We start from the raw sequence: 72,089 nt of genomic DNA, 5'->3' as shown, positions 1-72,089 counted from the left end.
CAGAGTTCCCAGCTAGCACCAAAGCGGCACAGCAGTGGAAGAAAAGCACACTGAGCAAGTTTAAAACTCATTTTCAATGAGGCTACTCCTATTCATTGCTGTGGTCCAAGGTAAATAAAATTATGTTCTCCCTATATGTATTGGTGGTAGACCATGTCTTTGATATGAACCATGAAGTATCAAACGTGTATTCACCAAGGCTTGACTGTGAGCCTGAGCACGATAAGATTTATTTAGTTCTTCTGTTGTGGGAACGTGCTTGCAACACAGGAGAGAATAAGCAGATTTTATGGTATAGGTTATAAATCCAGAACACTGACTGAATTTAGGTAGCAGCTATCCGGTAAAGCATGTAAAGCTCTTTTAGTTGGAGAAATACACAGATACAAGTAATCTTCTGTAGGGTTTTGTAAGTGTGATCAGATTGGCATTTTGTAAGTGGAACCAATGGCAGAACATTTGACTAGAGAGAAAGACTGTTAATAACTCTCTGAAATGTAACTCTGTTACTTACCTAATGTTTGCAGAATCCTTTTGAAATAGGAAACACTACTGATGAGTCTCTTGGTCTAATTCAGGATGTGTGAGTGTCTGCATGAGTCCTTGATGGAGACAAGCTTAAAATTTAGCTTTGCTCTAGTAGCAACAGGCAGAGAGAAGACCTTTCCTCTTCTTGGTGGCATGGGTTGGGAGCTGGCAGCTCTTAGGTCACTGGTTTGGGCAGGGAAGAAGGCCCAGCTCTCTGACAGGGGAATTGATGTCCTCACAAGAGGGGTAGCTCTCATCAGCTTCTACCTGTTGCCATAGCACAAGGGGTTCTCAGTCTGCAGCGTCTGACTTTGTTTCCTGGGTCAAATGGTACAGACTCTCTGTCAGCTGAGGTCCTGCTCTGCTGGTAGTCCTTTCTCAGTGGGACAGGAGCTCCCTGTGAGCTCTCAGGGCAGCCAGGAGCAGGGCAGCAGCTCCTGCACTTGTGGATTGTCCTGGATTGTTGCCATGTGAGGTGAAATGGCACTGCTTCATTGAGATCTGTGGGGGTGGGCTGTGGGAAGACTGGGGAAAGGAATACAATATGCCATGGGAGGTCGATTCTCCTTTGCTAAGGGAGATTCACTTTAGCAAATCCCAGCTAAGCAAAAATTTCCCCATTTTTTGCTCAGCAGTCTTCTCTTTCCTCCTTTTGCCCCTGATCTTTGATACTGCAAAAGAGATGTGTGGACAGTGTTTGCTGAGGCTGTGTCGCCTCCCTTGTAGTTAATAGGTGTCCGTGCAGGCAAAGGGTCTGGAAAGCATCTGTTTTCGGGGTTGGGGCCACACTGCAGAAATGATGCTGTCAAAACTGCCTGGAAAGATCAGGTTACCAGCTCATTAGAGGGAATGTGTCCTGGTAACTGTAAAATGAGCTTCCATATTCCCTCATTTCTAGCATCTAATTTGCGAGGTGGTTTCATTTATTAGCATACATTCAAGTGTGTGTGCACTTGTATGGCTCTTTCTTTAAGAAACAAAAACATTAACTCTCTAGTACACCACCTGTTTGCACTTCATTGTCAACTGTGAGGGTTTGTTTTATTGGCTTCATTGTTTTACTTTTCATGGGGTTTTTTTATTAACATGCAGGCTGCAATCTGATTTCTTTTGCTAGAAATGGACTTTGTTTGTCATTAATACCATACTTCTGGCTGTATTTCTTTATTTAGAAGAAATAAAGCTTTCTTTTATATCTAGTCTTTATATCTACCCTTGGTCTGTGCCTCTGTCCTAGTGGCTTTGCAAATGTACTTGGTTTAGCTTTTCAATATGTAATTAATGCCAAACAAGTTAATTGCTTTACAAGTGTCCAAAATTCCCTCGTTTCATTTCTATTCATTTATCAACCTTCATTATACAGCCACTGTTCCACATAAACACAAATGATTGTTAATTAATGCCTAATGTCGTATTCATTAGAAAATCAGGTTAATGGCTAGTAATGAATATCTGAGATACTTGTTACTTTCTAGTATGTTTTTTTTTCCTTGTTGATTACAATACTTTTTTAATCTACAAAATCATACCCGTGTGATTGAAACATGATGAGGTCAAACTGAAACATGATGAGGTCAAAACTTTGCAGTAGCCCCCAACCATTCCCATATTACAGATGCTTTTTCTTTAGGTGGAGTGCTATAGATATTTGACAAAGACAGTCAACCTCTAACTACTAGTTTATCCTCAGTTTGTGATTAGGAGACTTACTCATGTTATTTCAATCATTTTATGCTAATCAAGGTGACAAAGATCATTCCTACATACCTTTCTATTGTCATGAGAAAGTGAATGGTTAGATTAACTTGATGATCCTAGAAGTCTTTTCCAACCTTAATGATTGTGATTATACAGGATTAGTATCTGTAGGTGGCACATACTGAGACATATAGTCATTCTAGTCAGAAAGCATATTTCTCATTGTGAGAGTACGGGTGCAAACTAATGTTTCCACATAGTTTTGCAAGCAATTAAGGTTGAAGATGGGTGAGCACTCAAATTGAAAGCAGTGATGTTTTATTCTACCTAAACTTTGACTAGATAATACTATTTCACAGGCATCTATATATTCATGTGCTGTTGAAGATCAGTGGGAATGAGCAGGTCTTAAACGGTTTAAACCACAGATCCTCAGCTGCTGCGTGTTGTCTCACCCCATGAGGATGATCTGCTCCCAGGGACTTCTAAAGCAGCATTGGAGGAATACATCTGTACAGCTGTACACCCTGCTCTGATAGCTGATGTTGAGTGGAATTTTTCTAGAAAGTGATCTGCTTTATTGTAGTTCTGGGCATGGAAATACAGTTCTGCTCTGAATATTGGTTGTCACTTGGGACCTTCAGAAAATATGCTTTGGGAAAGACCTTCTTTGAATCAAAGATAAAACTGGATCCTGACTTTTTCTGTGGTTCAAATTTTACTCAAATTTATCCCAGGACAGATATGAGATCCTACCCTGACCAAATTGCTTTCTGACAATAGTTGACAGCATTCTTTAGGCCCTCCCAGAGCAGTGCGTTTTCACTTGTGGTCTCTATAACTACGTCAATCATTAGCATGGTTGCCATCTCCCACCCCTGTTGTGGTTGTGTTTTGACAGATGAAGAAATTCCTAGAGGTTGGCTATAGTGAAATGTTTTAAAATATTATGTTTTGACCTAGAAGGGTTCAGTAATCCTGATTATGCTAGATTATCCAAATGTAAACATGTGTATGTACATGCATATGTAGTGTCTTTTCCTAGATATTTAGAGAAAAATAACGTTGAATAATATCTCTTGCCTTGCTTTATAAGGACTGCCTGCCAAAAAAAGATTTGGTTATTTTAAGTTATATATCCGTAATAGCTGGGCTGTATTTCACATTCTGTTTTATAAAGCGTTGGCTCATCTTTGTTTGCTGTTGCTTCTGCCATGGTAACATGAAGGTCTGGAGATCCTACAAGCATTAAAGCTGGAGCTATAGCTCTTCTGAGAACTCATTTTTGTATTGATGTCCATCAACAGCCTTCCTGTTTTGCCTTAGTAGACCTTTAAGGAACTTCACAAACAGATTGAGCACTAATGGTGATGAACATGGTCCTGCTGGACACCCCAACCACAACGTCTCTTTACATTTAAAAAGAAATTACTCCTTATTAGTAACTAAACCTTAAAAGAATACATTTGCCCTGATTATAAATAGCGTGAAAAAGAATCCCCAGAGTGACTGTGCAGACTGCTGTTTGTCAGACACTGCAGATAATTTAAAAGAGAAAAAGAAACACAGTACAGTTAAAATGTAGTTATCTTTATAATGTTCCTGTCAAACAAATTACAACATGAAGTAAGATGAGAGAATTTCTGCAATGAAAGACAGTAAATTGTATTTATTACTTAGTGAAAGTATGTAAGTGACAGTGCTCCATCAGAGGGCGTTATCTGCTTCCAGTTAATGTTGGTAGTTTGGTAGTAACCCCAGTCAGGATCAGAGTCCTACATCAACACCACAGCTGAGTGTGTTACATGTGTTGTTTGATCTCTAGCAGGAGTAATTAGCGGCGCTGATTGTCGGAGTGATTCACAAGGGTGTATATCATATGCTGAAAGTCAAACATGTGCTGTGGGATTTTTCAGAATTAATTTCTACTGGCATCTCAAATTTCATCAGCCCCCTCTCTGTCTGCTTAGCACTTTGCATGATAGAACTTTAATAAAAGTGCCAAAATGTAGGCACATGCTGGCATTGCTCATTAGGCAAAGACAGCTTGGAATGGCTTCAAGACGCAATATAGAAGAGCATGGTGGTACCTCAAGGCAAGTGTTTTGTGCGTGGCTTTAGAACACATGTATGATGGGTTCCTGGATTTGGCCTGGAAAAGGAAAGGTAAGCAATTAATACTGACACAGGGCTTCAATCCACTATGAGAATAACAGTGAGTTAAGTCACAAGTATCTGATTTTATTTATTTATTTATTATTGGTTATTTTGAGTGGGTCAAGAATATCAGCCAATATATAATGGAGCCATCTCATGCTTTGTCTCTCAGATCACCCTGCCATACTTCAAACTCACATGAGGTAAGACTAAAAATATCAGCTAAAATTTCTGGTGTGACACCTGAGAGCCTCCTTAGATCTGTTATATCTTTGAAAGCTGCTTTATAAATCTCTTCTAGAAGTGGTGTGCTGAGCCTGCAAAAGCAGAATAAAAGTAAACCACACTGCTTATTAAATATATTGCAGGCTGTCCCTTGTTACATAGCCCATGTGAATGGAGTGTCACGGGTTGGAGACATTTACTGCTGTGCTTGCCCTACTTATAGTCTCGCACACAGCCTCCCTTTTCCACCCACAAAGTTAGCTGCTTTTTATCTCATTATTTAATAAGCACTATTTCTACATCAGTAGCATACAGCGTATCCAAAATTCCCATCATATCTGTGGGAGATGGCTTTGCTTATTTTTTGTGTGTACTTCATTTCTTATGTGGTTTTTAGGAATTTATGTTCTGATCAGGTTTGGAACAAGTGTTCTTATGCTGTTGGATAGCTCTTGATCTTCTGACTGATTAAATAACCCCTTTTCCACACACAAGGATTATAAAGCAACACAAAACAACAACAAATAAAACCTCGTTTGGCGTAATCTCTAGTAGTATTTCTAGTACTATCACCTTCTGCATTTAATGTGCTATTCAGATGCTCTCTGAAGAATATTTTAGGAATACATAGATGTTGAAGCATTGATTTTATTATTCATCTGCTGTGTAAGAATCAAAATCAGCTTTATAGGTGCAATTTTCTCTTCACTAGAGGTACAAAGACCAAAAATTACAAGAATAATTTCATCTTTCTCTTTCAAATAAAAATAAATAGATGAGTTCATCAAGGAAATTGCTGACCTGTTATATTTTTTCTTTCATTTGCTAATGATCTCCTTTTTCAGTGAATGAAGCTTGAGCCTGGTGATTTTTCCTGCAATGTGTACATGTATATCTGGTAAATTAATGGCAGTGTGCTGGGGAAGATGGTAGCCATAGGCCAAGTCTTTCTGTTGCCATGGATCCATTGCAGGCCCCTCTGATTGTAGCTTGTTAGGGCTTTGTTTAAACAAGTAGGAACTGGGGGAAAAAAATGGTTTTCAGCTATTTCTCTCATTTACATTTTAACTGTTCTAATTGTCCTAATTTCCTTCCTATTTACAATGAATGGTGAAAGGAGTAAGCCTTCAGTGGTGACCACCACACTCTTCAAACTCAGGCCACACACTCTGTCCATGTTTTTTTCCCTGTGCTGCTCTGCATGGAAGGGATTTAGCCTGCCTGGGTCTGCCTGTGGGACACAACATGCTGTACCTTTGATATGTACATACTCATATTGTGTGAGAACTGGCAGTGCTTTGGTGTTATGAAACAGTGCTTAATTGCACCTCGGGGGAATGATCCGCCATGGTCAATTGTGGCACTTTCTTAAATTCACCAATGTTTTAAACAGAGAGATACACCCTTTAATATTGTGCATTGCTGTTTGTATTGAGGCCAGGTGTATGCTGAACACAGGCTGCCTTGTGCAGCCGCTGCTGCTGTGCCAGTTTGGGGCACTGCCACGGTAACAAAAAGTCAGTGGGCAGCTGGCCTTGCACGGGCAGGAATAAAATATCTGTGTTCCCCACACAAATGTGTTCCCCAGCATAGCCTTCCTATGGGGTCCACAGTAAAAAATGGGAAATAAGTAAAATTCAACCAGGATATGAAGAATCAGATTTTGGTACTTAGTCTGCTCTGATCTGAACTTCACCTCCACTTCAGGACCTGTTATCTCCACACTTTCCCTCTCAGGGGCCATGTCAGCTGTGCCTGTGCAGAAGTGCTGCCTCTCTCTTTCTACAGACCTTCTCCTGTATCAATAGAGAATTACTGTGAATCAGAAGAGCTGCTAGACCTTGTTTTCATTGCAGATAAAGTCTTTTTTAATCTAGTGAATTAGGGAAATGTAAAGTGACTTCAAGTGATGTAAATTCAGTTTACTGTTACATTAAAAACCATTTTTTCTCATCAAGTAGGAGCGTTTGCTTTAATGTAGATGAACCCAGCTTGTTTCTAGGTTTGAAAGTTGTATTTTACCCTGAGGATGAGTATTGCAACTTTGCTGTGGCTGGAGATGCTTAAGGCTGTTCCACTTAGAAGCAATATTTAGTAATGGTGCCAAAATAATATAAGTAATTATTGTCAATTTACTATGCATAATTATGTGATTAATAATGGCGCTAATAATAAAAGCCAACTTGTTGGGTGGCTTTCATTTATTCAAGTCTGTGTGAACTGGAAAGTGGGACCCAATGTGTTTCTTTTGTTCAGCTGTAAGATGCATCTCACTAAAGGACAGCATCTAAGCTTTTTAATATTGCATGTAACCCAAAAGACTCAGACTGGCCTCAGATAATGATCCAATGAAGTGTCCCAACACTGTAGAAGAAGGAGGCAGGATTAGGGCTACAGTTACTCCATTTTCTTCCTCTTTTCTCAATGATAGTCACAAGCTATAGAAATTTTCTGCATTCCTTCAGCCCTGAGGTTTTTAGGGCAGAGGCAGTTGGGAAGTAAAGCTGGTGGAACAGCCGATGAAACCTCCCATAAGATGCTATTCCTCTACCTTTGTGAACTCTGCTGTTAATATTTCTTGTGACAGTGCTGGAATAGTACTTGCTCCTGGCCTCTTGGCTTTGGTGTTCCTTCACCTCAGGCACAGGCCTTTCTCCCTGCCTCTGCCATCCAATTTCATGGTGAGGTTTTTGGGGCAGGAACTGACGCTTGTGTTCTGTGCAATGTTTTACATGGTAGATCTTGGTTGTGTTTGTCAAGCTGTGTAGTTACAAAAATCATGGCAGTCTGTCTGGGAGGGAGAGGAGTTGGTTTGGTAACATTTAGCTTAAGGAATTGCTTAATCAACATTTGCCTATACGAGTACAAATCACTATTCCAGTGGGCTCATGCTTTTATTTGCCCAACATTTGGAAGATTCTCTACTTGCCTTTCTGTCACCATATTTTTTTTCTTCTGCATTACAAATAATCCAAGCATTTGTGTCAGCTTCATGTTGTGTTTTCTTCTGTTATAAATGGCTCTTAAAGGAAGTCATGTAAGTTTTCTTCTCTCCCAGAGCAGACACAGAAGTAATTTCCATGGTCTTAACAGTCCTGAGGTGTGCAATGTGCTGCTGGGGTCAGCAGCCGGTGTGTGTAAAGGTCTGCAGCGTTGCCCTGATAGTTGAAGTCCTGACTCTCCAAAGCACCTAGAAATAAATAGTTTCTTGCTGGCCAAGGTGAGCAGGAGCTTGCAGGCTCTTGGTGCGTGTCTGTAATGCAGCAGCTGGGGAATGTCCCTCTGACCAGCTGCAGAGCTGTGGGGAGGCAGCTGGTCCACGACGGGCAAAACCGGCTAAGTTTGGTGCAAATTCTGAGCCTAGAAAGGGAAGTGTGGAGGCAGTGCTGGTGTGCCTATGGCAGTATAGACATACTGGTAATACCCTCTAGTGGAGACAAGAGGTCTGCCAGCGAGAGAAGGGGGGTTGCCAGCAGATTCAAACACCGACTTGAAGAGCTTCAGGACAGCTTTATCACATACTGTACAGCTGCTGTTGGATTGTGTATAGGAAACGATTTGCTTGTACATTTGTGATGGTTAGAGAATATGATTTATTTCCACGTCTCCTAGCCACTGTTACTAGGCAGGAAGAGCTCTGTAGCACGGACCAACGGTTTGCTACATCATTCTTAGCATTATACATGGGGACAAAGTAAGTAATGAACACTCAATTTGTAATGCATAGCAACACAGGATAGAGGCTATTATCACCTTCTTTTTTGGTCACTTTTTTCTAAAATTGTGCTTTCCTGATGACTGCAAGTAACAGAAGTAAGAATTTGTTGTGTGCTCTTTCCCACTGCTATTATTCTTCCACTTCTCTGAAAACTCCATGGGAACACTGGAATTTCTGCTGCTGAAATATAAATGGAAATATGGGGATTCAGCGGAATTAAATAAGTAAACGAGAACACCACCAAAACATATTTCCCCCCACCCCCCAGTTATTTGCAAATGTAAAGTTGCATGGTATTTTATCAAGATTTATAGCAATGTTATACTGGGACAATTGGATATTTGTCAGTAATTAATACTCTGGCATATCGACTACTTCTTTTATAACCCACATTAATTTCAGTAGGAACAGAACTAAGATATGTTGCTGTTCTGTGATGCCTCTCTTTTGTTATGAGATAATATCAGTGTCATGGAAAAAGCTCAAGAAAGGGCTAATATACATGAACCAGAAAATCTCCAGTCTTTACCTTGAATAATTTATCAGTTAAGTAAAGGATATTACTTTCAACTGGAATATGTTATGTTAGAGGAAGAAAATATATCAGAAGTCTATAATATTTGGCTTCTTTAGAAATTTTACAATTTAGCTTTCACTCACAGAAAGCTATATGAGAAATTGCTTATATAATAACACAGTAGACGTAATTTGATATTATTTTATAAGATTTTTATCAGTATTGCAAGTAGGGAAACATTTCCACATAAAATACACCAGCGATTATATTATTAAAAAAGAAATTAAAACCAAACTGCTATAGGTATTGCAGAACCAAAAATAAGAGGAAGAAGTCAATGTTGATCTTCTAGTATCCATATTTAACATATCAATGCTTATCCTGTATTTATCCTTTTCTTTTGATTATCCATTTAAACGCAAAAATTTTCCACGACTTCTGATTTTGTTTGTACACAAAACCCAACATTTATTCTGCTTCTATCATTTTGTTTTGCTAACAACAAAGGTTATAAAGTATGACCTTGTTGTTCAAACAGTTCAGTTTTGTCCATGGTGAAGGTACCCAGGCTTCAGGTGGGACCTGGTGTAATTTTGCTGACTTCTGAGGAGTAGCTCCACATTTACATCTCTGAAAGTAACAAACTTAATTAGGCAGGTTGGGTTGCCTGCTTAAAGTCCTGTGGACCCAGATTTTAAAACTGCTTCCTAGGTTTTCAGCAGGCTCAGATAGGGTGGCATTTAAAGCAAATGCTTAGTGGCTTTAGATAAAGTGGAAGTTTTGGAAATCCCATCAGTGCTGATTGCTATAACCAACAGGACTAACTACGTGTAAGTGCATTGGCACACCCTATCCAGCATCTTAAATTTGTGTGAATGCAGCATAAAACCAGCAGCCAAGTTTACTTTGTGAACAGTGTGAAACAGTTATATTGGTTTAAGGTGCATGGATTAAGGCATACTGCTGAATGAGATAATGACCCATTGCTGGAGCCACTCTGGAGTGATGAACTCCGTGATGGTTTATTTATTGTCCGTGGAAAACTTCACAGGAAAATCACACATCTAAAGATAAAATGAGATGAAATTGCAGTTTAGAATTGTATGAGGCTATTACATATTATAAGGTGTGAGGGGGATAGATGGTGGGGAAAAAAGAGATGCAGTGGTAATAAGTGTGATATTCCCTCCAGGTATAAGCAACTTAAATTCATCTGCCAGGTGAATTTAAGGCACTGAGACACTCCCATTCATGGCTGGGCTCTGAAGGGAATTATTTCAGCTATGATCTGAAAGGCAGCCAGCCTGCAAGGTTACAGTATGTTAGTTTGCATGTTTTCATCACAGCTGTCTGGAGTTTGTTTTTCATATTATTTTTATTAAGAACTGCAGAAAAAACCCCAAAACTTTGAAATCAGAGGATATTGGCAAATAGCAGTAAAATATTTGCCTATTTCTCATTTACCATTTTGAAAGGGACTGTTTTTTCCTCTAGAACTATAAAACTTGTCAAGCTCGGATAAAATATGAAGAAATTAATCTGCTGTGACTTTTTTTGTTTTTAAAGCTGTTAGAAAAGGAAACGATGAGTAGGAAATAAAAGTTATTTCAGTTTTTACTGGAGCAGCTAGGTTGTTTGTCCTGAATCCCTGGACTGAGCAGTCATGGCCATGAGATGAATCAATGAGTGGGAGGATGGCACCATCCCTCTCCTGTGGGTAGTGCATCACCCTTGTATCCCCAGCCCGGTAACCACAGTTACTGCAGCAAAAATTGTGAAACAAATTGCAATATATAATTCCAGCCAAAACATAAGAATAGCCCCAAATCCCTCTTTTTGTATTTAAAATCCTGGAGGAATAGTAACCCATGTTTTGTATGATGAGAGAAAAATGCAGTAAGCTCACAGTGTTTTTCTTTCTTTGTATAGAAAGGTATGTTTTCTCTAACAAGAACAGTCTAAATATTCCATTAATGCCTATGTGCATTATTAGCAAAACCCCTTTCAGGATAGATTACAGTATTTTGATTCGTTACTCATTAGTATGTATAATTATCGTTTAACAATGTTATGAAGGACTGATGAAGGGAAGCAGGTGTTTAAACATGTGGTACCAGGAGTTTGACACAGCATTTAATTCTCTTTATTTGTGCTTTTTAAAGACATTTATTCAACGAGGGAAAACAATGAGGCACCATATAGCCATGAGTGTTTGCAAGAGAAAGAAAAAAGATGTTTAATCAATTTTTGGAGCAACTATTTTTTAATTAATGACAGTGAGCTTTTTAACGGTACTGTAACATTATATGAAGAATAGTGAAAGTAACGAGATGTGTTACAATTTTAGATAGGAAGAAATTTATATCTTGTGATGGGCTTTAGAACCATAAAATGTTTCTGGGTATCATGGTAATGGCAACAAAAACTGAAAAGCCCAGTGTGGTTTTCGAAGTTCACACACTGGGGGGTGCTAATTCCAGGATGTTGTTACCAGGACCATGAGGAGGGCCAGTGCAGCCACATGGGTGATCCCCACCCTGCCTGTCCCACGCTGGGCTTAGCCTTGTCCATTACCTCTGAGGCATCAGCATCCTTGCTGGAGAACATGGGGTGAGGGCCACTTCTTCAGAGCTGTGTGAAGTTAGGATCTTCAGGGCCAAAGAGTACTGTGAACTGTCTGCCTGAATGAGAAGACTCCTGTTTACCTCCAGGAAATGCCTGAAATCCTCCATGCTTAAGAGCTAATCTTTACCAGTAGCAGTGGTCTCCCTGGTCACTGCAGTTTGCCTTCTCGTACTAATTATTATTTAGCTACCAAGTGTAAATTAATATAAGCTAATATAACCTTATAAAATAATCTTTATTCGGGTTAAAAAGACGTGCCCTGCCCTATGGCAAAAGTCATTGTAGGTCATCCTAATTATCCCTGTCAACCATAAAATGTACAAATAAAAAGTAAACGTAAGGTGGTGTTTCATGACTACACCTGTTTCTCATTGCTTGATACCTTTGTTTTCCCTGCACAGTACTCTAATATTAATGAAAACGGCATATTTTTTTATAAGGAAACTAGTTTTTCTTTTCCTCCATTTACTTTGTCTCCAAATTGCTCTTACATGTCATTAACAGGGAGGCCTGTGGGCCAAATAAGCTGCCTTTTTCCTGTCATTTCTGATTGACCACCTTGTTCAGATGAGTTCTCAGCATGTTTTGCAGGTATAGAAATCTTCGAGCTTGTTTGTGCTTTGCTTTAATTAGGAAAATTTATTTATTATTTCAAGGGTAATGATTACTGTGATCAGAATTGTAACTCTGAGCAGGTGTGACTGTATATACTGAATCAGGCCCTGGGCAGAGCCAGTTTCAGGACCCTTCTTGTTTTTCTTGCAGACTAGTCTTTCCTACCTTTTAGCAGGCAGATGGGGCAAGGTGTTGTTCTGCTCAGCAATCAGTTTGCCTAGTTTTTAATGAGTTTCCTGTGTTAATCTGGGTGTCAAATGCTTTCATCAGGGAATTTCTTTGCCCTGCACATGGTGTTGCTTCACTTCTCACCTCTAGTGTACACCAGGCCTGATCAGGTGTTTATGCTACCATAAAGCACTACACAGAATTTGCAGTTGTCATTGGCTGTGTAAATGCCAACTCCTTTAAAGGCTGTATTTGAGTTAAGGAAGGGGTTTGGGTATAAATACAGGTGGTCAGTAATGACTTAGTCCAGGAGATTTACCTCCTGGCTCTTCTGGTGGTTGGTGCTTGGAGTTTGGCAGTCTGTGCTTTTTACTGAATTTTCTTCTATTTTTCAGTGGCAATTTGAAGTCTCAAAGAGCATATTCCCACAGACCTCAACATTGGTAGCTGGCCTGTCATTTCCTGGTGGGCTAGGGGGGTCCTTGGTGCTGCTTCCTAACAAGGTCACCCTTGAGGACCCAGGGGCTCATGCCCAAGTGGTGCTCAGCAGAGGCTGGTTTTAAGGGAGCAGCTGCTGTAATTTCAAGTGTCTAAGTCAGGTCCCTGCTCTGGATTGTCTGCCAGAGACAATTTGACTTATATAGTAATTTAGGCAGCTGAGCCTCCTTATTTAGCCATCTAAATATGTACTCTGCTGCTTTATAACCTGAGGTTTCAGTCAAAGATAGACCCCTGCTGTGGGACTCCCAGCTCCCTCTCCAGGGTGCCTTGCTGCATGCAGTGCCTGTGCCCACCACACTGTGCCAGCTCTTCCTGGTCAGGGGGGCTTTTCCTTCCCCCCGGTCCCTTCCAACCTGTTGAGAGAGAGTGTCAGTTCATCTCCTTCCTTCAGATGAGATCTGCTGCCTGGTACAATGAGAAGTTATCAGGATGCAGAGCTTGTTTCACACATTGTGTCAGTGATGTGAAACCCAGGAAAGCACAAGCTTTTATTATATTAAATATTAGTTTAAATAAATATTAGTTCAATAATAATTATTGATTTATTAAATATTATTAAGTACTATTATATTTATATAAATATATAAAATATTAGCATTTTGTCAGAGGGCTCCAATCCTTAAAAGTAAGCCAGACTGACTTTAGTGTGAGCAGAGAGTTTTGGGCACCCTGCAGACAGCCCAAAGAACAGATCCTGCAGCAACGGGCCTGAGGTCATTTTAATATGGCTTTTGTGTCTTCATAAAAAAATGTAACTTCTGGTGTCACTTGCATGAGAGTTGATGTTTAACTTTTTGGCCTTTAAGAAATTATAGTTTGACATGAATTTTAACTTTCCTGGCTAATAAAATTATCATGATGGAACAGCCCAAGTAAATAATAGATACAATAACTCTTCTTTGCCTATTGTGTGCTTTTACTATTCATAATTTTTAGGACCACAGATATTAGATACACTTACGTAAGACTTAACGAACAGTAATTATCTTTTGGCTAAAGCAAAAGCCCAAACGAATGCTAAGCTGCATTATCGCTTGGCTTCTGACATGAGCTGATAATCAGATTTTCTTGCTTAAATCCATGGTGCTTGAACAATGCTACCCACTGTCTGTCCTTCCCGATATTACCCTTAATTAGAAAGAACAGAAACACAAATCTGAATTATTTCAAAATCTGGTTTCCATGGTCAGTGGTTGGAAGGGCTTAACTTTATTACAAATAAACCTGGCTTTATTTACTAATGAAATCTGAAATGCTGGGCCTGTAATAGTAGATAGTCTAATAGCGTGGAGTTTACATGCTGAAAAATCTTGTGTGGGCAAAGTATTTTGTAATAAATCATTAAGTAATTGAATTATGATTCTTTTATCCAATTAATAAAGCAGAAAAGGAGACCCATAGGAAGCCCTATACCATAGTTTAGGCCAAGTAATGACACATTGTTCTCTAGCCTTGTTCTTTGTATGTAGGACTTTCTTCTAAGATGCATTTGGCGAATGCCTGTTTCTATCTTTCCAAACACTAGAGACTTTAATATGTCTTTTTTTCCCCTAATCCTCTGTATTTACTGGCTCCTTGTTTCTGAACTTTTAATGAAAGCGTCGGTTTTTTTTTTCTTTTATATGTAACAGGGGAAATCATTGTATTTGGCTCTTCTTATTTGTTTAGAGGTTTGGAAGCTCCTTTTCCACCACTAAATACAGTCTTTTAATTTGCAGTGATAAGTTTTACTCTCTGTAAAAAGCCAGAAAGATTATCTTATGCTACCTGATCTCTCTAACTCCACTCTGATATAATTGCAAATATACTTTTATTGTAACTGTTGTAGTAAAATGCAACTTTAGCAAAATGTAATTTTAAGTCTACCAAAAAAACAGACAACTAAGACTACATAAATTATTTATTTAGTGAATGCTTTTTGTTTCACAGCATATATATGTGTAGCTCTTGTTAATGTACCAGAACACATATAAACTTATATGAATAGTTGGAGTTTTCTGCAGCATTTTCAAGCTACCTCCTTTTCCTAGTAAAATATTGTTCATCTTTAATAGATATTTTGTGCATAATAAAGAGTTATTTAAGAGAAAAGCCAGGAAGAAAACCACAGTGTTCTTGGCAAGCCAACAATTGAAAAGTACAGGTGCTAGGAGTGGGTACAAACCTAAAGTAAATAGTTAGTTGGTTTTTTTTTTAAATCAAAAGAAGGTACCTTTCATTCTGAGAAATTTATTTCTTTTAAATATTTGCAATCCACAGCTGATAGCACATAATGCCACTTTTCTTTCTTCTTTTACAAAGGGAATAGCTTTTGGTAACAAGCAGATGCTTGAGTGGCCTGTGTGGCATGAGGTGTACCATCAGCCAAGAAAATCAATATTTACTGTTCTAGTATCTTTGTGGTGTGGGAGTTTGCCTTGTTTAAAAAGTGGATTGTGTATAATATATAAGGCCTTGCTTTTAGTTGACCAGAAGAGGGGTGTTATTGAAAAGGGCATGTTCTCTGCAATGAGTCACACTTAACCCTCCATGTCCTATAGTTCTGGTCTGTTCATTTATTACACAAACCAAAATCAGCTGAATGGTTAGATCTGAGAGGTGCTTGCAGTCATTCTCATCCTTGAAAGTATTTGTTTGGACATCATTAGTATGATTAATAACAACAATAAAAGCAGTCATTTGTTCAGCAGTCGAATGAGTCCTCAGCCCCCAGCAGAGACCTCTGACCACTGCCTCCTCACAGTTTGCAAGAGCGGAGTTCTCCTGGCGATGATCGCAGCGAGGGCTGGTGGGGGAGGCATCAAATCTGCATTTCACTGTAAGGAGAAATACAGGTCTATGCACTACTTGTCTACTTGGGGAAATAAACTTTTCTCCTCAAGGAAGCATCCACATTGAATAAGACAATTAAGAAATCTCAGGAGCAGTTTCCCAGTAATAATGGTTTACTCTTTGAGGTTTCATTTGCTGGAAAGACTCGGATCTTTGTTTTACATTGATTTTTCCCTCCCCCATCTGCATTATAAGAAGAGAGTTTCATCCATTGCAATAAATTCGCATCCTCTCTTTTCTCATACTGAGCCTTTCATCCTTATTTTTTTAAGCAATAGAGGTGGAGTATAAATGAGGAAAACAGATGCTGAAAATGGCTGTAGGGAAGCTGTGAAGTTTGCAGGCCAATTTGGTGAAACGGGAAGGCACTCATGGAATGGAAATGATTGCTCATTTCACTGTTCAGCTTTGCTCTTCTCTCTCGTCTTTATTATTTATTAGGCAGGTACTGTTTGCAATACCACACTTCAAATGTTTATGAGTTGCAGTTATGCAGGAGCATAAACCTCTACTTTGTAAAACTCTTGATCCTGTGCAAGGCTCTTGACTGTGTCACAAAGGATGAGTGCTTCTTTAATGGAGAACTGGAGTGGCGAAGAGTTTAAGGGTTCCAAAGTCGGTCCCCTTGCTGCTTTTCAGTGCATTTGCTTTTGTCATCTTTGCCAGGATTTGGGAATCCAGAGGGGAAGAGGGAATCTGTATGCAAAGAAGTGATGGAAATGTTTTTGAACATGTTATGGACAGAGAATGACAACCTGCAGAGAAGGATACTAAAGGTGGGTGTTCAGTCTCCCAGGAGCTTGGAAGCTGCAGCAAGTGCAAGTCCTGAGCCTGGCTCAAAGACTAAGGCTTGACTTGGGAGGCTGGTGGAGGGATGTCTCCCACTGAGCTACTTCTTCCCACAAACTCTCCATGAGCCTTACCTCCTGTTGCTGCCAAAATCTCCTCCCTTGCATTTTCCCAGGCTTCTCTGGCTTGTCCAAGAGATTGGGGTTAAATTCCCAAGGTGTAAACTGTAGGGCTGGCATGCATAATGTAGGCAAAAAAATTATTTTAGTCATTGGCATCTTTTTTGACAGCCAGAAGATTGAGAAACGTGGAGGGATGTGGAGGGGAGGTGGAAAGTCTGACATACTCAGGGGACTGGTCAAGGTTACAGATGCTCACTCAGGTCCTAAAATGCTGGGGGAATGACTCAGTGAGAGCTGCTGCAAACACAAGAGGGCTGACATGCGAAGTTAAATGCACAGGTTACTGTGCATTTGATAAACATTACCTCTGCATAAACCAGAACAGATTCTCCAGCAGTCAACATGCTGTGATATTTAATTGGTCTCTGTCTAGCTCCTGGAAATCTGTGGGCCTTATCTTACCCAGCTTCTGATGCTTAGACTTAAAAAGCTCATGTTAAAATAAGAAATTGAAGTTATTTGTTTGAAAATGAATGTGAGATAGCAAGAAGTGCAGATGACTGGAAAAACCTGTCTGAGTTTCAAACTGTACCAAAACTACATATATCTTCTTTCTCTTTATAAACTCTTCTTATGCCTGGAATTTTAAAAAGGCAGAATTTTGTGGAAAATACTTCTTACACCTCCACTTCAGTGCTGTTTGTTCAGGGTAGAAGTACAGTGTCATATGCACAGAGATGTGTGTAATCTCACTGGTGTTTCACTTTATAGAGTACTCAGAGAGGGGAAGCCTTCCTGCCTGGCCCTGGATTTGTGGTGCTGCTGAGGGTGTTGCGTGGTCCTGGGCTCAGCACCAGGTTCCAGGGCAATCCAGCTAAACAGGGGAGTCAAACCTGGGGGAGCTTCCCCTTCTCAGAAAAATATATGAGGCCACATAAGCATGTGTTTTATGCAAAACCCTTCAGGGATTAATGTCCAATAAGACTCAAAGTAAGGAGAAATTATTTACTATAACTATACTTGTGTGATAAAATTATTCTTGCATTGTATATGGCAGCATCATCTTGTGACGTAGACATACAGTAGAATCACACCACATGCCATCTTTAGGGTAATTTTTAAATTTTCAACAATTATGAATGACTAAAAAGTCTATGGCAATGAATTTCTATTTCTTGCTTGTTATTAGCAGCATAAAGGCATCATGTATTGCTTATTGCATTGTTTTCTTGCAGGCCTTGTGTTTGTAAAAAATTATGGTTATAATTTTCCTGAAGATACCAGTACTTTTTTTCATGCTAACAAGAACTATTTCAACTATCTGGCTTAATCTTCCTCATAGTCCACTTGGTGGATGGCAGTAGCATTGAAATAGAGCAGTCCAATTTCCATTATAAGAGTTCTCAGGAGTGAGGAGGCTGCTGTATTTCTCCCAAACCAACCCTCCCAACAGCTACATCATCAGCAGTACCTTTTGCTTTTCTACATCCACCTTCTCACTTTTGGAAAACACCATGTATTTATTGATCTCTTAAAGATAGTCACCTTCTAGATAATTTTTGCAAGTAAAAATTTGGGCCTTTTTCTCCTGCCATGGTGCAGTCCAGAGGCAAAGAAAGCTTTCATTGTGGTTTATCTTTTCCATCTTTCTGTATGACTCGGACACAAAATTCCATTTTTTTCCGAGATGGGCTGGAAGCGCAGCACAAACATGTCATACTGATTTCCATGAATACCGTATTCCGTGTCTTGGAAAGAGCCATGACGACACCTCGGCATGCAGAACCTACTTAGGAATATTGCCTTGAGTTGTTAGGACTCAGCAGGAGGGGCTGTGTAACCTTTTCGCTTACCCTGAAAAGCAGAAGGTCCAGTTTGTTTCTTCCCAGTAGTCTAGGGTCAAATGTTTGCTCAATAGGGAGCAAGAGGTTTTCTGTATAGTCTCCAGCTTCAAAGGAGAATTGGTGTGAGGCCAAATGCCAAGTGCTTTGGAAATTTCTCCTGGTTGACTAAGGGCTACAGTTTATCTTGGATTATTGCCAAGAGAGGGCAGAGATTCATAAGGGAAGTCTTAATAAGAAACTCAATTTTAGGGACTGAGTCAAATCTTTAGCAGTAGGTGTTTGGAAACATGCTGAGAACAGGAGAGGACTTCCTTTATTTAGCAAGTCTGCTGTTTCCTTAAGATAAATTTTGATTTTTATGTCTTCTAGACTGGCAGCTGTGAGAATGGTCTGAAGTGCATTTTGAAAGTGACGGAGCAAGTGTGGCCTATGCATACAATTTCCAGTAATATATAGGGCAAAATGAAAATGTGCTTTTTGTGTTAGGTTACAAGATGCTTTAGCATTAATTCATAATGTATTAAAGTGTTCTCAGACTGCCTCTATGTATAGGTTGCAAGTTGAATGTCTGATATAAGGAGAAAACTGTCAGATACGAAAAATAGTTGATGTATGGTCATCAAGAAGAATATTGGGAAAACAGACAACCAGGAGCATTCTGAGTGGTTTTTAATTTTTTACATGAACTTCAACCTATGTGAAATGTGGAAACAAGCTGTAATACCTAGAGTAAGAGGAAAAAGGTTTTGTTGATATATGGATTATTGGATATTGCTGCTGAAAATTGTAATCTTTATTCATTATTATAAGGTATGGCCATCCTACTCTTTAAATTTTATGTTATCAGTGGTGGAAGGCAAAAAGGACACGTTCTAACTTCTCAGATTTAATTGTTTTGTATTTATTGTCTGTCTTAGTGTCTTGTCTTTTTAACAGTTTCAGCTGAAACAGTCATGCTGCTTCTGAGAAGTGTCAGGGAAAACTTTGCTGGGCTAGTGGGGAAAGATTGAGACTATTTCTTTGAGAAACACTGGAGCTCCCTGGGAGCAGGGACTAGATCTCAAGCAGGATTTATGCCTCTCTCAGGATTTGCCTTTTGCCAGAGACCTGAACTTAGCAAAGACCGTAATTATTTATATGTTATTATTTAGAGTTGCATTAACAGAATTGGTCTTCTTGGCGTGGTCTGGTCAAGTTAGCCTTTGTATCTGATAGCATGTGGAATTTTTTCCTTTGTTCTGAGCATAAGAAGGATGACAGTGGGCCAATTTTCCATGAAAAACTTCACCTTGATTAAACCCAGCAAGATTAGGGAGTCATAGGGAGAAGCCAGATCCAAGAGGTAGGAAAGAAGTAATTCACAAGCAAAAGATGAGTGTACAAAAAAGCCTGAAGGTAAAATTCAGAAATAGGTGTAGAGACTGCTGATGGCTTTGGAGCATGGCAATGGAGAATTCAGACACCACCATAGAAAGTGAGCTGCTACAATACTGGATAGAGTTTATAAACTCTTTCATGCTTTTGCCTAGGTGCTTAGCAAATAAGTGGTCCTCTAAATGTGACTGGGATGGCTCACTGGAAATCAGATGCTAATTTTTTTGTCAGGCTGAAGGGTTGTCCCTTACACCTGATTTAGTTACAAGCAAACTTGCTGTTGCAGGTCGCTCTCAGTTCAAACAAGTGGAAATTCAGGCTCTCTACAGCAAAGCTTTTGAGCACAAAAAAAGTTAAATGCGAAGCAGTTAAGTCTGGGTCTGGCTTTAGCCCTAAGCGTAGAGTTAAGCATTTTGTCAGGTCCCATGTATGATGCCTGAATCCTTTGCCTTGCCAAAAAGAAGTCAGCTGAGTTGTGTTTTTTTTCCTCCCCTCCAACATAAATTTTGAATGTAGCCAGTGTTTCTAATTATTGTCTGGTTACTTTACACAGGTATGTGCCTGATTTATAGAAAGCTCTCTCAGCAGCACGACTGTCATTCAGGATTTGCAGAAACAGCCTTCTATTATTTGGTAGTGGTTTGGTTTCTGAAGGGTAGGCTGTAGACACAAACAAGAGACATAGCCCTCAGAAACATTCATGCAGCATCCTTCAGGAAGGGAGGGGAGGTTATCCAAGTCTCCATGCTGCTGTACTCATATAAATGCTCCCTCTTTTGTTGCTGCTGGACTCCAAAGAATAAAACCAAAACACAAAGCGAAGGCAGCACCACTGAGCAAATGCCACAGTGTTCCCTTAATCCATGTGGATCAAAAAACATGAACGTTTTGATTCTGTAAAGAATCTTCCTCAGCATGCTGGATTAATCACATGGATTAATAAAACACTGTTGCACTCACTCAGTGGTGCCTCTTCTGCTTTGTGTTTTCTTTTATTATTCTTTGGAGCCCTGCAGGAACAAAAGACGGCGTGTTTATAAGAGTACCATAGGCACTGGGAATTCTATAAACCTCTCTGTCTATAAGATATGCTTCTTGAATTTTTCCCCATGGATCATATACTGCAGATTTGTCTGCATACTAAACCCTGCCCTAGTGTCCCTATCTGCCTAAAATACACTCAGTTTAAATCCAGTGTTTTTTCTTTCGTTGTGTTTCTGTTTAGTTCTGCAGAGCATGACAGGGATCACATGTGGAATGCTCTCTATCTGCTTTTGTGCAGCAAACACTTTTGTGTATCATTTCAGTCACTGACTGGAGAGTAGAGCTGGTGGGCAGGGGCAGCTTCAGAGAAACACATGATTCTAGCAGCTCTCATGCACAGAAGTGACTCAGGATGTACAGACTCACACTTTTCATTAATATATACTCACTTTTGAAAATACATGCTAATGTTAGCCTTTGGGAATCTGTGTGATAAGATGCCAGCATCCAGCACTTGACTATTAAACTCCCTCTCTGTATGCTGCTTCCAGTTCTCTGTATTTTTTTATGAACTTTGCTTTCCAAAAAGCATTCTTTTCTGCCTTGTAGATGAAGGCTGACCCCCTCCTCTGCTGTAGGCCCCCACTTCTTTTCATTAGTGCAGAACATAGGATGAGTAGTAATCAATCTTGTGTTATAGATAGGTTAAAGGTCTGAAATTTCAGGGTTTAGCAGAGCTAAAATTGTAGCTTTAACCCTTGAAAAGAGGACATACTATGGTCCCTAGGTGACCCTAATGGAGTCAATTTCAAAGATGCAAAATAACTTAATATTTGTGAGTAGAATATCCTTGGAGATTTTTTGTGTGTTTATCAGTCATAGGGTTCGGTATACAGTAATAAAAAAAAGGGTCTTAAGAAAAAATATTTTGAAGGCTTTCAAAAATATTCTGCTCATGACTTGCATATCCATATTTTATCTACATACATGCCTGTGTTTATTGTAATCCACCGTAATTAGAGATTCTGGCCTTTGTCTGTTAGCTCAGTCTCACAGCCATTCTGCCTTCCAGGACACCTGGGTTACATTGAACCTAACAAATTACAGTGTCATGGTCTCTTACAGAAATTTAGCGTGCATATGAACTGATATCCTCTATCCTAGGCCTTCTGGAAGATCTGTTCTAAAGGATGTAGGTGCCATAGCAAATCAGTCCAGCAGAATGCTTTTTTCAAACAGTGAGTTTCTGTATCCTCTTGCAGATGGGCTTTTTTTCACAGGACCAGGGAAACATCTTTCTCTCACTATTCCTCATTGTTTGTCAGGCTTCCTAAATTCCTTCTTTTTCCACCTTCCTACCCACGCCTTTGTCCCAACATGTGCTGCAGCCTCCCGTTTACACACCCATTGCTGCAGTGCTGGGTGACTCTCATATTGCACCCACCCCCTACAGAATGCTCCAGACTCCAGCCCCACTGGTTTCTGTCCTACAGCATCCCCTGAACTTCACAGGACACAGGTGTTCAGACTCTTTTTCTCTCTGTCCCACTGTTTCCTTCTGCTAAAACCAACCCTCCTTCCCTCTGCCAGAGATGGGAACTTGATTGACTGTAGCATTAAACCACCAGTGGTCTGACTTTTTCTTTTCAAATGCTGCTCTGAAAATGAATCTCTTTCAGGCTGATAAGGCCAATTTCAAGCAGCAGGACATCCTGCAGTGAGCTCCTCCTTTACTTTCATAGTATATCTGATTTGCCTAGGATTCCCTTTTTCATAGCCTGCTTTATTCTTTGAGTTTTAGAAATTCTCCCATGAATCGTGTTGTACAATTGATTCATGCTACATAATCATTTTTCTACCATGGATTGCAGAAATTGTGGCACTTTATTCTGCAAATTAAATTGCGCTGAGCACCTTCTTCTGCTGTCATATTTTGTAGCCAATAATGTTAAAATATTGTTTGAGACTATTATCTATCGGTAATGAGTGGTTCCAGGGTTGTGCAGTATCATTTCCTATAGAAATTCTAAAAGCAAAAAAGGTAGTGACATGGGTACAATTGCTCAATAAACAGAATTTTAAACACATAGGGAATAAGATCTTTCACTCTGTGGTAAGTGCCATTCATTAATGATGAATGTAGAAACACAGTCCCCTACAGACTGGTGTCACATAAGTATCCACTATAAAGCCTTTTACATCTTTCCTTTCATCTTTTAGGTGCTGACCAAAGTCCTGTGGTGAAAGGAGAAGCAATGTCCCTGATAAAATGGTAAGGCTACTGACATATGTGATGTGTTGCAAGGGAATCACATACGATATCTGAATACAGATTGCTACTACCAATGGATATAGATTGCTACTGCCAACATGAGCAACAACTGTAGAGTTGTATTGTTTAGAGTGGGAGCCATGACTGCTGGGTACTGCAGGAATGTTTCTTTGTTCAAAGGCATTTCTTATCCACCAAAGTGAAAAAAAACCAATTCCTTCCCTCAGGTGTTTGTGTCATAAATGAAACATGTATATTCCTTTCTGTTGCTAGATGAGAAGAGTTGAGCATTCGAGAGCAGCTGATGTGGCAACACTCTCCTAAGCAACCAGAGAATTATAGCCTGGGTTACTCTAGAAGGGACTTTGTGCAAAACTGACTACACAGATATCCAGCCTGATGAGCAGCTACAGTTTGCAGTGGTGGTGATGATGACTTGGTAAGTGTGGCATGTCCTGGGAAACGCTGTGCAGAGACTGTGCTCCTTAGCCCTGGTCGCTGGAGTGTTTTGTTCACTTGGGTTGCAGATCGCAGGAGAGATGTGGTGCCTATTTTGGAGCAGAAAAGATGATAAGGCTCTTGGCAAATCGGGGAATAGTCTTTAAGAACGTGAAAGGTTGTTGCAAAGAAGAAGGGAGTAGTGTTTTTCTTCCTGTCCATGACTGTTAGGGCAAGACATAGTACTTTTAAACTACAGCCTCAGAATTTAGTTTGGATTTTTCTTTTTTTAATGGCAAGGATATATGCTTTAAGTGCTCATAATTTCTCAGAATAGCTTTGGTAGAAATCAGGGCTAGGACACATAAAGCTGATCCTGCCTTGGAGCAGCGGATGGAATAGATGAATTCTGACCTCCTGTGGTCCTGTACAGATACATTTAGAAGTGTTTCTCTTGATACTGCCATCACATTGCCCACCAGGAATGGAGTAGGCATTCTGCCTCTCATCAGGCAAAGTCTCATAAACCCAAGGTTTAATGTTTTGTTGAAATAGGGGTTCTTTAAAGACATGGGGTCTAAATAAAGTTATTTTCTTAACTGACTGCCTTGTGTTAGGTTCTAAATCCATATTTCATCATCTGACTAAGACATCTTTCACAACTGTTGAGTGTTTACTAGTTTACAAAAGACATAAAGGTTTTATTCTAGTGTATCAATTTCTGGGTGAGCTGGCAGGGGAGTGGTGATATAATTTTTCTTCAATTTTATTTTAATACTAGTTTGATGTGTCACTGTAGCTGAAAGGGCCAATAGCAAAATCATTGCCCCAGTCCATTCTTGCAGTGTTTTTCTTTGTTGTTGTTGCCTGAAATTAAAAGTTAATGTGCTCAAGCACAGAAGAAACAATGTAAGTCAGCTTTAGGTCAGTTCTCATCTCCTAAAATTAAAAGGACAGTTTAAGCTGGCTTCACAGGCTCCCAAATTATTTCCAGAAGTACTACCTTCTGAATTTTAGATCTGGGGGGTTTTTGTGTGCTACAAGGCTTTTGTCTGCTGGTCCAGGATGGTAAGTATGTGGGTTATTTGTGCATTTTTAGTGCCTGTATGCTGAACAGTCTGCAGATTTTGTACAAAATTACTGCAATCAAAGTTTGCTCTGGCTATCCTGCTTACTTGTAAATGAAAGGATAACATAATATGTGCTTTTCATTCTGTCTCTGTAGGATTTGTGCAGTGTTTTGTGATAGAGAGAGCTGCTCCAGAGCATAGGGCACCTGGTGGGCCAGCAGGGGGAGAGCCCCCATGTACCCAGCAGCAGCCCTGGCCCAAGCTCTGCTCTGCAGAAAACAGGCCAGAAACACCAGTCCAGCAAGGGGAGGAAAAAAAAGTAGCTGCCTGTGTGTAGAGAGATATGGAACTGCTGCAGGACACCAGTGTGAGTTTGTGCCTGTTCCATGAGGAGGCCCATAAAAAAACAAGATAGTGGAAATCAGGAGTTGCTCCGTCTTGTTCCATTAATTTCTCTGTGTTATTTTCTCTCCCTGGATTTTAGCTACCTAGAAGTCAGGCAACTAATCTGAACTAATCTACTTGTCCAAACTCTTTTTATATACAGGAGAGAATGATAAACACCTTTTCAGGTGATCCCAGCTCTCTGCTTTAGATATCTACCTTAGAAGCAGGAGTACAGGGCTCTGCCTAGTGACCCTGCATGGCTGTCTTGTCCTTCGTCTTTGGATGGGTTCTGAAATTGCAGAAAAGTAGCAATGACTATTGCAAGGTCCAACAAGATTTGGGTATCTGGTTGGGGTGGATTAAAGCTATTGCAGATTGGGATATGGAAAAAAGTAAAGAAGATAAAGGGAGTGAAGAGCCTCAGTCTAAGCCACAGGCTAAGGGGAGTGTTCCTTTAATGAAGAAGCAGCCTCACAGCCTCTGTAAGACATGGCAAAAGTGTGCAATTGACCATACTGCAAATGGCCCCTTTTGCTGGAGCAGTGATTGTTTTCAGTGCAACAGCGAGCACTAGAAAAGCTAAATGCTACAGCCAGGAAAGGAAGGGAAGAGTGTGATTTTGCTGGGACTTTGTATGGAGACAATGTGTGTTACAAGAGTAAGGAACCAACCCAACCTCCTGCAGGGATGTAGGAAGTTCCAAATGAGAATAAAGAGAACTGGCTGATAATACCAAGTCTGGTTGCTGAGAATTCAGATTGTGTATTTAACTGCTTGTGATGTACTTTCATAGGTTTTTATATTTTTGAGGGTCAGCCAACAATTGTGTAGGATGAGAAGTATGATGAAAACTTAATGCAATGTGCCTTTCTTCCCTTGCAAGTCACAACAGTTGTACTTATTAAATTAAGATATTACACAAACACATCACTTAGACATCTCGTAGAAATCTTGATAATAACATGAAGGGGTTATTTTATATGAGGGGCATGAAATCCTGTCAGTATGATCAAACTAATAAAAACTGATGCAATTTTTCAAGAGTTGTTCAGAGCAGATGTGTAAGCATCCTGTATCCAGCTTCAGTGATTCATGTGGTCCTGAGCCATACAACCATGTGTTGATGGTGACAACAAGTAATGACTAGGAGGAGCTTTTTCAGGCCCTGATTAAAGAATTTTTGAGTGCTTTTAAGGACACGTTGAGTTGTATTCTTTTCCAGGAGAGTATTTGAATGGGATTTAATCCTATGCTCAAACACTTTTCTGAAAGTGGTTGTCTTCTGGAATCAACTTTCATTTCCATTTGTGGTCTAGTGACAGCCCCCACCTGGGTTTGAAATGAGGTCATTTGGCCTGAAAGGTGGGGGTAAAGGTATCTAAGTAGCTTTCACGGAGACTCATTCTGTTGCCTATAGCTACTTTCATCTTAAATAAGGAAGTGTGGCATGTTTGTATTCACAAATCCTGTTGTGCAATGTTCTGTCTCAATTGGGGCTGTCTGTGTCTCCATATTAATTCTCAGGGCAGCTGCAATTTCCTCCATTTCATGCAAATTAGCTTCAGCCTTAAAGCTCCTGGCAGGTTGCCAGCATAGCCCTCTTTGGCAAAATTTGGATTCATCGGCGGAAGGGTATTAGCCTTTTTGCTTTAAAGGCCTTTGTTTAGGCAAATATTTCTCTATTTTAAAGGCAAATACTTAAGAAAATCTCTATCTTTTAGCAAGATGCATTCTTTAACCACTAGAACAGTCCTAAAGATAGTTAAATAAACCACAACTAACAAAAATAATGGTATACATTCTTACTGCTTATCTTGAGCATTTCTATAAATGCCACTGCACCAGTGCCATTAAAATGCGTGTCAGGAATTTTCCTTGGCTGCCTCTATGCAGTCTTTTAAGATCATTTAACTACATAATGACTTTTAAAGATATTCTTTTTGAAATGGAAGGGCCTTTTTACAAAGCCTAGCTGAAAAAGGTATTCCACAGATTTTCAATGCAATATCTTAATTCCATCTCTCTGACTTTTTTTAAAAGTTAAACTCTTTAGTTTGCACAATGATTTTGTGGTCTTGTGCGTTCTACAATTATTCTGAGAATTTTTTTACCTTTTACATCATTATGAACACTCTCACAGTTTTTTGTTTTGTTCTGGGTGTATGCTATTCTTCTTAAAAGTCAGATTTAATCTTTTTCTGTAAAGATAATAAAGGTACTTAATTCTTCCTCCTTCTATTCTTTTCACAAGAATCACATTTCATAGATTTCCCAGGTACCCATTATTTAAATTCTAGTTCTACCTGAACATTGACAATAAAATAGCCTGAAAGTTTCTGGGTTCATGGTGTGACACACTGGTTTTGAATTTAATTAGGTAGCAAATAAGAGTTCTCTTTTTCAGATATCACTGCCGTAGAGTTTCTTGGCTGTTAAGATTCAAGATGTGTTTGTCCTGTATCACCTATCATCAATAGAAGTAGAAATCCTGCAGGAGAAAAACTGATCTGTGGTTCCACCTGTGCAAAACGTTATTTTTACCTGGTACTCAAACCCTCTAAGGCATAGTGGAGTACCACAGATATTACCAAAACCACCTTCTCAAGACTCTGGTTATCATTGCAATGACTGACTTTTCTCTCTCTTATTACTGTAGATGTGCAAGATGATACGATCCCAAGCTGTTTGTGACAACTGAAGTGTCCTCCATGGCTAGGATTTAGAAAAATATCACCATATTTGCACTCTCGTGACTGGAGGAACTTTGCAACTGACTGTCTCCTTGTTCCTGTAGGTGTTGAACAAACCCTCATAAAATCTCCTGATTTTTAGGCCATCTGTTGTTTATGCACTTTAATCATATCTGTTGTTACCTCCTCTCAAAGAGAAACTGTGACAATCATTTCAGTTTTTTTATTCTGTGGCCTTCTCTGAGTCTCTGTAGTTTCCTACAGTCCCTGGTCAGCCGTGGAGAGCCCTCTCTGCACACAGGAGTGAAGGCACCTAGTCTGCCTTGAGATTATCCTGGGTGATAGAAGAATTATATAGATATTCATTCTTTGGGGATGGATTGAAATTTTGCGAGTAATACAGAAAAGAATGGGTTTTGTTCAGCAAAATAGGGTTAGCTTTTTTAGCTGCTGTAGCTCATCTCCTGGTTGGATGCTTTAGGTGGTTGGATTTTTAGAAACATTTTGATGACAGTGGGCAGAGAGTAGTTTTACTTGTGCTGGAAACTTGGTTGTAAAATGAAGAGATAAACATACCAGCTCTTTAGGGACACCCACTGTGACCAGTCACAGCCAGCAAATGTTACATCCACAAAGTGATGGATGTCTCTCTTTGAAAAATTTAAGGGGCTGAAAACTTCTGTTGTGTTATTTGAAATCTTGTCACTCTAAGAAGCATTCTTTTGCCTGAACCAGGGAAGAATTTGATTGGAAATACTATCTCAACCAAAATCTAAGCTGGTGGGTCATAAACTCTTTGAAGGTTTACTGTCTTTAAATGATATGTGTTTTAAAATGGATACTTGCTTACCAGGCAAATGATTTTACAGGGAATTAGGTAATGTCGTGGGTACCAATGGTATCACTTTGATTACAAAGAATCAGAATTCCATTTTAATAAAATACAGAAGTTCTGAGATCTGAAACACAATTGTTTATCTGGTTTCTTAATTTATTTTGTGTATATAAAAATCCTACTAATGTAAATCCTATTAATGTAAAGAATTCAATAATTGCCTAGTGGTTTGGCCAAACATTGTTATTATGAATGTCTATTGGTCCATCTATTGGTACAACCAACTTTTATTTTGAATGCTGGGAATTTTCACAGTACGAATAGTCCCCCAGCTAATTACTGATTGGGGTGGAGTTCCAAGGCATTTTGGGCCGTTTTAAGTTACTTTTTTTAAGTTACTTTTTTTTGGACACAACTTTTCTATGTTGTGAGGCACAGGGGAAGTTGTGGTAGAAGCAGTTTGAAGGCAATAGCACAGATAAGCACAGAGGACAGGAATGTCTTAAACCAGCTTTGCTTGCAAGCTTGAGAGTCATGAAACTGTATCCTGGAGTTTGATCTAACTCAGTCTCAAGCTTGGCCTTGCTACTGGACCAGAGCTCCATACCAGAGTCCTGGCACTCCAGCTCTTGTTGTGTAGACATAATTCTACTCTGTGTTCTTTGTATGTCATTGCTACTCATTAATCAGAATTAAATTACTGTCCCCAGCATGTCCAAATGACTCAGATCCACTGAAAGAAGGTGGTCATGTCTAAAAAAGTGAGTGTTTGCCATAGGGAAGTGCTACCAAGGATCTTGTGGCATCATTTAGATTAACTTTATAAATCTGTGGTCCTTTTCTCCTGTAAATTTTAGACTCCTGCAGGTAGTAAATTTTACTTTTCAATAGGCAATATCACTATTTGAACTAAACAGGGTGAACTCTTGCCTGTACTTACAGTTATCAGCAAGATTTAGTGGAACGTTTGGCTGTCAGATGATAATTTCTTGTTTTGATATTCTCACACAAGTTAAAGGGGACACTTAGTGCTTGAGACTGCACCAAATGGAGTTAAATCTGTGACCAAGTTCTGTTAATAAAAATGTAAGAAAACCAAAAGCCATCAGTACTGTGCAGAGTGTCAGCTGTGTCCAAAATTAGTCTTGGGAAAAAACTGCCTGACTAATGGACAGGCTTAACACACGATAAAATAACAGATTTCAAAACCTGCCCACTAGTCAGATCTGGGAAGTGAGGTCACACATGTGTACAGCTGCCCTTTGTGGTCCCACTGACTTCTGCTTTCTTCTGAGTTATTCATATGGCCAAAAAGATGCTTTGGGGAGAGAGCTGGGTGCCATTGATGCAATGGTGCTGCTGGGCTGTGTGGTGCAGAAAGCATGAATGACTTGCCCAAAGTTTGCCAGTGACAGCAACAGGATCTGATCAGGGATTGCACTCTACACCTGGCTCTGTGCCTTTCACCATTGAATCTACATGAAGGAAACTGAGGTGTCTTGGAACCTGTACTGTTCCCTGTGTTCTGAAGAATGGCTTTCATCTAAGGTGTTTTAATTGTGATGCATGTTAAAATGTCTCTACATACACAATCTATATGCCAGAGTTGCAGTTTTTCCCAAGACAAGTGGTTGTATCCTAACAAGTCTGTTTGTAAATAGTTGTTTTTATTTAAAAATGTCTCTGGGCTGCATTTGGAACTCTCCTAACGATAAGCAAGGGTCAGAACCACCAGCTTTCCTGAATGTGATCATTAGTTTATGATGCCTGCACAATATGGGGATATATCCTACACAAGAATGTACGGAAGATCTCTTTTTAATTAGAGCGCTAGGAAAAAAATCACTTCATGGAGCAAAGTGTACTTAGAGGTCTTAGCTGAGCTTTTAAGTCCATTTGATGGAACCATCAGGTGTATTTACCAGTCTTGGTCCTTGGAGGTGAGTGATTGCTCAGAGGTCTGGGAGTGACTCCTCAAGGAGCTTGCACACTGCAGGTACTCAGTATAAATTCATATGCATCAAGCCCTCAGACAAAAAAGAAGTGTGGAGGAACCTGCGTCCCGGGTATTTACACAATGCACCTCAATTGCCCGAGAACAGAGGACCTCTGTTTGAGAGCTTTGCGTTGCCAATCCTTTACGTGGCTGGAATTGATCATTTTAAGAAAGGGAGCGGTAAGATGAGAGGAGTGGGATGGTTTATTGCAAAGTTCTTTTAGTGTTTGAGAAATGGAGAAATTTGGATGAATTGCACCTTTTAGCCAGGACTTGCTGCCATCCATCTCTCGGTTCCTTAAGAGTAACTGGGATTTTTGCAGTGAGTGCAGCTTTCTGCCAGAAAATCTCAACTTTTGTTAATATATAGGCATTCATCATGTGCTGTTCATTAGCACACATATTGCTAATGCCTGGCAATGGAGCGAACATTTTTCTAGAGTGGGGTCGAAAAACTAATTATTCACCATATGGTGGCCGGCTCAGCAACAATTGCTGAAGCCATGGAAGCAAAAGGAAGTTGGCTGGTTGATTTCTTTGGACAGTTTGCACAGTGATGACTCTCTTGACACATGCCATTCATGTGGCCGCTGCATAACAGATGGGCTAAGGCTGGGAACTATGGAAAAATCATGGCAGAGATCTGGTGGCAGCCTCTGTCTTTTTATCCTTCAGAATGACTTTGGGTCACATGGGCTGTGAAAATAACAAGTAGGGGATTGTGCTCTAAGGATTTCCCTGTTTCTTTCATAAAGCCAGAGCGTAATTTTGACTGCCTTTTCGTATTTTGTTTATTAAAGGGATCAGAGTTTTAGATGAAAGAGATTACTTGGTTTGTGGTAGGGGGCTGTGCTGTGCCCATGACACTCAGCTCATTGTTAGCAGGAAAAATGCTGGCAGTTTGATAAGGGATAAGAAAATGGAGGGGTTTTAAATTAAAATTTAAATTACTCCTTATTTGTTCTCTTCTCATTTGTAAATCTCACATAGGCAAGTTTAGATAAGAGCTGTTTTAGATTCAGAATACTCAAACCTGAAATGAGTTAGTGTTTTTTTCCAGAGGAGCCTAGTATGGGAGGGTAAGATTAATTTGAGCATGCTGCCTTTGCAACTTGTGTGCTTTCTGGATTTCATATCATCCAGACAGTGCCTGAATGGGGAAGGCACTGCAAGTTTCCACGCAGAGATTTGTTGAGCTTTATTGTCATTCAAAATTAAATCAGGTGGGTTTGAACTATCTGCAAATTAAATTTTAATTGATTACAGCAAATTGTGTCAGTTGAGAATTTTCTCATGTCTTCTTTCACAGCAGTTTGGAAGAAGAGTTGACAAGGAGTGAAGGTGTTGCCACATCCCTTCTGAAGCTGCACTGCCTTCCCTGAGGGATGCTGGTAATACTGGTTGCAGAACACAGAGAATGGGAAAGCAAAAGTGAAGTGAAAGACTGCATGAGGAGAGCTTGCAGGTGAGCCATTCACAGTCATTTGGGATTTGGGTCCATCTTGTCAGGAGCAGCACACAAAGTTTCTCAAGTGAAATGTGGTATGTGAGCTCTTGATTCAGGATTATTGTTATGTAAGCATTCATTATGATCATATTTTACATACACAGGACCTCCTCACCCCCAACTCTCCACCCTCTTCCTCCTCTCTCCAAAAATAAAAGCAGAAAGGAATTAAGATATCTTGCAAAGCAAACTTCAAGCACTATTTTATAATTCACAGGGTTTGAATTTTCTCTTTCTAAGCAGAAAGGCCCATTGCCTTGTTGTTGTGGCATTACCCTCTTGTCTGTTCACAAGCAACACAGTCTTTTTTTTTTTTTTTGTCTTTTGACATGGTGACACAGAATCACAGAATATTCTGAGTTGGAAGAGACTCACAAGGATCATCAAGTCCAACCCTGAAGTGAACAGCCCATATGGCAAACTTGTGACCTTGGCATTGCTGGACAGGCTGTCAAGTGAACACCAGCCATGTGGCTTCCAGGGTCCTCCCATCAACCCCCATTTTTCATTCTTACTTACCAAAACCAGGCCTGTCGATTCCAGAGGTGGGATCTGCATCTCTTGCAGTGCTGCTCACAGAGAGCCTCTGATGTTTGATGCAGTTGTGCAAGTACACACAGGAGAGACTGACCAAAAAGAAAAGAATGTGTTTTTATCTTGAATTATCCTGTTGCTAATTTCTGCAGGTGAGGCGGTAAATAGAACTAGTTTTCATTAGGCCATGATACTCTCCCACAGGTGAGCAGGGGAACACATTTTATTGGCTCTAGCTCCTTTGTGAGGAGGAAGTTCACTAGTCCATCATGCTTCCACCAGTGACTATTTCTTCTGGAGAAAGGAGTAAGCCAGTGTGTTTTATGTGATGAACCTCCTAATCAGCTTTTTCCCCCTGCAGTGGTGTGAGCAAGCACAATATGAGGATATGCTGCATTCCCCTTGGTCCTGTCATGCATTACCTGCATTTCTGAGCTCTTGTGATCTCCTTGGTTCATGATGGCTGCTCTTTGCTTGGCCAGTGCATATCCCACTTCTCCTTGGTGATATCCCTATCTGTGTTACAGACAAGGAATACTTCTGGTTTTAGCAAGAAGTTAGTCCAGCAGAAGATTAGGACCATTATCCAGCAGATGCTGCAGAAAATCTACGTCTCAGTGCACTTCCAGTGTAAGGCTGCTAGACAGAGGGCTGGATTTTCAGATCACTGCTTTTCTTTAGCCTTTGGAGTAATGTTTGTAATGCCCAAACCCCCAGTGTCTCTTCAGGTGTTCCTCCATGTGTGCTCCACCTGCTGCCCATCTGAGGCTGCAGAGTTCTCTGCTCACCTGGCTGGAAAATGTCCCTCAGATTTTGGGTAGAGATTTGAAAAGAATTCTAATAATTGGAATTTATAACCTTGAATACCTGCCAGGCACAATGGCCAACAGTCTCTTTTTTCCATGAGAAAAATCCATAAGTGGATAGATGATTATTAGAAAAATTCAGCAGAATTCCTAAGGCCTCAGGTGAAGTGTTAAAGGCATTTTGCAGAATTGGAGAGAGGAGAAGGTGGCATAAAAATGTGTCTGTATACACAATTACACTTAAACATGCAATAGACGTGCATATACACTGCCGTGCCATTTTCCAGACATAAAGATATACAAGAATAACAAAATAATTTTTTTAAAAGGTATATATTAACAACATTGTATCACAAAGAGCAAAGGCAAGGAACCTTAGTGTAAGAGAAGTCCTTTCTTAGAACACCAGATGTTGTCCTAAGACAATGATGGAGAAACATTACAAACCAATTTCTTCATAAAGTGCTTCTTATCCAAAAGATGATTTTGAAGTGATTTCCCCATGCACAGCTACTCATCTCTTTGTCTGTTCTTAGGCTCTTTTCTGGGTATTTTATTAAAAGTAAGTTATATTCTTTTTTACGGTGCGTTTAGTAAATTGTAATCTGTTCCTCATCTGCTTTTGAAATATATTAAGCATGCAAGGCAATCTTTAGATTTTAAAATCTCAAAAATGGTTTGGAATAAATGAGGTAAACAGCCTGTGTCCTAGATTAAGTTCCAGTTGCAAAAGACATTAATTAGTTCATCTCTGTGTTAATAGCTAATGAGTTTTCAAATGATACATTTTTTCTTTGTAGTCAGCTGGAATACCACACGTTGCAGGAAAGGTAGGATTTAATATTTTGACTGTTTTGCTTGAAGTGCTCAGAAGATTGGAATTTGGCAGAAATATTCCTCAAATCAAAATCTGCTGTTGATTGTTCAGGTTCTTAGATGAACTAGAGAATGGGGGTGGGTTGTACAACATTTCCTTGTGTGAAAATCAGTTTGTTTCTGTGTTTTGATACTTCTGCTGTTCACAGTACAGTTTTGGGTTTAAACTTTCTTTCACAAGAACATTATCAAAGTGTTCAGATGATGACACATGAGCATGATATTTTGGTTTATGAATGAGGTCGAGTTCTAGGCAAAAGTTTTGAATTTTTCTTAATTGAACTAAATTCCAAACATCCAGATATCGAAATACAGGGTTTAGTTTTTGGTTAGCAAGAAAAAAAGTCTCTATAAAATGTCAAATATTATGGTTACAGAGCAATGCAGCCATTTCTGGCTAAGTCCTGGAGCCCAGACTTGTCTTCTTCATCCAGTTCTCCTAAATCATGGCACAGTCCTTTGCTGAGCTGAAGGACTCACACATTTGGATAGGATGTACTGTTTATTCTGTTGCTAGGGTAAAATGCATCTCACTTTAAGAACAGCTGAACTGTGGTGTTCTCATCCTTGTTTAATATGCATCTTATGTAGATTATGTGAACCAAATTGGCTTAAATGGGAGATTAATGAGGGATGTGTGGTGATTATATGTGCCAATAAGTGTTAGGTTATGTACTTAAAATCTTGCTGCATATATTTTTTCTAAGTCCATTCACATGGAGAGTGATAAAAAATCCTTACTCAGAACATAGGAATTTTTTTCTGACAAAATAGATTAAATAATTTTTGAATTAGCCTTGTTTCAGCTTTGTCAGCCTTGTTTGCTAAATCACCACAAATGTTTATTGGATGTTTTGGCTTTGCTACCATCTCCAACATGTGGAAGTGGGCCACGAACTCAATATAGTTTGGGAAATACTCTGCTGCCATTCTCCTGTCACACATTAGCAGTTTCAGGGTCATAAACAATGAAAAGAGAAAAAAAGAAAATTATTATTTCTGTATTTCCCTCTATTCTATTTACACTGTAAATTTTTTTTCTCTAGCAGTTATGTTCAAGAAGATGGTTTAAATGGGAGATTAAGCAAGGACTTTCCAGCCCCTTTCTTTGGGAATCTTGGGCAAAACTTGTATCCATCTCTCAGAAAGCAATTCAATCTGAATTTTGTTTTCATTGGATTGGTGTTGGAGAGCAAACCTTCCTGCTGTTAGTTATCAGTTTTCTCAGAAGAGAATTTGTCACGAAACTAACACTAACCACTGCATTTCAGATGGTCAGAAGAGACCTCAGGGTGTCTGGGAGCTCCCAGTGAAGCCATAGTTTTGTATATGATATATGGACATATCATATACATATAATATGCAATTATATATTTAATATCTAACATTATATATCATTTATATGCTTGTATATTAGTTCCGACTAATCTGTCTCAGGGGCTGGTGGAGGCCTGCAGACGTGGGGTCTCTGCAATCCCCTCAGGCAGTGTACCCCATTGCATGTATCCTCCCTGCATGAGACTGTTTCATGGGTTTGCTGCTGCACTTGAAGGTAGTTTAACTTGGAGCCCTGCAAGACTTTTGAATTGCAGGTAGCAGAGTCTGGCAGTCAGAGCTCAGAGCAGGCTGCTTCAGATTAGCTGAAGCACAGTAGAGATGTTTCTTCTAGTCGAATATGGTTAATCCCATTACTGTGCTGTCAATACTTCTGTGGTCTCCTAAACCTATGCTCCCCCTAATGCCACCAAATCACTGGCTTGTTATTTGAACTGGTCACCTTTACACATATTTCATTTGATGTCTGTGTCAGCCTCAGCTTTTTGTATCACCTGTCAAGTGTACCTAAAGAAGATCAATGATAAACAGGTCTTGTGGTTTTCTTCTGTTTGCCAGGGAGTGTGCAATACCATTGCATTTACAGTAACATATGGAGCATTTTGCAAAGACTGTGTGATGAGTTAGCCATGGATATGAGACCAGCTTATGCTGTATGACTCTTTGTGATCATGTGCTTCAGTGTTGTTGAAAGTTGATAAAAACACGAGCAGAAAGACTGGGGAGCAGATTTCTGTATGATATGAGGAAGGGATGTCAGAAAAAATTTCAGATGCTTTTATAAGTAGCAGGAGTGTAGATCTATATATATCCACCAATTAAATAGTGCTTACAGTAAGTTGATTTTATTTATTGTGTAGATAAACTTGCTAAACATGTTGGACGCTGGGATTGAAAAAATTACTTAAGTTGATAGCAGTGGCAAAGGCAGGGGTGTATTAAATTTCCTAATGGCCTAAATGATAGTGGTACCCATATTGCCCAGCAAAATGAGAATCTAAGTATTTGTGGTCTGCATAATTTTGCATATAAAAAAAACTCAGTTTTGGTCCATTATGGTTCATCCAATAAACATCTTTTTTTTTTCTTTCCTCCACGTAGATTAGTTCTCATGCACACTTACAACACTCAGACTTTAGATGTATGGACAGCCACAAGCATGTAGATTTCATAAGTATTAATAAATTCTGAGCTTATTGGTATAACTGTGTGATATGGCTGTAGATGCAAGACAGGAACTGAGTTTTCTCTGATCACTTAGTGCAGATGAAAATTTTCCATAATCCAAGAGTTGTTTCTGGCACTTACCATCTCCTAGGGAAATCTTTGTGGACTATACTGTAGGGAAAAAAAACCCAAAACAAACCAGAAGCCTAAAGAAAATCATGATTTTGAAGAAGCAAACACTTCTTCCCTATCCTACTAATGAAAACTTTATATGCTTTTGTTTTTCTCAAAATATTCGACTTTTTTTGGAGGGAGAAATTGATTTTTCTCAAAAAATTAGGAGATATATGTTGACAGCTGGGATGTGTGGATGTAGTGGCTCTTCTGTGTAGTTATCCAATTTTTGTTCTGAGAACGTTACACAAAGTCAGGCACTCACTAAAGGACCCACTGCCAAAGGCAATTACAGCTTCTAACCTGCAATCAGTTCTGTGGCTCAAACAGCGAAGTAACTTATGCCTAGATTTGTTTTCCATGCACACTCATCTATTTGGCTGCTCCTTCAGTCTTTGAACAAGTGCTGTTTTGCAGTCAATGGAGAAGCTGACCCAATCATTCTAATAATATTGGAAATACTTGTTGCATGGGATGCTTGGGTTTGCATCTGGGTTTTTATTAATGTGACCTGAGTGAAAGCCTCTCTATGGTTGTGTTATTTGACTGGCAGGTGGGTGTCCACCTGAAATGTAGGTGGGAGCCTTGTTTGGGGTGGCAGGGACTACTGACCTCTGCTTGCAGCCATGGAGTGTGGGATGAGCTGTCACCAGGGGTGGATTGAGAAGGTATTGACCAAACCCGTCCTTTGTTCCTGGCAGGAACCCAAGGAGGTAAGAACAGTAATGCCCACGAGCAACCTATCTGCTACTGGCTTTTAGGAGAAAGATTTTGGGAACAGGGAGCCATAAGAAAAGTCTCTGAGAAGCATTTCTGGACTCAGGGAGCTGAGCCATGCATCCAGGGTCTTTGTCACAGAATGGTAGGCACTTACCTGCTGCCACACCAGCACTACTGGGGAAGCCTCCAGCAGCCTGACTGCTGCAGCCTCCTTGCTGGAGGGGCTCAGTGCATCAGTCAGGTTCAGCCTTGCTCACACAAAATGCTTGTGAGTATTCCAGTGTTAGTCCTCTTCATTGTTCCACTGTTAAATAAATAATCTTCCCAAATAAAAAACCAACCAAACAAACAAAAAAACCAAACAAAAAAAGAAAACCACAAGAGAAATTTTACAGAAATTTGATATTCAGATTTTCCTTTTGAATATGTGTTGGTACAATTCTTTTCTACATTGAGCAGCTATTAAAACCAAAGTGACCAATAAATAGTATTTCTGGCTTCTAACTGTTTAGTGGGGCAGAAAATGATTGGGAAGTCAGTATTTGTTCAGTGAACAAAGGAGCCAACTATATAATTTAACTAAATGAATGAACACCGATGATGGATTTTTCCTGTCATCTATTAATTTTGCTAAAGAGACCTCTAAAAATGATTGCAACAGCTTTGTCCCTTCCATCTAAGGGTCAGACTGTGAACGTCATATACTGAGAAGCAGTTGCTGCTGTAAGTAATATGACTGACATTTAATTGGTGTAACCTCACTGGCATTATTTTCATGACTACTGAAGGATCAGTCAAAGATTTTAGCCTGCTGCATTATATCCTTTTAATTTCAATTTTTCAGATGCTTTCACAGGTGAGCAGTGTAACAGTGAGCCTCAAAACCAGAGAGTTGCTGCTACCCATTAGTAGTTAATACGAGAGCTATTGTGGAGCTCTAACTTATAGGAAGAACTGCTGTTCAGCCTAATTATTACAGATTATTAGATTAATTTTGTTAATTGAGTAGCCTAATTAAAGTAGCCCCCCTACTAGCAGTTAGGAAGACTATATCTGTTATCTTGTGTTCTTTCTCCACTGCCCCTATGTAGAATTGCTGAGGAGGAGAAGGACTGTTCAAAGTGGTCACTGCACTTGTATCGGTTGCCAGCTTTGAGGCATATTCTGAAAATACCATGTTTGGACAGATTTTTTTAAAGCATTTTGGCCCCTGATTTGGGAGATGATGGATGTGCCACACAGATGACCTTAACACACGGCTGCACGCTAATATTCAGAACCGTGCTTTTGTTTGTCTGCAACAATGGCTGTCATTAAGAAAGCTGAGTTTGCCAATATGCCCCCCTGTTCCAGCGCCGGACCCTTCCTGATTGGGCACCGGGAAGCATCATGTGCCTTTGACTGAAATGACATGGAAGATGTATGGTCTGAGTGCTGTCCTCAGCACCACTGCTGTGATGCGAAGAAAACCACGCTGACCCAAACAGACCTGTGCTCAAACAATGTCACACCAAACGAAGACAACATATTGGGAAGAAAAATGCTTGTAAACTGTGTGTGCTGGAAGATGTATTGGCCAGGCGGCCATAGGGCAATCTTTGAACTATTGAAATCTTTAGAAATATTGTTTAGTTCTTGAAGAATACTTACAAACCTAATTAATCAAGCATAGATGGTTATTTTCACTCTTTACATACTGCTTCATTTTGGGACAAGAATAGGGCTGTCACATTTGTTTTGCTGACCACTTCCCAGGTGCTTGCTGGCACAACTGGGGTTTGAACATACATTTCCACAGCAATCCTCAAATAACAGACTTAAGAGAGCTCCTGGCCTTCTCCTAACCCTTAATATGCTTCAAAACGTCCTGAGTGTTACCATTTTGCTGTTTGTGCATGTCTTGGGCTATGGCATTTCATTTTCTTTTTGGTTTGACATCACCAGAACAGTATTTTAAACCTGACTGAAATCAATGAGTGATGGAGCAGCTAATGGCGTAATTTTAATGTCAAATCAATTGTATATGTTCCTCTCAAGAGATGTGTGGATAAGAAGTTCCGTTTAAGATCTGTTATTACTGGTTTTTTCCTTAAAGCTTCTACTATGATCTTGTGGAAGCTCTTGGGAAATGCTCTTAACCATGAATTCCTCTTGAATTGCACATAAGCTGAGGGCTTCAATCTCTGACCAAAAGTCTGATTCTTTGGATCCACCATCCTACTGATTTCTAAATTCTGGTATCTCTACATTTAGATTATTGTTTTTATAATAAATGTTTACTGGTTTCAATTTTCTTTACATATACCATGAGGCCAAAGCCACCTAGAGTATCTAAAATAAATAACATCTCTTTTAAAATTATTTTTTAAAGTTATCATTATCTTCAGTAAGGCTAGAAACTAATTTGTACAAGCAATAAACAATTTATGAAAATGTTAAAAACTTTAAAATTTTCCTTAAGCTAAAAAAACATAGTATATTGCCTCTTGTTATAATTAAAATCACCAAAACAGCATTTTAATAGTTTAATTCCAATTATTTAAACAAATTTAATACAAATTATTATTTTATACATATTTTAATGTAATATATAGTGGTATATTTTATTGTATTTTAATATAATGTAATAGCATATTTATCACATCCAGCATGGAGTGATTTCTGGGGTTGTCCTGTGCCAGGAGGTGGGCTTCAATGATCCTTGTGAGTTCCTTCCAACTCTGGATATTTTATGATTCTATAATTACAATATTGTAATTCAATACAAATTACTATTCTTACATGCATTGTAACATAATAATCACACTAATATGTTCAGGTGGTCTGCTCAAATAAGCTATCATTCAAAAAAAAAGATATTTTAAATCTAATCTTGGCCTTGACTTTAAATGAAGTCAGGCTTAAAAGCATGTGTTCGAACTGCCTTCAGAGGCGATACTTTCCTAATTAAGAGATGACTTACTACAGGAATGGGAATCCTTAAGCACATTCTTCATTGTATTTGAAGGCAATGCGGTGAGATATGCCCAGAAAATATGGAACTGTTGAATGCACTCAGGAACTTTTCTGCAGTTCTAAGTGCACACAGTGATTAATATAAATTGCATGTTTGCTATGCCCTTTTGTTAAAGCCCTGTTCGTAGCCTACCCCCCTAGTAATATAATGTATGTATGTTTAACATAATAAACTGTCCTCCCAGTCCCTCCCAGTCAGGCTTGAGGTGGTGTGGGAAAATATTCAGCCATTGCTTGTCAAGGTCTAGTGCACAGGAGACAGGAGTGTTCACTGCTAGAAATCTTCACATTTTCAGAAATGAGTTGAAGTAAGCCACACAAACCCCCTGTTTTGATCAGGCTTGAAACACTGAACTCATCCAAAATTAAAAGCAAATAGAAAAAGTGACAGACTGGGTGGGGAGTTAAACTGTTGGCAGCAAATGGTCTAAATGAGGAGAAGACAAATTAAATGAAGAACATATGTAATCTATGATTCTGTCTGGGTCTTCAGGGTTTCTGCGTACAACCTGATTATTAAGTAAGGATAGCTGTGTGGATATATGGGCTAATCTTAAACATTCTGAGCTGCTGGATTGAAGCAGGCAGCATTTCTGCCTCCTGTCACCCCTTGGCATTTAGAAGTTCAGGATCTTTGTAAATCCAGGAAAGGCAGTGTTTTCATGTAAAAGGAAAGATAAGTGGTGGGTTACTAACTTTAGCTTGGTGGTTGTTGCTCTGCTGTATAATGTTTGGGTTTTTTTTCTCCATCTATTTCAGTCTGTTTTAGAGGAGATGGCAAATGGCTTGTGGTATCGTGGCATTTCCAAGACACCCCAATCCGGGGGATGGGGTTCCCTACCATGTGGAGGACAAAGAAGGACCCAAATTTCCTTATACCCTGTGGGCCAACACAGCCACTGGATGAAAATGCTGCTGCATTTGGTGCAACAGCAAAGATTCAGGAGGCTGTGGCTTGGTGAGAGCAGAGGTGAGCTGCTCCTGGGGCTGTGGCAGGGCATTGTCCAGGTTAATCAGCTGTGAGAGAGCATCTGCTGGGCCAAGGACATACTGGTTCTGTGTTAGCTCCCTCCTCCTTCCTTGAATGGACTCATTTGCTTTTTCAATCTCATCTTCAGCAGCACCAAACCAAGCCTGTTTGAGATTTCTTTATATCAGCTAATATTCTGTAGCATATTTCAGAAACCAGTAACCAGATTCATCACATTTTAAATGCAAATGAAAGACCTATCTTTAGAGTGCATTTTCCAAAGCATGGAGCTCCTCTCCCTTTCCTCCAACATCAATTTAAATACTGATTACACTGGAAAATGAAAATTTCTATCATAAGGAAGCTTATATTGAGGTTAATGCAAAAGAAGAGGAACTGAGCTGTAACCCTCAAGTTTAATTGTGAGACATTATTCTGGCTTTTCAGTGGCATAAGATGTTCAGGTACTGGTGATCTTACAAATCAAATGAGGTTTTGGTCACTGTCTCAGTGTATCCACCTTCAGGTGAGGATGGAGGTGACTTTCTGGCTCAACTATGGTAGGAAGATGGTCTTCCTTGTGTCAGGTGGTCTACAGGCACCATTTCATCAGCCTCCACCACTCACAAACCTTCTGCGCGCAGCAGTTGCACAGCTTTTATGTATTTCTGTATCCCTGCAGTGAGAATAATAAGTCTTTGTTTCTTTGTGTGTGTCTGTATGTCATAGTTGCTGAGCTAAATCCTCAGTTATGTTTATTTTCCCATAAATTTGCTTAGCCTTTTCCACGACTGCCAGTGTCCTCGCAGCCACAGGTGAGGAAGGGGGCAGGAGCAACATCCGAACCCGCCAACCTGAGCGTCATACAGTCTGTGTGTCTGGGTGGCCAAGGGTGGTGGCACTGCTGGCAGCCCCAGAAGACCCAGTTTCCATGGCACTGAAGACATTCTCCAGCCTTTTTCATATTCCACAAAAAAAAAATGCTCAGGGCAAACACCTTCTTTAGCAGAAATTTGGCATGACCGTCTCCTTCGCTGCTTGCCTGTTCTTCCACCCATCTCCCCACAAAGAGGTTAATAAATGTTTACTTTTTTTCTTGTTTCCATATGGTTTGTTCACAGGCTTTTGCTTGGGTGTGTATGAATGCTCACTTGCATTGACTGCTGTGAGGGAATTGTTCTACTAATGCTGGCCATCTTCAAATCAATGCCTGCACATAACAACAGAAAGTGCCTCAGATGTAGTGGTTTCCACAGGACTATTGTTAGGCCTTTGTTAAGCATTTTTGAACCTAATAAATAATGTCAAAAGTCTCTATCCTAGCCAAAAATGTTCCCTTTGAAACAGTTCTAATAGTATTTTTGTTCTGCAATGTCTCCCAGTGTTGTGAAGAATTTGTGCCTCACAATAGGAATCTGGTATATCGCGTGCCGCTTTGCCTTTTTTTTAAAATTTATTTTAACATGTGAACCCTTCTTTCCTGAGCAGGCATTCCTAATTCCTTACATAAATGTTGCTTTTTCTTGAATAACTGTACCACTTGGAACTTCAGTGCTGTAAATGCTACTAAATTTCATGAACTACAGGAAGAACAAATCTTAATAATGATGGAATGAAGGGGAGGCAAGCAATTCATTGAACTTAATTATAGACTATTTCAGTGAAGCTCCTTTGTGTTTTGTTGCATAACTCATAATTAAATTATGTCTAAAGTAAGGTTTTAACAATTGATTTATGCACTGAAAAGCAATGATAACAATGGTCAAAGATGATCACAGTAGTCCCCTCTGGCTGTAATATCTATTAATCTAGACCATAATGACTATTTATTCTGGAAAAAACTCTAATTGGAGACTGTCTGTGATTCATTATGCCTTACATAGCACATATTAACAATACGTTTCATCTGTCCTTAATATGAAGTATAATTTGTTGCTAATATTCCCATTTCAGTGGTGCAGTAGTGTGTAGCAAATCAAGCTAGGAGAAACATATTTGCTAGACATATTTTATTTCTGTGCATTTTACTTTGCTTATTTTAATTGGGCTCTGGGGAAAAATGTCAAACCCCACATTTCTCTGCATTCATTTTCTCTGTGGCACCAAAGCTGTTGGGTACTATCTGTATTAAAAAAACTCTTTCTACTGTGGGGTTTTATTTAGTTATCTCATTTCAGCTTAGAGATAAAAGAGACATTTTAGGTTGTTTTTTCACTATGTTAGGAATAAATGTTAGATCTACTGTCGGAATTGCTTCTTTGTGGTGCTGCATGGAGGGTCTAAACCAAAGTTTACTACTACAATCATAGTAGAGAATGAAACTCCCTTGGGGCTTGATAAATCAAGCTTCTAATACTCCCAGTGGCATTTCAGTGTACTTAGATCTGAGTTCATTTCTTTACAGCTGACATTAACAGCATAGGTATCTTGGACTTCCACAGGGCAGACTGTGGCCTGTTTAGGAGCATCTTTGGCAGAGTCCATTGGGAGGCAATCCTGAAGGGCAAAGGAGTCCAGGAAGAATGGACATTCTCCAAGAAGGAGAACTTAAAGCTATAGGAGCAGTCTGTCCCCACATGCTGGAAGACAAGTAGGTGAGGAAGAAGATACAGTGAAGGATGGGGAAACTGGAGGTACTTAGTGCTTTCTTTGCCTCAGTCTTCAGTAGTAAGATGAGCTGTTCTCTAGATACCAAGCCCCCTGAACTAAAAGACAGAGACAGGGAGCAGAATGAAACCCTCATAATCCATCACCAATCGGTCAAAGGAGGTGATCGTCCTGCTCTGCTCGCACTGGTGTTGTCCTGCCTTGAGCGTTGTGTGCGGTTTTGGGCACCACAATTTAAAAAAGACATTAAGCATTAGAGAGTGTCCAAAGGAGGGCCGTGAGGACAGTGAAGGGTCTGGAGGGGACGCTGTACGAGGAGTGGCTGAAGACACTTGGTTTGTTCAGCCTGGAGAAGAGGAGACTGAGGGGAGGCCTCATTGAGGCCTACAGCTTCCTTGTGAGGGGAAGAGGAGGGGCAGGTACCAATTTCTTCACTCTTGTGATCAGTGACAGGACTCAAGGAAACAGCCTGAAGTTTCATCAGGGGAGGTTTAGTTTGGATATCAGGAAGTTTCTTTACCCAGAGGGTGTTTGGGCACTGGAACAGGCTCCCCTGGGCAGTGGTCACAGCACCAGCCTGACAGAGTTCAAGGAGTGTTTGGACAACACTCTGAGACATGATGTTGTTCTTGGGGTGCCCTGTGTAGGGCCAGGAGTTGGACTCAATGATTGTGGCTCCCTTCCAATTCAGCATAGTCTATGATTCTAGGAAGGAGAAATGGTCAGCGACCTGCTAAACCACTTAGACAGACACAGTCCTATAGGGCCAGATGGACGCCACCCTAGAGTATTACTCAGAGAAGAGATCGCCAAGCTACTTTCCATCATTTGCCAGCAGTCCTGACTAACTGGGGAGGTCGCAGATGATTGGAGATTAGCTGATGTGATGCCAATCTACAAGAAAAGCTGGAAGGAAACCTGGGGAACTACACGCCTGTCAGCCTGAGCTCAGTGCCAGGGAATGTCCTGGAGCGCATAATTTTGAGTGCCATTAAACAGCATGTACAGGACAACCAGAGGGTCGGGCCAGCCAGCATGGGTTTGTGAAAGGCAGGTCTTGCTTCACCAACCTCATCTCCTTCTATGGCAGGTGACCTGCTTAGTGGATAGGGAAAAGCTGTGCATGTTATTGGCCTGGACTTTAGTCCACCTTGACACTATTTCCCATTGCATGATCCTGAAGAAACTGGGTGCTCGTGGCTCGGATGGGTGCAGTGTTTAATGTGTAGAAAACTGTTGGTATGGCCAGGCCCGGAGAGAGGTGGTGGCTGGAGTTACATCCAGCTGGTGGCTGGTGAGTAGTGGTGTTCCCACTAGGAACTAGGGTCAGCTCTGTTTAATGTCTTTATCAGCAATCTGGTTGAGGGGATCAAATGTACCCTTAGTTCACAGGTGACACTGTATTGGGTGGGAGTGTTGATCTGCTGTGTCTCTGCTTTTCCCATGCAGAAGCAGGAGCTGTGACTTGCTGAGGTCTCTGCTCTCAAGAGGAAGAAATTTAACTACAATTCACCTGCAGGCACAGAGGATGGGTGAGTATGAGCTTGCTTTAATGTAGTCAGCTTCAGAAATGTGCTGTAAAATGGGTCCCAGTAAGTGTTTGGGCAGGTAGCCCATGCTGAAGCTGTTTCATTGGTACTTGAGGTGGCTATCCTGGCTCAAACATGTGGGTCTCTGTGCACAGTCATTAATCCCCAAGGTACCTTAAGCTTCTGCTGCCTCCTTGCTCAGTTACATGGCTAACAGGTATTCTTTTCTAAGTTCACATTTATTTACTCTCAGTGTGAATGCATCGCTCGCCAGCAGAGCCCCGAGGAGGTGCTGCTGAAGCTGCTGGGGCTCCAGTGGTGTGGGGCTGGCTTGTCCTGAGCTGGCCAGGCAGGTGGCCAGAGCTCTCTGGCAGCAGAACAGGAGCTACGTGAAACTCAGCCAGGAGCTTGGCTGGTGTTCTGCATCTGCTCTTGGCTGTGTGCTTTTCATGCCCCTGCTGCCGGGGCTTGGCTGGCAGGACTTTGATGTGTGCACCTGGCCCTGCTGCCTTTTGGACCTAGACTTGGGGGGGAATTATTTGGAAAGACAAGGAGGATCCTGTGTGTGATTCTTTGTTTTCTTTGGTAGACAGAAACAAAAAAATCCTAAAAAATCCTGAAATATTAATTTATCTAATCAAATTTATGGTGACACATGAAAGGAGAACAAAGTTGTATTTGTTCTTCTAGTGACAGAATCGAATTGCATTGTGCCAGTCAGGTACACTCCTGAGATCAGATGAAGCAGGCTTTTTTAGTGAGGAAAACCCCTGATATCTTATGAAAACACTGAAAAAACTATCCAAAGGGGAATTTTTTTTTATTTGTCACCTTCAGAAGTGTATCTGAAATGCTCTAGTTGGCTAAATGATTCATTGCAATTGCATTATCAGATAGACATAGCACTTTAGGTCTTTAGTCATTAATTAGAAGACTTTGGATTTTTGAATATATTTACTACCTGCAAAAACTTTGTTTCAGAAAACTTACACCTGTGTTTTTTGTGAACTGTTCCTTCTGATCCACAGCTAGTCATTATTCATGAATTATAATTGCTTTTCAAGTCACACATGGTTTTCTCCTTCCCCTGATGTAAGGATTGGTCTTTCTATAAAGAGGGGTAATGATCTGTGATTAAATCTTGCTCTTGGTCACATGTTCATACATGAATACAGGAGAATGGTCACTATTGGAGGATATGTCTGCCTTAACACTGTACAGACACACATGATAAACACATGATTGTAGCCAAGAAAAAAAGACAAATTTGCTGCTTGTCAGCTGCCTTTCACAGAGGCACACCAGCAGAAAAATTGACCCAGCATTTTTGTGTTATCTACAGGGAAATATAAATCCTAATTATATTCTAATTAGAAAAAAGCATACCAAACTCAAACCCACATCTGTCATGAAAAGTCTTTGTACTTGATACCGAATTTTGAGTTTATTCAATTTATGGTGCTATTAGTGACATCTATCCACATTCATCATCACAATTTTTTTTCATTTGCACCACTTAGCCAAGCTAATATTAAAGCTGATTTTTCTTTTGCCAGGTGTCAACGTTAGGATAAAGCATTTTGGAAAATTTCGGCAGGTATTATTTGCCAATCTCCTCCAATAGAAATAGATACAGGCAGGATGTTTTTCTTTCTCTACAGTGAGAAAAATGTGCATGATCATGATAATAAGTAGAAAAAGGGAAAAAAATTTTGTCTGTATTTATAGTTGGAATCTTATACGGAATATGAGTTTAGTTTCAGTCTTAGATCATGCAGGCAGGATTTTCCCACGTGTACTGTAGCTCTCTGTTAAGAGTTTAGCATTTCATTCTCCTGAGCTGTCACTGACCCTGAGCACACAGAGGTTTCACATATCCCGAGAGGACAACTGCATGTGGGGCATCCCCATTTCGTGATCTCAAACATTGTTTTCTTTCTCTTTTGCTTCTGGTGCAGCAGCCTGTTCTCATCCCCAGCATAAAAACCCACCAAGGGGACAACGATTCTCTTATTCTCTGGGACATGGTCTTCTGTGACTCATGAGCTGTAGAGGGGGAGAAGTCACCTGAAGCAATTGCAGTGAGTGGGGAACACTGTGTTGTGGAGGTTAGTGGAAGAATATGAGAGAAAATGCAGGAAGGAGGAGGAAAACCACAATAACGCTCTAACCTCAGTTGTCCCACACTGCTGGTAGGGGGAGTTTTGTACTCTGACCCCTGTCAGGCACTTCTTGTGAAGCTGATTTAGCCATATAAATCTAAATTGCACAGCAGGTGCAACTGATTGTGTAATGATCATTTTCATCACTGTTTTGAGTGGTTTAGTTTGAGACAGGTTTGCAGCAAGTGTAAAAATCTTGAAAATAGTTAATTTTGAAAGAGGCCCTGATAGCACTACTGTGACTCCCATTAATTTTAGTACTGAGTAATCACTTCCATAAGGCTATAAAAGGCTTCTGAAAAAACAAGTTTGGAATTCAGAGACAAAGGGTGTGAAGTACCAAGGATAAGTCTACAAGGCTTTCAAGTCACTTTACATTCATAGACATGTGTGGTGCTGCTTGAACTCTAAGACATCAATATTTTTGAATATTTAATTTTTTTCTGTTGGAAGCCAGTATATGGATGTGAAGTAAAGAAAACAAGCAGATAAAAAAGGGATTTCACCATATCTCTAAAAACTGATCAGGTCTTGTTATAAGACAATTTCCAGCATTACTTGAGATGAAATTCTTTGTCAAAAAGACAGCTGAAATATATTTTATACCAAAAAATGACTTTGCAAACTCTTGAAAACATTGACCTTTGATTAGCATTTTAGGAATATCTGGCTCTACAAGGGAAAAAACATTATAGAAGTTATAGGTGATTGAAGTTGCTTTTTTAATGGGAGGGATAATAATGGTAAATAGTGTTATGTCCATTATTTCTCAGTCTTGAAGAAATGGTCCTGGGGTGCATCAGGCACAGCATCCCCAGCTGATTGAGGGAGGGGATTGTCCCACTCTGCTCTGCACTGGGGTGGCCTCACCTTGTGTCCTGGGGGCAGTTTTGAGTGCCACCATATAATGGAGATCTAAAGCTCTTAGAGGGTGTCCAAAGTGGGGCCATGGAGATGGTGAAGTGTCTAGAGGGGAAACCAGATGAAGAGCAGCTGAGGTCCTTTGGTCTGTTCAGTCTGGTGAAGAGGAGGCTGAGGGGAGACCTCATTGCAATCTTCTGCTTCCTCATGAGGGGAAGAGGAGAGGCAGGCTCTGATCTCTTGTCTCTGGTGACCAGTGGCAGGACCTGAGGGGACTCCGTGAAGCTGTGCCAGGGGAGGTTTGGATATTAGGAAAAGGTTCTTCACCCAGAGGGTGGCTGGACAGTGGAACGGGTTCTCCAGAGATGTGGGCACAGCAACAAGCCTGACAGAGTTCAAGGAGCACTTGGACAACACTTCCAGGCACATGGTGTGAATTCTTGGGCATGCTTCTGTACAGGGCCAGGAGCCAGACTCCATGATCCTTGTGGGTCCCTTGGGACTCATGCTATTCTCTGATTCTGTGATCACTGACCTACTTCAGAGGTACAAGCTTGTGAAAACAGAACTGACTCCTTGCCTGCTGTGGAATTGTTGGAAGTTTTGCTGCTACCTTCAACAGAACTGAACTTTTAGACATTTTTCCTGTGTGAAGCTGCTTATAATGGAATGTCCCTTTGCTACAAATGCAGATGCAAATGAATACACTTCATGGCTAGTGCTGCTGAACTGGTGCTTTTTCAGACTTGGTGCCTATATTCCTATACAATGCTGCATTTAAGAGTCAAAAACAAGCCAGAATTTGACTAGAAGAGAAACTAGACTTTTAATAATAAAAATAAGGATTGGATTTGGATAAATAAATGGCTTTAGATGGATCCTCTATTTCATGGAAGATTTACCTTAGGAATTAGATTTGTGTAAATTAAGTCTAGAAGCTTTTATAAAATGGCAACTTCTGTGATTCGTGTAAGCATGAAGAGAACATGCACACTCAAAGAGGTTTCAGTAGGCTGTACAAGTATTGATTTAGATAATCTGCACGAAAGCAAAAGTATTTTCCACTTTTTTTCCTTTAAAACAGCTGTTATATACGAATGAGTAACTCCATTTCAGTACCTAAGATGTACCCATTTGCATCTAGCCGTACAACTCACAGTGATTCCCAAGGGCATTTTGTGAAAATTGGAAGCAAACAAATGAAGTTATGGAAAAATGACATCTAATTCTGTCAGAGTTGCTGTTGTTTTTCCCTTTGTTAGTAAATTTGTATGTCTCTCGCTTTTACTGTGCTTTGGATGCATGTTGCTAAGAACTGACCTATCTACTGAAATTCAGTTTTACCATTTGTACTGGTAGGAGTTTTTTATCTCCATTTCACTATGACATTACATCAGCATTTTGTGTGTGCCCCCCATACTTGCCCAGCCTAAAGATGTGCTCTTTTAGATTTTTTTTGTGTGGGTGACTTTAACAATGTTCTGTTCACATTTCCTTGGATAGACCAAACAATTGCTTGTTGACCCATTTTAACCCCTTTTGAGCATCATCTTCAAAGTGTAACTGTCCTTGACAATGAAAGAGACCTTCCTATTGTCTGGTCCTTCCAGGCAATCTTTAGCATTGAGTTAAATGGCTTTCAGATGGAGGAGTTGGCTGGAAGGAAGGAGACAAAGTGGTCTGTTGTTTCTGAGTGACTTTGCTAGAGTTTCCCTTTTTTCTTTTAGAATGGTGCATTTCTATAGAAGATGACAGACGTTTTGACAGGTGCAATATGCTTTGAACTGTTGTGTCAGATAATTCTTTTGTCTTGGTTTTTCCCAGCAGAGTGGTACATCTCCTTAGGATGCTGATATTGTTTGCTTTTCATTTAGTGTGGTGAAGCCTTCCATCCTCCTTTTCCCTCTCCTCCCTCTCTTTTTTAATGGCTCTTTGCATATATGTAGCTGACCCAGATGGGAAGGCGGAGTGGCCATGACTTAAACCTCTCTCTCCAAACTTTTGATCATGATAATTGACACTTAAAACTCAGGAAATTATAATGGTAATAGAGAAAGAGCTGGAAAAGACACAGAAAAGTACAACCTCAAATAAAATAATGTTAAAATCTCATCTCTGACTGCAATGAATATGCTTGGGTGAAAAATATGGTTTCAGGGCTCTTACTTCAGAGAAGGAAATATTTAGCTTTGCTCATCTGAGCACCAACCTAGGTGAAAACAAACTGTAGTCCCATCACATAATCAAAACTGGTTTAAGAGGAAAAGAAGAACTCCAAGTTTTAATACTTATGTTTTGTCTTGCTTCTAGTAAGGATGTTTTATTTCTTTCTTTATACTCTTACAGTTACTGCAGAAAATAGTTCTCAAGCAGGTAGATTAATTTATTTGGAGTATGTAGAGCATGTTCTATGTTTGTGGTGAATATTTATAGCTGTGGGGGTTTTTAGTCTTGCTATGAATTATTGTGTTGTAAATAGCAGCACTGATAAACTGGTCACGCAGAGAACATATTGGGATTTGTGCCTGATGCTATCTTTCTGCATAAGTCTCTGCTTCTGCCTGCCTGCCTTCCTGCCTGTTTTTGACTTAAACAGAGTTTTTTACTATTACCTTTGATGTTTTCTTTTTATTTTCAGAGTTAAAATCCCTTCTTTTGGTGGCCTGGGTATGACTCTCATTCATTGTGTCATGAATGACATCCGTGTTACTGAAAGACAATCTGACCCTGAAAAATTGAAAACAAGATCTTCTTTGCAGTTGCTTCACATGGCCCAACTCAATGGGGAAGAAAGATTTAAAGGCTGCCAATCAAACAGAGGAATGGACAACATAATTTATTGTAACAAGGAGAGGTAACTTGGAAAGCGCTGCTTTATGAATCCTTGCAGAACATCTGAGAACTCAGTGTAATAGCTCATGGAATATGTGTTTAAAATATTTATATCAAGTTTTTTAAAATTAGGGACTAGCAGCTAAATCTCTGTAAACCATAGTTGGCTGACCTGGTGGCCTGATTTCTGAAAATGGCAGGAGTGCATCAAGCTGTGTTTTTCACAGTCAGGGTGAGAGTATCTCACTCTAGCATTTTAGCCTACAAGGCAATTTTAAAATAGTATGTGTTATTATGTTATATAGTGGGTAATCTTGAATCAAAAAAAAAATACAATTACTTCATCTAAATGGTAACATTTATGGGAAGCTTTTGAATGGTGCTTGTGATAGGCCAAACAGTGAATAACTATATTTGTCTCTTCACTAGTAGATGCCTTTACTAGTGCTGCAAAGTGTTCTACAGCAGTATTTAAGCATTTGAGATCATAGACCTGAAATAGATGGCTAAAACATTGTTTGAAATTCAGTCTGCTGCCACAGAAGGCTGTTAGTAATTGCTACACTTGACTGTAAAAGTGCTTCTTTGAGATCACGGAAATTTTCAATCTCTACAGTTACCTTTTCTTCAAGTAATTCCTGTTTACCTTGCAACTCTTACTTTTGTAAATCAGTCATGCAAACAAGATACAAAATCTGTTTTTTTAGCTATTCTTCTTAGCTGAAAACACAGTATTTTTGCCATGTCTGTTCTCTGCTGACCTGTTACCATAGTTCTTGGTTATAATTTATTTAGTTATCACACTGATAACTGGTTGAAACTCCTTATCTCTAAACAGTAGAAAATAAATTTGCAACACCAGAAATTTCTAAACTGAGTTTTGTAGTTATCTATTGTAGTTTTCTGTCGGCAGCTAAGAACAGGTTCTCAGGAAGACTGTTGGATGGTCTTTACAAGAGGCCTATTTACTGACACCGACTCTAATTGGAGTGTGTCATGGGAAGTTCTCATCTCAAGAGATCTGACATTGTTCCAGGAAGAACCAAGCAGATCCAATGTTAAATTGCTTCAGGCTCTTTTGCAAAGTAGAGCATTTCTGAAGCTGGGAGAATTTTGCCAAGGGACTCACAGGGCATGAATTTCTTGGGATGATGTGCATCACATTCAGTTTTATGGTTTCCCTTTCACTGTTTGAGGACATTGCATAGCTGAATAGATTGAAGGGGAACCCACGCCTTTTTCACAGGAGTCTAGTGTAAGCATGGCAGAGTCCTTGTTATGGTCATCAGTGAGATGGGTATTTATTACTTGATCAGTATCTGAAATTTCTAAAGGGTTCTCATAAACAAAATGAAGGTGGCTGCTCTTTTGATCAGGTCTAGTAGGAAAATATGCAAAGAGTTCTCACAGGCTGCCGATGTCCCAAAATATGTCCACTGTAACAATTCACAGGCTATACAAACTTCATGGTTGTCAAGTGTTCTGCTTGCCCTTGCCATATAGACGTCATGGTTGTCACTGGAGATAGAGCGCTGTACCTTCTGCTCCAAACACATAGGCTCCTACTGTCAGGGCTGGTATCGTGTTGAGAGCATGGGGAGACTATGCAAATTGGATAACATAATGCTGCTCATATGGGAGCTGACTGAGCTAATTCCCACATTAATCCTGTGAGCGAGTGCAGTATGAACAAGACGCTCACCCCAAGGCGGGCTTAGTCCAAGCCATGTGTTCCCACCACTGAGACAAGCTGTGGCTGCTCTCCAGGTAATCAACTGGACTCCCCAGACCTCACTAAAAGGTGCACCAGCCACCTGAGCATTTTCCATTATCTTGGAAGTGTTGAGTAATCTGCGAGGAATCCACTGACGAAAAGTTTAACATTTAACATCAACTCTGCGTCTTTCCAACTTTGCTAGAATTTGGATCACACGGTTAGCAAGAAGGTCATGTTGGGCTTGCTTTTGTCACAGTAATCATTTCACCTGTCTGGCAAAACAACAATAGATTGATGCAGCTTTCTTAGAGTGACAGAATGTGAGAAATAGCACTGTTTCCCTGTTTGATGTTCAGGAACCATTCCAGGATCATCGGGTGAGAAAGAAACTACTACTGAGTCAGGCAGCTGATGACAGCTGTAAACCCCTTTCAGCTGAAACTATTCTATTCTATCCTATCCTATCCCATCCCAATCCAATCCAATCCAATGCACTCTATCATAATGATGATGTTTAACCAGAGATTTTTCATTTATGGGGGATTTCTCTCATGTAGGAATTTAAACATGAATTGAAAGAGATGATGCACAGAGGCTATGCAAACTTACTTTGATTCCTACTGAAATACTTTATGTAGGATTTAGATGGTTTCTAAAATGTTTCTGAATGACTTTGCTCTTTTTATTTGGGCTGAATATTTCCTGTTTTGATGTCTTTCCCTTTTAGAAAATACTGATTTTAGAAAAAAGGTGTGTTCCTCCAAATCATACAGATTTTATCACAATTTTTAACCAAAATTCCAAAGTGATTTTTTTTCTTTTCAAGTACAAATTTTTTCAACGTTTTCTTACTTATTTTCATTGTTATTATTTACGTTATGGTATAAGATTAAAAAAAAGGAAATATAAAATATCACCATGAAATACTTGATAATGTCAAAACAAGGTCCATCATTGCATGGACTTCTGCAATAAAATTTTTTGATTCTACTTCCATGGGAAATATCAACATGTATTTTAAGTTAGATGCATAATAGGTGCTGTCCATCAGTTTTCCCATATGTTTTTCTCTTCAGGTTTTTCAGACTTGAATATGATATAAAGAAAACCAATACACATACAGTTTCTGCTTTCTCTTTCCACTGAGTTCAGTTTATGTACAGATGTGTGTTTCAGGATTTTTGGTCTTATTGCTTGACTGAGAATCGAAATCAATTGCTTGGCTCAGCTTTAATCTGCTTGTTTGAAGTCTTGAGGTTGTGAGGGTGAGCACTAGTATTAGTAGGGTAACTGATAAGTAAATTGAAGGAATCAAGTTTTTTATTATTTAGAGGAGATTTATATTAATAATGTCATTCATTTCAATGAATGCTAGTCTGGATCTGGAACATGACTGTTATGACCTGGCCCTGAAGGCAAAGGGGCTGAAGTTCTTATTAATAGATTCTCTTGGGGCAGATTAGAGTGAAATGACACTAAATCACTGGTGTTTATATATTTGTATGTAGGGTTTATTTGGTTGCAATAGAAATGAGGTATTTGGCAGTTTTGGTTATTATTATCTATAGTAATATAGCAGTAAAAAGCATTTCAGACTTCAACTGAAATGCTTTTGCTGATGTTGACTGTAGAGAAAAGGATCACAGAAGGCATTTTAGTACTATGTTGCAAAAGGCCTTTTAGAGGAATATTGCAATTACTGCAAAAAAGAGGAATGCACATGCAGAAAGGCACTGGAAAATCTGGATATCCAAATCTGGATATTCATTCTTTAACCCTGGTTTGCTGTAATTTATTATTGTGGCATTTCTTTCTTTCTTTCTTTCTTAAGAAGTCAGAACTTTTAAGGAATTCTCTTAACTATTCACAAAAAAAAATCAGCAAATCACTTTAGCCCTTCAGAAAATGTCAGTGTAATTAATAGCATTGTTTTCCATGTCTGAACTGAGTTTTGAGTATTGGTTATGTATGCAACAATGAATACATGAATGGATAGTATCAACTTGCTCTAATGGAGCACCAGAAATGGGAAAAGATACACCACAAAAGCATAATTAAAATGGTTTAGGAAGAAAGCAAAATTTCCAAAGATCTTGCAGGATATAAGAGGCAAAATATTATTGAACCTACTACCTTCAATCTACTGTTGAACATAAATGGTAGGAAGACACATCAATGGGACTTTACTCTGAAGTAAATCTAATCTTCACTTGGATAGCAATTAATATATTTGCCAGTAAATGTGCTAAGTCCAACTGTCTGGGAGAGAAGTCACCCGTGTGAACTGCACCAATCTATAGAGGCCAAGAATGTTTTCACTGAGCTGAGATGCATCTTCCTTTTAGTGAAGCTCTTATAAAGCCAGTCCTGAAGGCCATCCTTACATAGCCCCTGTGGTCAAGGGTAACACCTCAGTGGCTGAGGATGTAAAATCATTAATGCTGTTTAGGAATACATATTTGTATTCATTCTAGACATCATGACCCTACTGGCAAGGCTCATAAATTGGAAATTCTGAGCCTGAGATCTCCTCCTTACTCCAGAAGCATTGAAATGCCAACCTGTAATTCATGTTCTCAAGGACCAGTGCTTTCCTTGGTTGTGTGTATGCTCATGTAGGCATCATGAAGGTGTTTGAGTATAAAAGAGAAAGGAATTTGGTTCTCAACTTAGCACTTGTGTTTCTCCTGGGGTAATGAGTTACCTGTTTTGTGGTACCATCACAGTTTCCAGCATCAGTTCACTGCATTAATTTCAGGCACAGACTCAATTTTCCTCAGATTTGCTACAGCTTTACTCTCTCCCTCCTCTAAATTTTATTATATTGTCTTGAGATGTAATTTGAGAGTTTTTGCTGTCTTTGATTTCCTATTATGTACACTGTGGGAGAAACCGAACTAATCATGGCATAGTCAAACCTGCAAAGAGGAAATTTACTTTGGTAAAATAAACTGAGACACAGACTTATGGCACATGTAACAAGTAAAACAAGGACATAATCTACAGTTGCTAATGAATTGTGTCATAGGGATGTACAACTTGAAAAATGAACACCTAAGTGGTGAGCTGTCTTTCTCTGTCCCAGCACTGCTTTGGTGGTATGATGCATATTTCTGGAGGACATGCAGATGAGATTAAATAGCACACAGCTTTTTAGCCTGCATTCTGAACATCATGCACTTTTCTGGACATAAGACAGATGGGAATATAGATCTTGTGCAAGCTTTAAAAAAAATGTTTCTTAAATGATTTTCATCTCTATAGCTATAAGGGAGGTTTCCCATATCAAGATGAAGATTTCTGAGGATGAAATATTTGACTTATGGCCCAATTTCAAAATATAGAGATTTCTGTAAATTATTGTGGTGTAGGAGAGGAATGACATTGATCATCTGTTGTTCAATTTAGTTTTAATTTTTCTGATGAATGAATGTTGAAAAAGACCTTAGTTAATTTTTATGTGTCAGCATTCCAGTAAAATGCTGATGTGGGTTTCTCCAGTACCTATTGATTTGGATAAGGTTGGGGTTGGATGTACCAAAATGATATCTATATTTATATTTTAATTATAGGGGGGGAAGAGAATTCAAGATCTATATTTTCCACAGCTGGCAAAGCACAGATTATTTTTAAAACACCTGGTTTGAACAGGGTTTATTCTTGAACAGGGTGTATATGAGCAGGACTAATTTTGTTCCCAAATCAGGGGGGACAATCCAGCATAGCATGTTTACAGTGTGTTTAATCCTATTTTGCTACCTGAAAAAGGTCTCTGGTTATATATTTATGCCTGATCCTGCACCACTGCCCAGACCAAATAAACCAAGCATCTTTCCAAGGCCAAGTCTTCCAGTTCTTTAAGAATACCTATGAGCTGGTGACCTGGCTAGGAAAGAACACACCAAAACAGAAGGGTTGCTTCTACCTGCAAGGAACATCCTTGTTCCTACCAGAGTTTTGCTCCTGGGAAGCAAAATGCCAGCAGAACATCACTGTCTCTCTTTGACTGTTACTTGCCCTTAGGTGCCTCAGAAGTCAAAGTTTTTAGGACATAGACTGTTTATAAACTTATATATTCCCCACATATTTTATTGTACATACAAAGGAGAAATAAAACATGTATTTGTTTTGCTTTTGTTTGCTGGCTTTGGAAAGTGGAAAGTCTAATGTGTCTAAGAACTAATTTTTCATGTTACATTCTCTTTATTTTTGGTCGGCATGAATGAAAAGCTTCTCACTCAATCTGCATTTTGTATAATATTTTACTCACCTGTAGGTACCCAATTTCAACTTTGCTACAGGGCTTCTTTGTTTCTCACATAACTAACCACACAAAATTATTTTTAAATTTATTTCATATTAGTCCAAATTCAGTGCACTAAGGGATAAACAGTAGACAAGGAAACTTGAGGACATTCTGGACCCTCTGTCAGTTCTGACTACACCATGATCCACTAACTGAATGAGCCAGTTCAGCCAGGGAGTAACACTTGCCAAAGCGGGTAGGGATTTCCAAATCTAGGCCACACTTCCCTGCAATTATTTTTCTTTATAATTTTATTTGAACTTTTTAGCTTCAAGACTACTCTCCTAGCAGAAAAGCAATGGGTATCGTTATTATATATTTCCATGGCTTGTCAATCATAGGATGTTTTCCAATCCTATTATGTTTTGCTTGTAATGAGACAATGGCAATGTTTTGTTTTAGATGTACTAGAAATTATAATGGAGAAAGAAAATGGAGCTGATCTGTTTAATGGGGATGAGAAGTTATTTTCTTCCTAGTTTCTTATTACTCTACTTCTTAATTCCTGGCAGCATTGCATTAATGTTAAGCACTGGTCCCCAGCACCAAGTGGCAATTTATCATCTATTTTGGCAGGCTTCCTGCTTCATCCTGCACCTGCCTCCTTGAAAGAAAACAAGACATCAGATACTTATTCAAATAATGCAGTAGCTGATCAGCAGAGTATCTACACAATGGTAAGTTATCCATGATAAAAGGACAACTTTTTCATGCATTATATGTGACATATGTGTCCTTTCTCTTAAGATTTATGACATTCATGACGGTTACTATTGTTACTATAATCAAATCTTTTACAGCCTAGCTGCAAAGGTTCAACTTATTGTCAATAGATTTCTATATGAGTCAATCATGCAATTTCATAAATGCTTTGAAACACCTGCACTCTCCTTGGAAGTGCAGAAATAGCAGTATCATGATCTCATCTTTCAAGTCATGAAACTGCTATGTCTCAGTAATTCCCTATTGGCAAACAAAGTGGGAGACAAATCAAAACTATATGTTCATTTGCATTTGCTCCACCTGATACATACCTCTGTTACATATATACATGTGTATACATTTATATATGTATTTGCACCCACATATATAAATGTCGGTGTGTGTATACATAAACCTTCTGAAGAACCGATTATGGCCTTAAAGTACAAATAAAGATGATATCAAAGGAAAGCTGTATCTATGAGTCAGAATGTGAAGAGAATGGCAGGAACTATTAATAAAAAGGATACATAAAAGCTTATTCACATATATGAAAGGAAAGGTCACTTTACAAGCTTCACTGGAAACAAAATGCATAACTGCTAGAATGCAGGATGTCATGTTCCTGCTGGCGTGGGAAGGGGGTTCTTTGCTTAAAGCATTAATTAGCTCGAGGTGTGGAAACCAGTTCTCTGTGGTGCCACTGATCCCCTGGGACTGTCTTCTGGCTTCTCTGAGCCTCACTTCCCATCTGTAAAATAGTTAAATGTAGCCCTTCCCTCTGCATTGTCTGTATGTGTAGCTATCAAGGACACACACAGGCACCAGTTAGCTCCTTGTATTTGGCCCAGACCATTTAAAATATTAGAACAATGCAGCTGCATATGGCAACATGGTGATTGATAAAGCCAGCTTATGTTCCATTAAGGAATACTTTATTATCTATGATTGTTAGGAATCCATATCAACAACCCACTCTGTCAGGAGCTGTAACTAAGGATAATTCTTTCTTGAGAGCTCTCATTTTAATGAGAAAAACAAAGAGGGGGTAGAAACACTCAGTGGAAATGGAGCAATTAAAGAAAAGTGGCAAGAGTATGAGGATATGTATGTACACAAGTGGTGCAGGTGAAGAGATACCCTATAGAAGTACATTGTACAGTGAAGATGTACCATGCAGAGCTGCTCAAATAATTAAAAGACAAAATGCTTCTTCCGGGTACCCATCTAAGGGGAGGAACTTGAACTTAGGAATCTCTGCGTCAGGCAAATGCCCTGGGGTTGGGAAATGTCCATCTCCCTCTTCTCAGAGTTGTTGCAGTCAGACATAAAATTTTTGAATGTGGCAACAGAGAAGGACTACAATGGTGACAACAAAGTACTTTAAGGTAAGCTGTTTATTTAAAGCTCATGTTGTGAAGGATTTTAGCACAGAGCATCACATTTGCCTACTGAAATGCCATCTGCAAGAGCCGTTTGATCTAGAGGCTAGATCTGATCTCTGTCTCTTAAAGAATTCTCCATATTGACATTCTGATTAGGAATTTCCTTTTTTTTTCCCATAGCCTGGTCTACAGCTGAGGTCCTGTTTTATTTTCTGCTCAAAATGAAGGTTTTCTAGTTGTCTGCAGAACCAGTTCTATAGCTGACACATAAATGGGTTTCTAATTTGTCGTAGAGTGCTGAGCATTAGAAATATTTGCTACCTCCTGAAGATGTGCAGCTTTGGTTCTGCCTTTATCCCTAGGGTTGGGAGAGGTTGCCTGTATATTTGGCAGGCTTCTTGGAAGATTTTTTCCTGTTGTAGTGCTTGCAGTGGTGCAAACAGCAATGCCAAAAAGCTGGTGGAGGGCTGTCTTGCTGTTGCAATACGAGGGCTCTGGTGGTATGTCGAATACAAGCCTTTTTATTGCTACTCCGTCCTGTCTAGCAAATTGGTTTTCCTTCTTTCAGGCTAGAATTTTGCTACATTTATATGACCTTGACATTTGATAGAGGCCACTCTTCCCTCCAAGACAGCAGAAAAGGAGGAGAAAACCAAAGCATGCTGATCACAGTAACAGTGCTCCTAGCTTCTGAAACCATGCTTTAAAAAGAGCCAAGACCAAGTTCTGTGGGCTTCTGGAAGCTGGCAGACAGCACCAATATAATACTTAGACAGAACCACCAAATTTCAAAGGTCTCCTGGGTTATAATGGCTGGGTTTTTAAACGTTCTCCTGTTCTTGCCATAGTGCTGGTGCAGCTCAGTAACTATGGGCAGGTTCGGTAGCAAAGGTTTTCTATAGCCTTTAGTATCATCCCCCCCCCCACATGAGAGTCATTTGCTCCTCACAGAGTGACCTAGGACTGTGTTGCTCTTGCTCAGCACTTCACAGCTGGGCTGGGCTGGGAAGATGACTCTGGCTGTTGGACCTCAGAGTCAAGGAGAAAAATCTACTGGAAATGCACATGGACTTTTTTTTTTCTGCCATACTGTATATATGGCTATTTCATTTCTCAAGTTTCCTTATGTGTTTGGATACCCTAATGTTCCTAATGAGTCCTCATGTGCAACTGCTTAGTAAATACCAACCTTAATGCTTGTGACTTAGAAGCTTTGTTCAGTAGCCACAAAGGCAGAATAAATGCATGAGGCTTTGTGTATCTGGTTGCTTGGCCAAGTTGCCTTACTTAGCAAATGCAAAGATATTAAATTTCTATTCAGATGATTAAAAAAAAAGCTTTTTCATGTTTTACCGCATGACTTGCTCTGTTTACGGTGCATTAGGTGTTTACTATAGTGATAGAAAAATGGCACCTTCCTCATCTCCCTCTCTTCTCCTTTGTAACAGATGTTTCCTCAGAAAGACTTGCTGATCACCTGTATCTCCAACAGCATCTAACAATATTTCATTAAAAGAAAAAAAGGTGATGTGTATGCTCGCCTTTATTTTGTTAAGTTTTGATTTCTAAAGGTAACAGCTAGTGTCAGGTTTCTCAAATGGCTCCTTCTATTTCTTGTTTTCAATTGAAACTGTGTGCTGTGTCAGCAAAACCCACAGCTCGCTGCCACATTCTCTTTTGTGTGGCAGTCGTTTGACACATGAAACTGGCAGCTGCTCTTAAAGGACCCTGCAAATTAACTGTATTAAAGATAAAAAACATGGAGGGGTCCTTTTTCACAACGATGGGAAGCTTTCTTAACTACATTTAATTCAGGAGCAAACCTTTACTGCCATAATTAAAAAGAGGAAAGAAATAAGAGAGTGTGTTACATGCAACAGGACTGCTAACACCGAAGAGACGGGATGAGATGGGATCAGAACAGCCCATGGAGGGGCTATAGGCTCAGGTCTTCCAACAATTATCCTGATACCTGAGCTGTAGTTGTGTGAACTTTTTGACTGCTAGCAACATTGTTCTCTGCCTGCTGTCACTGGAGATATTTGTGTTGTGTTTGGCTCTTACATATAATTGTCATCAAGGTGAGAGCCTCTGGTGTGATGATGCTGCAAACAGTCTTGGAGCCCTTGGAGCACTCCTGTTTTTCAGTGAAGTTGCACACGACCTGTGGGCCTGCATGGTCTATAAACAGATGCAATCTGTGCAATGCACTGAACCGGAAAGACTGAAATAGAACCTAGCAATCAGCACCTGAAAAATTATTTTGTTGGTGTTTTCAAACCCCAAATTTATCCAAAATCGGGAAAAGTAACTTTCAATTATTTGGGCAATTTTAGGGTGGGAAGTTTTTCTTTATCTGAGGAGAAAGAAAAGACCCCATAAAATGAATCAGGCAGGGTCCTTCTTTTGGGATGGGGTTTTTAAAGTATAAAGTACAGCATTTTACAATTGAGTTTCTGTGAGGAAAACTCACCCTGGTTTAAGTCAGTGCTAGCCCAATCTGTGCTTCAAGAATCCATGGGAAGTAAGGTGAGACAGCATGGCCAGAGGAAAGGAAGCAACCTGAACATCATTTTTCAGAGGAGAATAGGCAAACCCAAAGAATGAGTACCTGGGAGTCAAACTACCACTAGGAAGTTATGGCTGCCCATTCCCACTGTAAAAGCTTCCCATTGTAAGAACATCCAGTCTTTTCCTCTGTGCTTAGAGCCGGTCCAGACTATCACAGATGGTGAGAAGAACTTCCTTAGTTCAAAACAAAAAGAGCTGCAAGGTCCTCAAAGCTTCCTAAGGGCTTGACTACTGCCAATCTGTTTCACCCTGCAGATTTGCATCTTTCACTGGATTGGTGGGCAATGGCCAGAGCTTCAAAGCAGCAGCTGTCATGTGGCCAGAACCACAGATGTTCAGAACTCACAGTGGTAAATGCACTTAAGGTAAGTGTCCTTCCTTAAGAAATTGCAGATCAAAGTGAAAGTTTAGATAAATATTACAGATTTTGAGTGAAAGTGAGAGAAGGCAGAGAATTCGTTGCTATATTTTGCATTGTCTTTAGAAAGTGTTCCAGCCCACTGAATTAAAGCCTAAGGAGGATAAAAGCCTTGTGATGTGTTTCTTCATAACATTTAAAAATGTTAAAGATCCATAATAAATTTTTTAAAATATGTATGAGAATTTGTCCCTATCCTACTGATCTTCTCCTGCAAAAGATATTGCTTCAATTACTTTATGAGCTGGACCCATAATTTTGATAAATATTTACTGAACCAGTGTTCTATCAGAAATCAGAGAACTTAAGGGGTTTAGTTCCTCAGGTTCCCAGCAGTCTCTCATTTTAGCATGTATGGAACATACATCTTTCATCAGGAGTACATAAAGTGGTTTGTTAATTTGTAGCAGGAGATTTTTGTCAAACTTACATATTTAACTTGGCACTGTCATATGAATGATGCCAACTGTACAGCATTCAATTGGAAAATGCCTGCCAAAGGTCTGTTTCATGAGTGAAGCTTGCAACTGTGACATGGAGTTATATCAGGGAAGATTTAGGTTAGCTATTAGGAAAAGGGTTTTCACCTGGGAGGTGTCTGGGCACTGGAACAGGCTTCCCAGGTCAGTGGTCACAGTACCAAGCCTGAGAGAACCCAAAAAATATTTTGGACAATGCTTTCAGGCACATGGTGTGACTCTTGGTGTGTCCTGTGCAAGGCCAGGAGTTGGACTCAATGAGCCTTGTGGGCCCCTACAATTCAGGATGTTCTATGATTCTAAGTATTGGGCAAAGCCAAGATGTTCTTATAAAAGACTTTACACTTGCAAGGGAAAGAGGAAAAATAGTGTGGCCCCTCCTGAGATCCCAGCAAAACTTCTCTCCCTGTAGTATGAGCAGCACCAACCCTGGGGCAGGAGGAATGTGTGTGTCTGGGTAGATGTCAAAGGACTGACAACCTTTACACACTGGAAAAGGAAAATACTTGGATTTGGGGCTATGTTGTCTTCCACACAAAGGTCCAAATGTAGCCCAAGAGAAAACCCTGTGAGACATTTCAGGTAGTGTCAACAGGAAGTATCAGCCTGGAAGGCTCTGAGTGTCTGGAACAAGAAGAAACTGGGTTAAACCATAAACAGGACCAGAACGTCTAAGCAGAGCTCCGTGGAACATGTCAAGTGACCTGTTATCATTAAACAGGAGGGTTTGTGACTTGGACTGTCATGTCCATATCAGGTGAGGGTCAGTGACATGAGAGCAACATGTTTCATCAGAACTCTGAAAATAACTACTTGTTCTTTTCCCAGAAATATCTGAGAGGGTGCTGCCTTCCTATCCTGAGCAGGCTTGAAAATCAGTTTTTGAAGCTGAAGCAGTCCCTTAAAAGAGTGATTCCACTGTGTGTTGAGATATAAAAGTTCTAAATTCTGGCTGGTTTTTTCAGTTAAAGACAGTGTAGTGATTTTTTTTTTTTGTTTCTCACTGATGGAATTGCAGGAGGAATGTGCAATATGCAGGTTCGGTCTCATCCAGAAGCAATGCAAATCAACAATTTTTTCTTTGTCTTCAGTGGTCTTTTATCTGGCCATTTGTGCTTTTTGGAAAATGATAAATAGATTAAATGAGTCATACAAATGAACATAATTAAAGTTTATATTGGCTTTGGTGCACTAATATCTGAAGTAACCATGCAAATCACAAACCAGATATTCAACTGTAATATCAACATATGAACAATTTTGAAATCTGAAAATATTTGGTGAAAGCATTTGTGATTTTATTTGAATAATTTATAAGTTATGTACTTTGCTATTCTGCCCACAGTTGTCCAAGTAGAAGTGCAGGTGAAGCTGATCAAATATATTGCTAACTGCAGATTACTCTTTCAGTAATTTTAAATGAGGCCAGCAACTATTACATGCTTTTATTTAGGAATAGAAAAAAAAGCAGGAGCCCTCCGGTGGTCAAAATACACCTCTCCAGCTAAGTCATATTCCCTTTAATGCTAAACAATTCAGCTGTTGAAAGGCTTTATTCTAGTTAATTAATTGCAAGCTATTTTAAAGATATATTTAAATTAATAACACTTCTGCTATCTTTCAAACGAATTGTTTTAAAAATTTCCACGTCAAAATCAAGAAAAGCAATCAGCACCAGAAACAAATAAATTAAACAAAGGTAGAAAAAGAGATTCTCTGAATTCTCAGTGTTGTGGGCTACACATCCTGCCTGGGCATGAAGAGAGTCTAACATAAGCAGAACAAGCTCCAGGTTATGTTCTCTGTAGGTATACGTGTCCCACTGTGGTGGGGTCTCATCCATGCCCAGAGACCTCACATATTGCACAAAGCAAATAACTACTGATAACAGTACTTTGGTGTATATTTGATGCTGAAATGAATGACTACACCTGGGGCAGTGTGGCTGTGAACTGGGGCTCTGGTTCTCTGGAAATAAGGGCTAGTTTTAGTATTTAGGAATATATTTTATACTTCTCCATTACTGGAGTGTTTTTTAAGCTGTAAAGAGAGAGGGGAAAAAAAAGATGCCTCTGCAAATTGTGTGTATCATGGCTATAAAACAAGACTCAGTAAAAGTGGTTTCCTACCCATGGTAACAAAATGAAGTTACAGGCAGCTTGGTTTCCAAAATCAGAGCTCCCAGAGGGTTTATATCAACACTGTATTAGGGTTAGTTCTTCTCACTGTAGCAGTCTGATACCTAACACACCTGTGAGGGAGGTAACGGGCACAGACATTGCAGCAGAACCCATATAAACCATCATTTTGCTTAGGATTGGTGGGCAGAAGTGAAGCGGAAGCATTGCAGCTGGGTGTCTTTGCTCTCCTGCTCATACATGGCTGTGAGTACAAGGCTGATCCCCCAGGAGTGCTAATACAGTCTCTTCTGGCACTCACTGGCACTGTGTGGGCATAAGCCAGCTGCAGTTTGGAAGCCCTCCTCCTTCATTTCTGCCTTTGAACATGGCTGGTCTGCTTGATGACCATCCCCTGGGTCGGACACTCCTGGAGCAGAGTCTCGAAGTGCCCTTGCAGCCTGGCCCTCCTCTGCTGAGTGTTTCCACATGCACAGCTTGCTGCCTCATGGATCATTCCCAGTGTAGGCACTCACATGCCAGTCCACAGCTGGGGCACTCAGCACTTTGTGCTTCTAAATCTTCAGTTTTAGTGTCCTTACGTGTAGTGCAGTGTCTCCATAGCACAGCCTTATATAACCACTAAGAGGTGTGACAATGGGCACGGTGTGTCTGATTTATAATACTGAAATCAGTGTAAAAGATCTGGCTTTCTACATTAGGGTGGGGCTTTCTACATTAGGGTGGGACTTTCTGACAAAGCTGTGAATATTCTTCTGTACCAGAAGATAATTGCAAGATTTTGTGTGCTTCTAAAGGAAAATTGCTTCTCGTTATGTTTTTATTTGCAGCCTTCTGGAATAAAATCACCAAGTACCCTCAAAATTGCTTTCTCTACTCCCGAAATGTGTTGAAATGAGTGGTTGGGAATAAAAATATCAGAATCTGCTTTGGTTAAAGGTTGCTGCTGGCTCTCCCAGTTACTGGGTAAGTAGGAAGCAGAAGCAAGTATACAGTTAATTACATACGTGTTAACTGCAGACTGAAGAAGACATGAATTTTGCAATTGTATGGGAAAACACAGAAACAGGTGGTTCTCTGGACTGGGTTTTTTTCTCTACAAAACAAAAAAAATAATTTTCATGTGGTCCTGTAAGAGTCTGTCTGTGAGCTGTTCTAAGTATTTTAACACTGGACATACTCCCTTCAGCAAGTGCTGTAATAGTCCACATAATATTGAATTATTATAAATTCAGAGTTAATTTTAATGTTAAATAGTTAATGGAAATATGGAATTTTCCCTCTTTGGGGGGATTGAATGTGTAAAATTAGATGTTTAGCTTTCAAAGAATCAGGCATAAGAAAGCAAGCAGCTGTGACATGACGGACAAATAATTACATGTCCTGAATTCACTATTCACTATTAAGGATGTATTTTGCAAAACAAGCACTATTTGAAGGTTTGGTCTCTTGGTAATGATGCAGGAGTATCCACAAACAGAGCAGATTTGGGACCAGGAATCACGGTACGTTGCTGCTTAATTTACATGGTGAAGGAATAAGGGAAGCAGGGACAGTTCTGTGGCAGGATGGCTCTGTGCAGGATTTGTTAGGTGCTCAGATCTCTGTGAGGATCACCTTCTCCTCAGCCCCCATCAAACCTTTCCACTCCTGTAGAGTCTTAGGTTTTCTTTCAAAGTGGTGAAGCAGTTCCTATCCCTCAGATGTAGTGAAAGACACTGAAAATTGAGTACAGCCCTACCAGTCAAATAATTTTGCATCTCTTCAGCTGCTCTGGAACATTATACCTTAGTCAAGTGAATATCTTGTATGTGCATTTCCCATCCCTGGTTTTTCCTGCTACACCTAAACACACAGAGCTGTGTTGTTGTCCACCTGCCTGCAGCAGTGCTGACATCACCCAGTACCATCCAGCTTTGCTTCAGTCCACAGCCAGCTCCAGGCTCTAGAGTGTGCTAGACCTGTGCTGCTTTGACAGGTAATACAGGAAAGGAAGGAGAGGAAAGTGGCAACCCTGTGTCTGCAGCTCACATCTCTGAAATGTCACTGAAAATAACATTTAGTAACTAAGTATCAGTGCTATTGTCAGAAGCAGTCTTCAGTCTTCACCCTCTCTCGCAGAGTTGCCCAGCACTGAACTTTTTTTCATGTCATTACACTGAACTACATTTTAAAGTCCTCTGCTAAAAACTCCTCAAATTATTGTTGCTAATTGCTTAATGTTTTCCTGAAGTTTTACAGTGAATTAGACCACAAAAAGAACATTTAGCTATGTAGCAGAATAACTTATTTTTGTAGGGGTGGGGGCAGAAATAACAGCATGACAGTTTCCTCTGTATGGTATCATATATTTCTGTACATGACCCTGTTCAAATTACTCTTTTTAAAACTGATGGCTTAGCAGGGGCTGTCTAGGTAGGAAATGTGACCCTGTTTGTCACAGAGTCTGTCAATGTGTGAATGGAACTGCTAAACTGATTTACAGTGTTTTAGCACAGCTGCTCCTGGACATGTGAGGCTAGAGTTACACAACAATTAGAGTGAAGACATCAGTGGTATTTTATTTATGAAAGGTCTGCACACATTTTATAATTAGGCCAATCTAACCACAATAATTTATGAGCTGTAGTTGGCAAAAAATAGTCTCAAAAAGTTAATTACCATAACAGTGACTCAGGAAAGTCTGGTCTGTAAATATTTCGCAGCTAAACCAGTGTTACTTATGTAGATACTTGCATTAAGAACTTTTAAAATCCTCCCTATTTCTTGCATAGGACATGCTCAGAGAGCTCATATAGAGATGATGCTCTTCAGGCATTTCAAAGGTCTTAGCTTCAAAACAGGCTTAAAGCCTCATTTAAGATTATTAAATTAGCCCTTTTTCTTTTGGTTTGCCATGGAGCAAGGTGGTGTACATGCACTTCCAGCAAATAGGCCACTTGGGTTATCTCAGTCTTTACAGATAATGTCTTTACACCTTCTTCCAGATTCCTTGGGAAGCTTTGCCTGCCTGAAGACCAAACAGTCAAGGGCAACCTGAACATGAGCTCTTTTTAAATGCGCCAGCAGCAGAAAAAGATACAGATTATAATTTTTTCCCCTGAGATCCCTTGTGAGTCCTCACATTCAAAAGTACAGCATTTTCAGTTCCCTGCATTTTTGTCCGTAAAAAGTGACTTGAAGATACAGCTTATTTTGCAGATGATGGTACTTGCTGCTCTTTATTAATGCGTTATTTAATATTTCTTTTGACTTTAAAGAGTCATCAAATAATCATAGGTATCTGTCCTCAATGTCATGTACTGTGGGGAGGTAAAGACCCTTTCTCTCAGTCCAAAACTTTTTAAAGTTTAAAGGATTTTGTGTAGGAGCCAAGACCCCTAAGCGTATTATTTTCATTGCCTCTGGCAGCAGCAGGGCGAGATATGCTGCCAAAGCTGACCAGACTGGGGGAAGAGAAGTAGTGGAAGTGAGGTGACTGAAATGATGCAGCCTGCAAGCTGGTGTTTCAGTGTGAGAGACACCCTTGTAGGCTTGTTTCTGGTCTGAACCCAAATTTTTGATGTAACTTGTGGTTTGTCTATCCAGCTACCCTCTCACAGCCAGACTATTTTTTTTGTCCCATAGCTCAGGTTTGAGGGCTTTGCAAGAGGGAGAGGCAGATTGGGCCCCATGCATGGGAATAAAGCAACAGTGAGTCACATACAAATTTATGGCAGGTGATGGCAACCGGCAGGAGTAGCTTCTGAAATTAGCTTTCCACTGTGCTAAGGAAGTGGTCCTTATTGCAACAACTGGCAAACTGCCTTCAAATGGCTTGCAGAGCCCTTGCAGAGGCTGGGGAGAGAAGTGGCCCTGGAGCCACTCAGGCTACCTGCACTTAGTCCTTGCTCTTGGGTCTACCTCCCCATGACTTGCTGGGCAGAGGGTGGCAAACTTGTTGGGGCCTTAAACCGCCTGAGCTAAAATTGCACTGTGTCCATCACTTCATTAGAGAAACTCTTGCTAACAAGCCAAAACTGACAAAGCATCCAGATTGCAGTTCTTTTTTTTTGATATGGCTTCATTTTTCTTTCTCAGGTATATATATATATAAAGAAAAATAGGCTTCTTGAAAGACCTTTTAATTGTTAAAGATGGTATGAAAGAAAGACCCAGTAATTCCACTGATCTTCAAATCTTCTGATGCTTTTCTTGTCAAATATTTCTTCAGATACCTTTGATTGGAATAATATGAAAACTAAAGACCATTATGCTAAAATAAGGGCTTGGGTACTTTTGCTGATAAACTTGTTAATATTTAGAAAATGATAAAAATCTCTTGGTCCTTGCTCAGTCTCATTTATTGTAATATTTTTTGAGAGGTTTTCATGAGACTCAATCCACACTGGAGAACTGAGACAGTCACTTTACTGCACAATTGCCCAAGACTCAGGATGGTACAGGTAAGCTGAGGATTGTTTCGGTAAGGCGTTCTTAACTTTTATATATTGTGTTTACACTCTTGTTAAAGTGCACCAGCCTGTATATCTAATAACAAACAGTTCTGATTCCCTTGATAAACTGCTGGTTTATCCCTGGGTTCTAGTTCCTTTTCTTATCTGATCTCTGCTCATGCTTGCTGTTGGGTTTTATTCACCTGATCTCTCAGTTTGTCTTTATTACACATCTCACGGGTTGTTGAATGAAGGCTGGTCTTAGATAGCACTTGCTTTTGAAGGTTTGATTGCTCGATTTGGGGGCCTTACAGCTCTTGGATGGTTTATAATCCAATGATTGGGCTTTTCTTCTCTCCAATATTAAACACATTTGTGTTCATTCTTTCTCTGGCCTCAAGTGTAGTGATGTATTTACACAGATATTATACTTCAAAAATGCTATAATGGGCAAATTTGGGTCTCTCTTATAAGGCACTGTACGTGTATTTGTGTATTTGTGTGTATTTTTACAATTTCCAAATCACCCAAACAGTTCTAAAAGTTCCCTGGGCATGAGTTTTATTTTTCTGTCAGTAAAAAGGAGCATAGGAATAGCTGTTGACATACAAACCTTCATATCACCACATTTACCACTGTTGGCGAAAACTCTGAAACAACTAAAGTTCTGAAATTAAAAGCAACTGGAAACCTTACCAAACTCTCAGTTATATCAGATACTGCCAACAACTTCTTGTACTAGCAGTATTTTTCTGGGTAATTCCCTATAGAAAATTGAATGACAAGGGTTTTTACGTGGTGACAGAAGGCAGGAGCAGTTTGGTGCAGAGGAAGGTAGTGATTTGATAATTCAGATTGTAACTGTCACTTCCTACATCAAATAAATGTGAGAAGACAATGGCAGTAGTTGTCAGAGACATGAAAAAAGAGGGGCCAGGTCTGGTATTTCTGGTGGTGCTTGGAGGATAGGAAACAATGTCAGGTAAAAGCAAAACACTACCAAGACTGGTAATGCCACTTTGATGGCAAAACCCTTGAATTTAATGTGCAAAGATGGGGAAACAGGGAGTAAAGACGGTCTTACTTGCTCTGAGCATCATACAAAAACTTCCTGACACTGGCCTTGCTAGAGAGTATATATATAAAGTGATGTAAGTAGGTGCAATTTCAGCATCAAGGGACTTCAAATAAAATTTCTTGCCTCTTCACTCCATTTTTGATTTTTATGGCCTATTACATGGTAAATCATGGCAATACTCACTCCACTGCACATAGGCCAGGCAGATGCCATGCTGGTTTAAGAAAGCTTACCTGAGTCTAGAAATGCCTAGTGATGTCTAGATGACATCTACTTGCTTTAAGAGCTATGATCCTTGTACATCTTTTTGAAACTAGCCCAGCTTTTGATAATTCCCCTCTTGAATTCTGATCCATGTATTTGCATGATTGTCGAGCAACTTCAACTTTTCTACTGAATACATTTCCACAATTGTCAAGCTGCATAAACTGTTTCTGAATCCAGTGCAACTACTGTGCAAATGGGAGAAGAATTCAGACTCTTAGGCAAATATCTGAAGCTTAATTTTTATCCTTATCTGATAATGGTTACTGTGAATCTGGTTGTAGTAATACTGAATTACTGGAATAGTACCTCTGAAAACACGTGTTAACAATGCAGGTCCATGGTCTCTGTCTCCTATTGTATCCCAGTTTTTTATGCTGAGACTGACAATGCAATTGTAAGACTATGTGGGTATAGTTTTTGTTGTGATTAAACAAACTTTTGCTGGATCTTTTTGACATTCAGCTGTTGCTGAAGATGTTAAAGCAAAAGTAAATGTACTAATCATTGGTAACAAAGCAGCTTAATCCACACTGACCTACAATTTGTTTAGGATCCTTTGGAGCAACAAAGAGATTAAAGTATATAAAAAAAGAAGAGGTAAATAGTGGGTCAGAGATTAGAAGTGAAAAAGGAAAAGGCTGGCTTCCCCCAGACCACACACTGATAGTGGACTTTTGGTCACTGATTGTTAGAAAATGTTTCATGTTTCACTTTTCCCCAGAACCTTAGAAACAGAAGGTTTGATTGGCACTTGTCATGACTGATAGAGAGAGGAAGATGCTTTGGTAAAAAGGAGAGGGAGGCAGCCGTGTCAAAAGCAGAAGTAGTCAAAGGATGATTCCTCCTTTCTGTGGTTTTGTCTCTTTCTAAATTATTCAAATCTGGGTGGCATCTTAGGATAACTGGCATTTTGACACAGCTTAAAGGATTGTCTCACTAACTCAATTGAACTAAGGCTGCCATCCTTTTTAAGAAAAATTATAAAGAGACAGATCTTCTATAATCTGATATGTATACAAACCAAAGGCAGCTTGATGCAGGCGCCTTAAATATTTTGGAAGGGGGGGCAGCAATTTTATCCATTTTGTGACTGATTGTCTTCTGCATCCATC

General features: G+C 39.7%; 2 long non-coding RNA genes across 2 annotated transcripts; both read left to right on the top strand.

Moving 5' to 3' along the window:
• The first annotated feature begins 22,905 nt into the window (after positions 1 to 22,905).
• On the top strand, positions 22,906 to 51,496 carry LOC121675623. The gene is made up of 5 exons (XR_006020140.1): positions 22,906 to 22,969; positions 23,243 to 23,408; positions 31,695 to 31,850; positions 45,546 to 45,628; positions 51,287 to 51,496. It is a non-coding gene; the product is annotated as an uncharacterized LOC121675623 (long non-coding RNA).
• Positions 51,497 to 58,090: 6,594 nt separating this feature from the next.
• On the top strand, positions 58,091 to 66,155 carry LOC121675608. Its single transcript, XR_006020133.1, has 4 exons — positions 58,091 to 58,180; positions 61,039 to 61,114; positions 62,417 to 62,526; positions 66,027 to 66,155. It is a non-coding gene; the product is annotated as an uncharacterized LOC121675608 (long non-coding RNA).
• Positions 66,156 to 72,089: the final 5,934 nt, after the last annotated feature.

Source organism: Corvus kubaryi, unplaced genomic scaffold, assembly GCF_017639235.1.
Source record: "Corvus kubaryi isolate FWS band 111438036 unplaced genomic scaffold, C.kubaryi_AGA036_p1.0 74, whole genome shotgun sequence".
Lineage (NCBI taxonomy): Eukaryota > Metazoa > Chordata > Aves > Passeriformes > Corvidae > Corvus > Corvus kubaryi.
This window is presented reverse-complemented; position numbering and strand designations above follow the sequence as displayed.